Source organism: Ceratosolen solmsi, unplaced genomic scaffold, assembly GCF_000503995.2.
Source record: "Ceratosolen solmsi marchali unplaced genomic scaffold, CerSol_1.0 scaffold26, whole genome shotgun sequence".
Lineage (NCBI taxonomy): Eukaryota > Metazoa > Arthropoda > Insecta > Hymenoptera > Agaonidae > Ceratosolen > Ceratosolen solmsi.
In genome coordinates, this window is record NW_011948442.1 from 1,729,283 (window position 1) to 1,801,371 (window position 72,089).

Genomic DNA, 72,089 nt, shown 5'->3' on the forward strand with positions numbered 1-72,089 from the left:
TATTTGTTAATAAAATTATTTACGTATAGGTGGCTGAAAAACTGTATTAATTATTGTGATGCAACAATATTTATGAATATTTAATTTTATACATTTTTGGTAATAAATATAAATATAATTAGAACTAATATATAAAAATTCAAATGTAATTATATATAATTCATATTTAAAATAATTTCGAATATTATTCAATATGAAATATTAAATAAAAAAAAAATGTTACTTAAATTAAAATAATACAAAGAGAAATCAATAATACATTAAAAGGTGGAATAGTATCGTAAATTAACCATAAAACATTACATAAAGTTTATTTTATATAATAAGTGATATTATTAATATTGTGATTTAAAACTTGCATATATTTATGTATATTTTGAAAGCCAGTAAATTTCTATTACTAGACATATGCAATTTTTATTAATTATACAGTTACAATTTTATAATGATGATAAATCGCTCAAATAATATTATTTTATATTTTACAGCCGCTGTATCTGTATATATATCATTTAGAATTGTTTCTTAATAAAAAAATATGAATAAATAAATTACACATATTCTAGCACATACATTTTTTAATCTCCTATATGCTGTTGTTATTATAAATAAATTTAATAAATGCTATTGGCATTAAAATGATCACAACTTGATCTCTTATTAGTGATTTTTTCACGTAATCATACGGTTTTTATAGTCTTATTGTACTTTTATTATATTTAGTCTTTATAAATTATTAAATTACTAGAAATTATGATCTTCAAATATACAATAATTTATTAAAATAATGGAAAATAATATTACTATATTATTGCAAATTTACATAAAATTTATTTAGGTATTTCACTTATAAATATTCTTAATAATATTTAAGCTATAAATAAATGTTAAATTCACTACAAAATTTTATTTTTTTAGAATATCAACAGCAGATATGAATAAATGCAGACAATTACAATTATATGTATATATAAATTTAGTACTTATTCAACTCGATAAATCGAAGTTAGGAATAAAAAATAATACATCGAGTTTTATAAAAATATAGATCTTGACATAGACATATTTTACGTTATAAATTAAAAATCAAGTATCCATGATTTAAACTCAAATATAAAACTACGATTCAATATTGAATGAAAAAATTTTAAAATAAAAAATTTTGTTTTATTTTATCTGTTGAGCATAATAGGTTTAATTTGAGTAGATTTAATTTTATTAAAACTACTTTTATGCAAGAAAAAAATATACAACAGAATCATAAAGTATTGGAGTACTTGCAAATACACTTCATGATTCAAGAAACATTGCTTAAATAAAGTTTCACTGAACACTGTTTAAAATTCACAATACACTATAAAATATGTTAAATGTATGATAATAATTATTAGAGGCAAAACTATTGATGTAGATCTCAAATTGTATGCACTAAAATATATTTTTGAATATACATTCCTTAAGAATCAAATACTGAAGTCACATATTTAACATTTTATTTGTACCTCAAAAATATGATATACCCTTTCCGACATATATATTTTGAATAAAAATAAAATTAATAAACATTACATACATTTCTTTTTTGTATTATTATTACAGATTCTTTAAATATTAATATATACATTTTTCGCATTTTTGTAAGGTCTATTATGTATTTTACTTCATGACAACTATAAATTTATACTATGCAAACACTTATAATTACTATAAAGAATATTACAATAAAATGTAAAATTACAACATTATTTTGTTATACTATTTAAATAAATAGATGAGCTTTTAAGAAAAAAATCAATTGCAGTAGGTTTAAACACAAATATATAATAAAGGTCAGAATTTTATATATATATATAAATGATTATAAAAATTGATCTAACATGTTAAATTTTATAAATGATGTATGCAAGTCAATTTTAGAATATAATTAGGTTTTCTTATTTTAAAATTATTACTTGTTAAAAGGATTAATATTTGTTTTAAATAATTAAAGAATTAATTTGGCTACTAAAATATATATTATCTTTGATCTTCGTCGCTATGCATTAGAAATTTATATTTATAAATACAAAATATATAACCATTGATAGAAAATCGTTCATGTAATTTAATATAATAAAATATCTATATAATGATAAAGTATATAAGTATTGACATATTATTACGATAGAAATTGATTTATCAATTCTTATATATAATGGATTGTTATCAATGAAAATACTTAAATACAGACAATATATATAATTACAATGAAAAATATGTAAGATTATATATTTATATTAAATAAACTATATATGGAAGCATCTAACCTTAAATGTTTAACCTACATATTATGAACTTGACTATACATTATTATGCAAAATCGAACGGAGTCGTCTATTTAGGGAAATAAAGAAATAAATATTTTAATAAAGTACTAATCCATAACTTAGCGTTTTATCTATTTCAATATGTTATTGTACATACTTATTGGTTATGTACTTAATTCTACTTTAAGATTTTCTGTAATGTAAATAGTTGTTTTGATTATTAGATACTGATATTTTCAAATGTTCTATTGCCAGTCAGACAAATAGTCAGTTTTACTTGGAAATCTGGTTATTTTAAATATTTATGCTATAAATATTCAAAATTATGTTCACATTCTTGTCGTGTATAAATCTTAACCACTTAATGATTTATCCAAAATATCCAAAATCACAGTTGGGTAAATGCAATTTCCATAAAAATCAATATACGCACACACGCAATGATGAAGTTTGAAATGAGAGCATCACTGTAAAATAATTAAGTAGATCCATTAGTAAAGATATTATATTTAAGCTTGATACTTATAGAATATTTAATTTTTTGAACAATTTCTAGAGCTGACGTATAAATTGTAAACTACAAAATGAATAATCAAAGTGTAAATTTAAAGTGATTCCTTGCAGCTTTAAACTTGTCATATATACGATCATATATAACAAGGTATGTATTATGCTTCTAGTTTTTATGGGAACATGGGGAATTTTTGTTTTTTTCGCTTGCAATTTTTTGTCATAGATTATAAAATCAATATACGAATCTATTCACATTAGTATATTCAAAATTAATTAATATATTCAAAACAATTGTTGAAAATATTGAGTAGTAAAAATAATAATTAACAAAATAATATGTATATTCGAGATTTCCAGAATCTTTCGAATATTATTATTTCGAGTAAAAATCCTAACAGCTATCACTTCGGGGAAAAACTCCCACGGCTTTAATTTCTGTGAAATTTTCCAACAGTCATTGGCGATCTAGTAAGCTCACCACGAGATAGGTGCTAGTCAGCCAAGAACGAGTCGTTCGGGCAATCACACACTCTCTCAGCAGAGCCGCTACGGAACGTACCAGTAACAGTTTCAAACTAAGTGAAATCTTATAGACAGTGCCCAGAACACGAAGCTGCTGCAGGCCTTTCTCATACTAGAGGCCATCGGACACTCTCTTCGGATTCTCTCATATTTTGTACCAACAGCACTCTCTCAAGTTGCCGCTTCCATAAGTCAGAGCAAGCAACACCATTCGACGCCACATCTAGGTATCAAACCATTTTCTAACCCTTTCTCACCACAAGACATCTTGGAGGAGACCAGCATTTAAGTTACCACAACGTAGCAATACAAAAAGAAATGTCAATAGATTAACGACCTCTCACTTCTCACTCTCACTCTCACCTCTCACCTTTCACTCCAACACTGCATCAAGAGGATCCGGAGATTTACGACCTCCTATCTTTACAAGTATTACACGCTGGCATCACGTGGTAACAATCAAAGGACGGCAAGATCTCAGCGATTCTCATAATCAACGTAGTTGTAAATCATTGTACATCATTATATTGTAGTTGTACAATAAACGCAGTAACAATATATAAAGCATAATATTTAAAATATTAAATGCAGTTATATATTTATTAAATAAAATTAATATATTTAATTGAATAACAAAATAATGCTCATATAATTTCACAATGATAACGATAAATATTAGAACAAAATATTGGTAAAATAAAAATATGTTATCTACTTAAATTTGAAAATCTATTAAAGAAAGTAGAAATAAATTGTCATTAAACGTTTCGTTTAAAAAGAAAATTGTAGATTCGAATTAAGATTTATAATATTTGAAAAATTAGTTGTCATGGGTGTACAAAAATAAAATACGTTTTACTTTCATTTTTTATTTTAATTTTTACAATTTGAATGCATAAAGAAAGTGTTCGAGATTGCGAGACCTTTTTTCAATGCAATATAATATCTGGCAAAACAACATCGTAAATTTATGTTAAGATTTAAAAACTTTCTTGCTCGCAACCATCTAGCAATAGTGTCATAAAACATTTGTAAAAACAATACAATAAACACGGAAAAAACCCACTCATTTAGGCATCTGTACGAATTCACTCCGCTCGGTAACTACGACACAACTACGCCCTTAATCAACTATGAAGCCACAAGAGGCGCTGCCCTCACTCTGTAAGAGAGGAGTCTCTGATTGGACGAAAAATAAGGGAAGGGGTTCAAGTGAAGTTCATGGTCAGCAAAAGTATTTAAGGGGCGCATTTTTCATGACTCAAACACCCTCGATACAGTACTTATTCAAATAAGTGTCAAGTGGAAGTCCATTAACGCAGTTTAGGCAACAGTCGTTCAAAAGGATCGAAGACATATCCACCTATCGGATTCGTCCATTAACGCAGTTCAAGGCAACATTCGTTATACGTCCTAGAAGAACGACGACATATCCTCGTATGTCCATTAACGCAGTTCAAGAAACTGTCGTTACAAGTTCAAAAGGATCGAAGACATATCCACCTATCGGAGTCTGAAGACAAGTCGTCGATTAGTCTTCGTAAGTAGTAGCACCAATACAATAATCAAATAAAAACTTTAGATTAAGAATACGTCATCGACAAGCAATCAAAGAAAAGAGGCTCTCACCAGAGAGATAGCACGGAATAATTCCAAGCTCGTCGTCAAGGTCGCATCAACTGATGCGAGACTTGCTGGCCTTACCCTCACCTTAGTTCAAAATCTGACACTTATGAATCCACAGCGTGCCATTCAACACTCAGAAGTTGTCAACAGCAACAATTTGTATTCTTCGAAACGGTCTTGGTAAAACAAGCCGGAACGGCGAGTACATTTTGTACAGAAACCATATTTTGTGTTCTAATATAGAAAGATTTAAATATTTTTTATTTTGTCCTTTTTACAGACTTTTTTATAATATATAATTTTGTATAAAATATAAATTGGTAATTAGAATTTTGTAATGTATTTTCTTAATTATTAATTTATTGTTGTTTAACACTATGATCGGAGAGAAAGCATGAAATTAATAATTTGGTCTTAGTTATTTAAATTTCACCAATGACTAGTTCGGCTGTTTTTATAATTAAAATTTATATTGGATTTCTTAATTATTTATAATATTTTAATAGTTTTTGCATACTTACTTATTATTTAACGTATTAACTTATTATACTTTTTTAAAATTGTAATCTTTTCTATCTGTGCATTTATATAATTTTCAATTTAAATATATTTCCCCAAAATATTAATTATAAAACTAGAATTTCTATGCCACTTCAGAGTGTAAGTAAATATATGCGGAATGAATAATAAAGAGATAATATAAAAATTTTGGCGATAATGTGTATCAAGATAATTTAAAATTAATATTTATGTAAACTAATGAAATAAATTGAATATTAATTTTACATAGTATTTATTTCAAGTAGATTTAATGAAACAGAAATATTTAAGCAGGCATAGATTTACATGATTCTATCGATTCCTCCCATAACAGAATAGCCTAGCAAATATTGTGTACTATAAAATATACACACAATTTTTCCATGTAACAAAATACTAATGAAATTCAGAAACCTACACAAATTCAACATTTTACTTCTTTTTTTAGTACTTCAAATGTTATTGAGCTAATGCTAGTTTAATATTTCTAGTTTATAAAAATTAAATAAGAATAACGACATTGTAGAAATACAATTGAAATATTTACAATAAACATAATAATTTTGATGTTATATAAATAAGTGTTTATTTCAGAATAAGGGAGATAGAAATAAAATTTGGTTGTATGTGTGAAAATTTTCAGATTTTACGTACATTCTCATAAATATTGTATATTTCATTATAATATATAAAAGTATAAAATTCACAAAATATTTTGATATTATCAGTAATCGATATAAGTTAAGATTGAAGATATATTTTACATGTACTTGTCTAGGGTCAGACTAAAATACTTCCAGAGATGTTCGATGGAAGAATTGCTAGCAAATGGAAGGGGATGGCGCATTTATACAATATTTAACACATAGCGTATCTTGGTATTTTTTTCTCTTTATTTATTGACAAACTACACAATAAAGTTGATTCTAAAATCGTGTTGAGAATCTGTGAGGTTTCCGTTCCTTAGTGGTTTCATGTGGAGATAGCGTACACTGGAAGTCGAGGTTGCAGGTTGTAAAGCTCCGAGTCCTCTTGGTGCAGTGCGCTTGGTGTAAATTACTATACTGAGAAATGCAAGTGCATAAATCCTTGACACTCCTTGTATAGTGTCACGCATAACCTTTACTCCGGAGTACAGCTCCGTTCAGTAACGGCTTAGGGCCTGAATCCAAGGAATAGATCCGAATACAGCGACGTTTAATGCAGAAGTTTCAATGTCCGAGTGCCAATACACAAGTTTCAATTTTTATGTACCAATACACAAGCGTTGAGTTTCAATTTTTCGAGTGCCAATGCACAAGTTTCAAGTTTCAATTTTTCGAGTGCCTGAATGCACAAGTTTCAGGTTTCAATTTTTCGAGTGCCTGAATGCACAAGTTTCAAGTTTCAATTTTACGAGTGACAATGCATAAGCTTCAAGTTTTAATACAGAAATTTTTATGTCTTACCTACTTGTATGGTGAGTGCGTAGGTGGTCCGCTTCTTATTTAATATTCACTCTTGGAAGGCAATCAGCACTTTTGACTGCATAACTGTGGCGCACTTAAATTAATTATAAATTATTTAGTTACGCTGTTGGTTTACGATCTTATTGTTGCTGAGTCTAGCTGAATTATGTGTGTATTAGTAAAACTGATTAACTGATAATTGAGAAAAATACAGTGAGCAATAACTAATGAGTGAATGATTCGTAAAAATACAGTAAGCGCTTGTACGTGGCGAGCTGCTTTTAAATATTAGCGTGGCAGCTTGCCATGCTGGCAGCAGTGTTCGAGCTTGATGTTAGGCCGAAAGTCTTAATGTTGGAGAATGTTCGAGAACTCCAAAAGGGCACTGCCTTGGAAGGTTCGAGAATCTTCAATCGACGTTGCTATGCGGAAATATTGTTGGACACTAGAAAATAAGGCGTAGACTATACAAGAATTCGTAGAATCAATGTTTGCAAACATAAGCATCCGAAAGCTTGTTTTTTTTTTTAAATTCTTCGAAATTGCTCCAATCCCGAACAGTACTATTGAAATAATTAACACACTAATAAAAAATAATATTGATTTAGAATTATAATTTATATACAATTTATTTTTTGGTACGTACTTTTAAATATTATTTGGATTAAATATTTTAAATGTAGTTTTTTTTCTGATTTACAATATAATAAACGGGTCACATATTTTAATTTATACATACTGTAGTTGGTGAAGTAAACATATTAGGAGTGATACCGCCACCAATTAACTGTGCTGCTTGAGTACTTGTAGCAGAAACTGCCACTCTTCCACGACCAGTACTGGATATTGAACCTGGATGTATATTTGGTTGGCCTACAATAAATTGCAAACAATAATAGTTTTATATAATATGTAAATATATAATTAAAAAATAATAATATGCTTATAAATTTAATTTTTATTTTTATAAAATACATGAAGATTTAAGCTTATTTTAATGGTAACATAATACTTATAATTATTTATGATTTACTTTAAACTTTTAAAAATGTTCGTTTCAATCATTGTTATTGTTTTTTATTAATCATTAATAGTATAAGATGATCTTCTACTTGCTAAACTATTAATCCACATTGAGAAAGTACAAGTGAAATTAATATTTATACTATTGATATTCAATGTAATTTTCCTCAGATCCTTTATTATAAATTGATTTATATGAGTGCTGGCAAGTTTATTTAAAGAAAAAATAAGTATATTAATGATATAAAATATTTTCTTTCGTTAACATTATAATAGTCATAACATTAATAGTCATTAAATTAATGGAATAAATATATAGTGTATAAAATGTATATTGAACCCAAATACAAAATAAAGTTAATACCAATAATTAAACGTTATAGCAAAATAATAGAAGTCAGAAGTGTACATATCTAAGTGAACGACTTTAAATAAATCACAATAAATGGTGATCATAAAATAAAAACACTGTTCGAGATCGTGAGAACATTTTTCTTGCCACAACTTCCCATGGTCGTTGGGCACTCAAGAAGATCAATATATCTGAAAAACACTCGTGAATAGTTATATTATTTATTCTCACATATCTAAAATATGCTCATTATTTTTCGGTGCAGTTAAACGATCTTGTTGTTTACTGCGAAGAAGACGTAGACACTGAAAGAGTATCAGATATACGTAAACTATCAAGTACAAAACATTTCCTAAATTTCACTGCAATCCAAAATCCAGTACGTGCGACAACAAGCAATCGGTGTACGTGCGCACTCGGCATCTTAAGACAATGCTTACATTGTTCTCAACTATACCGAATTTTGTCGATCGTGTTAGATAACCGACCACGCCCTAGAGAACCCCTCATATCGCTAAGTCCCAGACAAGGAAGAGATGACCAATAGTAGACCCCCCCCCCCCCCCCCCCCCCCCAATTTCACTGCAATCCAAAATCCAGTACGTGCGACAACAAGCAATCGGTGTACGTGCGCACTCGGCATCTTAAGACAATGCTTACATTGTTCTCAACTATACCGAATTTTGTCGATCGTGTTAGATAACCGACCACGCCCTAGAGAACCCCTCATATCGCTAAGTCCCAGACAAGGAAGAGATGACCAATAGTAGACCCCCCCCCCCTTCCGACACCTTGCCGATTTAGCATATTCAAGACTACACCCGGAAGGAAGTGGAAATGAAGGCGTGCATGGTCCATCATGCTGCCCAAAGTCAAACTCTGATTGGATACAGGAAAAAAGAACGGGTGCCTAGTGGAACCGGGTCAGTGAACTATTTAAGAAGGACAATGCAATGCACCGACTCCTATTTGCACAAGAAAAGTCACTACTTATTTTCAAGGAGGACCAGAGAAAAGTTGAGCAACTGAGTCTTGTAAAATATCTTTCTACTTCTGCGATTAAATATTCAGTTACATTTAGTCTCATCGAGCACATATCGCACAAGGACTGAGATTCTCGTTATCTCAAGGAGAAGCAAAAGAAAGTTCAAGTGCAAGCAGATCATACATGGAAGCTTCCCATCAAGCCTGTAACGAGAAACTGAAAATGTAACACTACAACTTCAAATAAGTTCAGACTTCTAGTGTAGATTCTTCCCTTTACGATCCATTCAGAAAACGGACCGAAAGCTATCCGAGGCGAGAAGCTTCCTGCGCATGCTCACTTATCAAGACCAGCAATTCACGCCATTGAATGGCGAGCATTGCTTTAACCTCTATCTTAGGCACGTGCTCATTCACACGGCCCACTATTCAGAGGCAACGGCACGAAGAATTGTAGTGTTCGTTCAGAGCACAACAAACGATCACAACCTCTGAATTGAAATATATCGCAACGCCATATTCATTAGCGAGAATAATAAAGGTTCATTTATAATCTCAAGAATAATAATCCCTACATTGGAAAGTAAATGGAATAAACTATAATAAGAAATACATGTATTAATTATTGAATCAGTGCATCAACACTTTCTCCAACACAACATCTAGTGGTTTAAGTTTAAGTGGTTAAGAATACACTAACAAGATTATTATCACTGTTTACCTAAAGAAACTCTCGCCTATTCATTGTATCCTACTTTCAATCTGACCTCGATAGATCACTGACTATTTATTATATTCTTATATTAAATAAAAGAAAATCAAGTCATAAAAGGCCGTGTTGAATTATTGCACTATCCATTCCATGTGCCAGCAAGCCTCCCCTCAACACCTCAGGGAAGCTTTAGTCAGCAGCGGAATGGGGGGGGAGGGCATTGCTGACACATCTGGTGACAGCATTGCAACTTGTAGACAGCGAGAAGGAAAGGAAGGTCTGCATGCAGTAATGCTTGATGTAGTTACCGGGCGGAACGAAAATGCAGATGTCCAAACTATAGGTTTTCCCGTGTTTATGGTATTGTTTTTCCAAATGTTTTATGTCACTAGTGCTTGAGAATTTTGAGCAAGCGAAATTTTAAAATCCAAATACAAATTTTACGATGTTACTTGCCAGATGTTTTATTGCATTGACAAAAAGATATTCATATTTATTGCTGATAAATAATAAATTTTTTAATCAATTATAACACGAATCAGAGTATATGTGAGCGAATTTTTAATGTTTATTTTATGGCTCGAACTGCCAATTCAATAGTTCAGTGGATTAGTCTTTCGCCATAGCGATTAGGAAGAAAGAAGGCACAAGTGGAAAGGCTGAAAAGTATAATGTAATATATTTGAGTTCAATTATTATTTATTTTGGTTATGAATTATAATAATATTGTAGCGTTGTTAGTTGTTTCTATTGAGATAGAGAATTATTATATTGTAGCGGTGTGAGTTCTTTCTTGTTCTTGATTGTCTGAGATTTCAGTTGCAGTTCGTGCTCACGCTAGTGATACTGATGTGTGAGATGCACTAACTAATAATAAGAATCAATGAACGAGATGTAGAAAAATCATGAGCCAGATGTGTAGTGATTGAATGGATATTAAAGGAACAGTCGTGCGGCGCGTGGCGCGCTGCGCTTAAATATTCGCCGCATAGCTTTCGACGCCGACAACAGCGCTGTAGCCTGTTGCTATGCCGAAACCGTTTCGACGTCATAGAGAGAAGCTCTGGAATATTCTAGAAGCTTCATCGACGTTGCTATACGAAAATATCGTCGTATATTAGACGTTATGGTGTAAGAAAATTCCTGGAATTGCTGAATCATGTTTCAAACAAGCGTTTATAATTCTCCCAATTGTAATCTTGAATTAAGCTGCCTCAATCCCGAACAATATGTTAATTTTGACATATTTTTTAAATTCTGATTATAATGCTAGACAATATTATGTCTCATGGATTAAAGCTCACAAAACTTTTATATTAAAATAAGACTAAGAATCAGTATATAAAAATGACTTATTTAAATTATTCCATTACTTAATAATTTATTAGTTGACTACCAACACTTATAGTAAATCAGATTCTAATATAAGCAAATCTAATATAAGTTGTTGATAAAATATATTATTTGGTTATTACAGAATTTTGAAATATTTGTATTAATAACTAGTTTCAGCTCATCATATAGTTATAGTAATTAAATTATTGAAATAGTAGTTCAATATTATTTATGCTATTATCTAAACTATGTTAATAAACTGTATTTTTAACAAGATTACTCAAATAGATATTATATATAACAAAAAACAAAATAAAAATAATTAAAATAAACATTTAAAATAAACTATATATGCTTTTATCAGTGGTTCAATTTAAGTCTACAATTTTTTTATTATTAGTATTAAATTAAGAATAAATTCATTCTATAAATTATCTAAATTAACAATTCACATTAATGTAAGGCTTTATTTGTTGCTTAATATATAATTACCAATTGCCAGAAGGTTACCAGAGTTAACTAAAGTTCCTGTATCCATAGATACTTCTCCGAGGCCATTTACAGATATCCCATTAACCATATTTACAGCTTGACGAGCTCCTTGAACATCTAATGTACTCCAGTACGATTCACTAGGTGATGTATTATTTAGACCTGGTGGTGGTTGAACAGCTGCTCCGGTGTATCTAAAGTATGGATTCTTTAAATCTAATGTGTTTTTGCTACTTCCCATATTTGTTCCTTCCAATTTTAATTCAATAGTAACATCATACGATTGTCTATAAATGACAAACAAATAGATTAAGGACCAGATAATTAAATAGGAAAAAATTTATAATAAAACACAATGTTTAAAGTATTATTTATTACAATATTCAAGTGTAAGTTTCATGGATATTTATTTGATATACTTAATTTTATTTTACATAGTTGTTTACTTTTTGCTTTTTACAGAAGCTCTGTGTGTATGTGTCTTTACCACATAACATGTAATCCGCAAATAAAAAATAAATAAAATTTGGAAGATACTGTATAATGTATTAAATAGATTACTTTTTAAAAATATAGATACATAAGGCTAATATAGTTACAAAATTTTAATAAGCAGTTATATGATTCAGATTTTTATATTCATTATTTCACATTCATATTAATAAAAACATCTCAATATAATCATAGTAAATAAAATTATATGTATTTTAAAACATATCGTAATCTATTTACTGTAAAAAATTATTTAAATTGTAAAATAAACCTAATCTTTATATTATAAGTAATCACCTTAATCATAACATTTCAAATCTTAAAAACCCAAACAATATGAATTAAAATATCAACATTTATTGTACTACTTTACATTGAACATATAAACTACTATTTCAGATATATTATAAATAAATTTGAAACCTACTTCTATAGTAATATATTACATAATTATTTAGAGAGCTCATAAGGCAAGTAACAGAAAGATGTTCCCCGTTCAAGAAATTAAATACATAATGATTGCAGAATTTATCTAACTATAGTATTTAAAAATTAAAAAAATAATCTATATAATATACACAATGAATAAAAATGATCTTATTATAAATAACAAGAAACTGAAATTCTTATGAATTTTAATTTTTTCTATATATTTCTACGTATTTTTTAATGTTTTTCCAATATATGGCAATGTAATATGTAATTTATATAAACAAGTTTAGAAATGTTTACATATTCTCCATTAACAATATCCTTTTAAGAGTGAAAGTAAAATCTGTTCATCATCAAATAGCGGTGAATTTATTTTTAAAGCATAAATATTTAAAGCAAGCACTTGTTTGAGTCAATTAAGAGACACACTGAACTGTAAGAAGCCTCCACACTCAGTTCTGTATCGGAGCTGTTCTCTGGATTAAGGCGCTGCAGTTTCTCTATTAGATGTCGCTGTATTCGGAGCTGTTCTTTGCGCCCTTGCACTTGCAGTGCACGCTATATCTTCACGTGAAAAAACCACTAAGGAACGGTAAAATCACAACGATTCTCACCAATATCGTAGAATCATATTTGTTTGTTTGTAAATCAGAACTTAATAAATAGCACGAAAAACAATTATGATGATTACTGAATTGAAGTATTAACCTTTCACTTATCCACACTGTTCCACTAGTAAAATGGTGGATATCGTCTAATCCAACCACCTTGGCCTTTCGACCATCGGGTGACTGGAATTTCGAACATTTGGTTAGACATAGAATAAGATACAATATAAGAAAGAGTACCTGGCTTTTATCTTCATTTAAATTTACTTAATTCCTAAAAACTCATTGTCAAATTTTTTATGTACAAAGTAATCGCAACTACATTAAAGTGCATTCAGCGTATTTCTCTTACTATTTATCACAATAAATATTTTCTATTATCAACTAAGATTGAAAATTAGTTTCGATTGTATTATGTTATATAATTTATAATTTTTTAATTTCTTCGAATTAAGTTTTAACATATTTCTCTATTTTAGGGTGAAATCTTGTATATATTATTTCTTATTTGAAGATTATTTGGCATAATATTTCTTTTTCGAGTATGGATTCTTTTTTACTCTCCTATTTCACCATTCAAGAGATCTATAAAAATAATTACGCCATTGTAAAGATATGAGTATAAGGATGTAATTATGTTCACGAGTTAATATTAAAGTTAGATAAAATGACTACATGCAACATATTCAAATATATACACCTTCCTGGTTCTAAATACCAAAGCAGCTAACGTACAATAAAATAAAGTTTATCCATTCTATTGATTTTTATATTTGATATATAAATGAAGACTGAGAAAATAGAAAACCACTGTTTATATAAGAGTTTACTTTTATGTATATATTAAAAATATATTTTTGGTAGGAAATGTTTATATAAATTTGATAACATTCTTTTCTATAGTAAATAAATATAACGAAGAATTGCATTTCTAAGTTATCTAATTAATGTATGGAATCTGAAATTCACCACGTTTGAATGTTTATGTTAATATTTACTAATTAAATAAAATATTTTATAATTATAAGTCAGGTACTAATTAAAAAACTTATTTTTCAAGAAAGTGAATTGTTATTCTACTAGAATATATGTTTTTAATTATATTAATAATATAATTACCATTATACTATCTTAAATGTTTCAAAATGTGAATTTTAATATTTTAAAATACTAGTATACTTACAATGCTTAATAATAATATAAATAAAATCCATATTATTTTATAGAATTTATGAAAATTATTTAAAAAAATTAATAGTTAATGTTTGATAAGTGACTAAGTTATAAATTACGATCTAATTTAACTTAAAATTATACAAATTTATAATTAATTAATAGAAAATTGTTCTATTATTGCGATTTATTGAGAATAAGTCACTCATCTAAAGTTATTTGAGGGAAAAATTCCATGTACTTTCGCTGTTAACATTTCATATCTATTATACATTTGTAATGTATTTGTTCGAGATTGAAGCAAGATTATATTTACAAAATAGAAGTTTTATGAAAATATTAAATAATATAAATGAATTTAAGAAAATGATGCTTATCATATTAATTTACACGATTATTTTTTAAGATATAACCTTTATTATTATAACTTATTGTTACATTTCTATATTTAGTATGCGTATAAATAAAAAAATTTTTTATTATACATACTAATAAAGCTTCATAAAAAGAAATAATAATAGAGGAAATAAATATAATATTGAAATCACTTAATTTTATTTAATCAAGATATTTACTGTGGTATAAGTCATAATTACAACAAATTCTTTCATACTTTGATGTCCACAAGGCATAAAAAATAATAGATAATGATAAGTGTTGTATTATAAAGCCAATTAATTATATGCTATTTAAATATACTTCTAAATAAAGTAAACATTTCAATAAAACTAACATAAAATTAATGTCCCATAGAAGGAAAAATGATTATCGTTGTACGGGATTGAAGCAAGCTCCAAGACCGCCGATTGTCGGTACACAGGCCATTTAGATCTCAGATTTCTGTAAACACTTAGGACGAGAATTTTCGTATACTTGTTATGTTTTGGTTTCAAATGGCCCGCAATGTTTATATGGTCTTTGGGTAATAATCTCGCCCGGAATTCTCTAAAAATTATTACGCCTTGATTTTTCTTTCGTCGAATTCTCGAATCTTCTAGATTCTTTTTTTGTGCGCCTTATGTAATATTCCAGTGCAGCAACGACGATGGCTTGTTGCCAGCTAAGGAAGCCGCCGCGTGAATATATAAGGCAAGCACGCGGCGTGCCTCGCTCTCTTACTGAACTGCGCTTGCTGCAAGCCTTTTACCGTGACCCGACCGCAGTGAACCGATCTAACCCTTTACCAGTAGAAGTCATGATACGGGTCTCGATCGGCCCTCAGCAGGACCGCCATGTAACGATCGGTATTTTCAGCAGAGCTGCCACGGAACGATCAAGCCTTCGGTTTTCGTGCGCGTATTCAAAAGGCTTATAGGCTCGTTGTAATTCTACCTCTCGTTCACTCATCTGTTATTACTCAGTGCGTTCTAGTATATACTGCGACAACGACACGTGGTCGCATGTTCGACAGCCAACCTAAAAATACATGTGCATTATTAAAAAGAGTCAGCAAGAACAGGTAATGATGTAACAGTGAAGCCATTGGAGTCGTAATCAAAAGGGGCACGCCAGCCACTCAACATGCCCTGTCGGTAATTTACAAAGTACATCCCTTTATATTATTTAATCAAGCTAGTCACCCACGGGGAAATCGAGTTTCATATAACTTCTATTCAAAGAGTTGATATAAATGATGAAGTATGTCTCTCAGACTAACAATTCTGAGAACCTCCATCTCATCTCCATACAGTAGTCACAGGTAACGCAATACGCTCTCGCAGGCGAACACGCCGGAGAACGTAGGTTCACCGCACTACAGTCGACTGATGACGCAATACGCTCAATTACATTGTGAAGGTCAGACAACAGTTTATCAAATAATCGACTATAAACACATTTTCATCATGTTCTTCAGAGCTCGAAGGTTTATAATTTATTATCTTGCGTGTGACTAGCTTTCAAGTGCTCCCATCATAACCAGAGACATAATTGATTACGTACCAATTTGCATCAAGACTTTTTACACTCCATCAAGTATGATAATTCTTTCTACCAAGTATACTTGATTCCAACACCATCTTCTCATGCTCATGAATGAGCATCATCGACTACACAGGCTGATCCTTACAATATCAGTATAAAACCGACATTCAGGATCCATAGTAATCTCCATAGCCTTAACGACATTACCCTGAAGATGTAACCTCACCACAGCAATAGAATATTTTCCCCTCTCTCACCAGAAGCAATCAAACTGCAATATTATAATAATTGACAACAAGAATAAACGATATTTTCAAACATTAATAATATACTGTACTTAATTTCAGCCCTTCCACTTGTTATTTCCTCGTAAGGCATCACGACGAGACTAATCCACTGAACTATTGAATTGGCAGTTCGAGCCATTAAACAAACCCTTAATAATAGAACAGTATTTCATTCAGATTTTTTTTTAATTTCAAGATAAATTTATCAAAAACTATTTACACTAATAATATTAATAGATATGAATTCTAATTTAAAACTAATTTATTGATTTATATTAATTTAATAAAATTCTATATATAAAACAAGACTTACCTTTTGTTAGCAATTAAATTAACTATACCGGATAAAAGTTGTCCACTTTTGCAAAATAAAGGATTTTCAAGCAAACACCGAACTTGATACCAGTGAGTAAGAGGTTCTGTAGGAGCAGTACTTAGCCATACTTGTTGCGTAGACCCAATGAATGCTACATCAAACCAAAATGCTAGTCCATGACAAGTGCCACTTTCAAGAATATGAAAATCCACATTAATTTCTAAAAAATATATAATTTATATTACATATATGAACACGGTAATATACTTTTAATAATTGAAAAAATCAAACACTCTTTGCAATACTAAAAAATGTATTTTAGTAATAGTTTGAATTTAAATCCCAATTGTGGGAATAGTTTCTGTTAATATATGAAAAAAATATCAATTTAATCTGAGTTTTTTTAATTCTAATCACCCAATGTTATATATTTATTCAAATAATTTATTTGTGTATATTAAAATTTACAATTTATTTATTGATGTATATTACTTTTGTTGCCTTGCTTTGAATTGAACGAAACACTACATTCATCCTTTCCCTCACTATATAGGTATTTAATTAATATTGAATCGTCATTGTAACTTGATTACTAGTATATGTTCCATACATTTAAAGTATCCAATATTTGTCAAAAACAGCAATACATTTTTATAAAATAGAAGATTAAACTAAAGTTAGGAAATTAAAGTCTTTACAAATAATTTTATTTGTCAAAATAATCTAGAATGAATAAATGATGCTACCTTATATATAAAAATTTGTATTATTATATACAATTATAATTATAATATTAATATATTTACAATTAAAAATATCTTTCTAATGGAATTTTAAAAAATCGCTGTACTTTCATAATTTAATAACTAAACAATTTACATACAACAAAAATATAAATTATTTTCAGTAATTTTTAAGCCACATAATTTCAAAAAAAAAAAATTTATATTCACCACTATTGCAATATTAAAGAATAAAAATAACAATTTTCACCGAAAATTGTATATATTTATTAACATAAATCAATAATCAGTAAAATTATCATGTATTATTGCTAAGTAACTATTTCTGCAGAAAACAATTGATACTAATGAATTTTGTAACAAAATTTATTTATTGTATTCGTATATTCTCCCTGTATAACATTTTCAAGAGGAAAAGATTAATGATTGAATCGAAAATTCAAATTACACAAAATGATTTATCTATGTATAATTGATTATTGATACCAGACCTGATTAATTAAAAATTATTCATAAAAACTCTAAGTTATATTCGTAAACACAACTCGATTGTATACAATGAATGTTACAACAAAATTTATGCGGAAGTAAAATTAAATTAAAATTAGAATATAAATTGATAGTATTGTATAATGACAGTAATAATAATGTAGTGAAATACTTGCAATAATTTACAATAAAAATTAATAATAACGAAAATAATCATGTTAATCATGGATTAAACTTTTTAACACTGAATAGTTCAAAGTATAATACGTAATTTTATTAGGAATTATAAAAATTTTATATTAATTTTATTAATTCCATTGCCCTTTATTTATAAATTCGTTCGTTCATCTCAGATGAATTTTATAAATTTTGATTGTAATTTAATATTAATTATTGTCAACATTTTTTAGTAAAAACAGTTCAATAGTAATAAACCTAAATATGAAATTTAGACAATTTAATAATGCTATTTATATACACATATTTGGAATAAAAAAATACAAGAAAACTTTTCTATGAAATTTTTTTTTTTTAATTTTCCTTATGGATAAATTTGTAAATATTAATATATTTCATACTATTTTTAAAATATTGAATATTAAATATTCATAATTAAGCTAAAGAATTAATATATAATTTAGTTACAAAAATATTTGACCGTGATATAATGAATAGCTTCTGAAAGTTCTGAAGTGAAAATAAATATAAATGAAAACATATTTCTAATATAATTAAGTATGGTATTTCATTACATTATAAAGAAAGAATTGCTAAGGCAATTCATTATTTGCACGAGATTTCTTGTTACTGTATTTTACTAAAACGTAAAGCCTATTTCATATACTGACTTAGTGTATTACTTTTATATGATACCTAGTTTCAATGTCGGTTATTTAATGTGTCAATTGCATAACACGTTTAAAATATCCACAATTAGAGCAATATGTAAAAAAAGCTAAAAAGGTTAATAAAAAGGAAGCGGTACTCTGTAAGGAAGAATAAAGTAATTTTGTGATTCACTAGTACGTTTTTGAACTTCAATAAAGGTGTATTATATCAATGGCTAACACATACTTAATTATTTTATTAAATTTAATGGTGTGATGAATATACCATAAAACTAAGTTAAATGATTGACTGTAAGCAAATTTTTCCATAGCATTTACAAAAGAAATGTGAGTCCATTTACCGTTTTTAATTTTTACACGCACTGTATGTTTTGATCTTCGTTCTTCCTCAATTCTTTCTAAATTCTATCTTTTCTTATCTTATTTTACTAGTTGTACACCAATAAGTCTGTCATCTTTTATTATTATTATATATATATATATATATACTTATCGCTACAAATATAAATATAATTATGATTTATATAATTTTTTTTCTATTATTCATGCTAATATTTAAGAAAATAAAAACATTTTTTTTCTTTATATAAGATTCATATTATTTATTATAATATATTATGGATTCAATATTCAATGTTGATTAATAAAAAATTATTTTATTACTTTTGAAATTCCGAATTGATAGTATATTTAATGAATTAATCTTGATATTCTAAATTTTTTAATATATTACATGTTATCAAGGATATATTGATATTTATGAAAATATAAAATTTAAAAAAATTTAGTTATACTTTGGCCAACAATTCAGTAAATGAGAATCGTAATTTTTCTTAATGCATTAATTATAGATAAGTAATCATAAATATTAACACAAATTTTTTTTTTAAGAAAATCATACTATATCCTATGTAATTAGAATATAAATATTAACGATAAATTAATAACGAAAACATTTTAAATGTCATGTGTTTTATAATATTCCTGTGGATTTATTTAATGTTATGAAGCTGCCATTAACGAGTAAGTCAGAACATGCCCAAAATTGTAATCATGTGCGGGTGTGATTTTGATACTTTGATGTCGTAATCCACTTTAATGTTGTTTATACAGTATTACTGTGCAAAGAAACTTGGTATATTTGAATTAATAAAGATTAATAGATTATATTCATTATAATTTTATATTAAATCAAATTACTGTAAATTTCTTAGTTTAACAAATTTAATTAATTTTATATTTTGTTAAAATTATAAGTATATTTCTTATTAATTTTTTTTATAAATAATCGGCAAATGTCCAGTGATTTACAATTTATTTGAAAAATAAAATTATAAATGTTATACTTTATTACAAAACGAAATCCCTTTTTTGATTGAATTGGGTTTGATTATAATATAATACAAATTCTAGAAATATATGATTGTCGAGAATCAATTTTCTATTGCCTATACCATCTAAACCCATGAGGCAATCATCGATCAAAAATCGGAAATTTTTGATATTATATAAAACTTATAATTTATTGTTTAGAGATATTTATTATAGTTCCATTATATTTAATTTTTTAAAAATAAGCTCAGGTTTCCATTATTTTGTAAATAAATCATTTATTGGAGGTATAATTACTTTTGTGATTAAAATTTTAACCTATTTTTTTTATAGATAATTTCATTAGCGCATAAATATAAATATCCTGTATAGCTAATAGATTAAAATATGTTATGAAATTTAGAATGTAGTTCGATAAATTTTAATTTTAATAGCTTTATGTTCGGAATTTTTGTAAGCATTTTAGTCCTCGAATGTTTGTAAAAATTTAACAAACAGCATTCTCAAATACAGCTCAAAGCTTTGATTCTCGAATGTTCAGCAAGGCTGCTTAGTCTTCGCAAAGCACCGTTGATTGAATTCTCGCATCATCCAAAGCGTCGCTTTCGCCGAATTCTCGAATAGCCCAAAGCTTAGATTCTCGAACCTTCCATAAGGCGGCTAGCTCCGCATAGCAGCATGAAGCAGTGTTGCCAGGTTTAGCTGCCGCGCTGATACTTGAGGAAGCGCGCATCAAGACTTCCGATAGTTATCACTCAGCAGTCACACAGTACACAGTGTCAGTTATTCCTCCAAGTCATTTACTCGTCCTAGCCACGCCATTAAACGGAGTCTACAGCGGAGAGAAACTCACGCAACACACGCTCTCTTAGAGCAGCTATTGCAAGGAACACGCGTTAAATTCTCCAGTGCGCAGCGGTTAACAACCAGTCAAGGGCTGACTGCAGTACTAGGAAATAGTTGAGTACGCGAAACATGGTATCGTTCTTACTTTCACACTAAGGTTTACCTATTGAGAATAACTGCCACACTCCCCTTCTTAAGTATGGCTCTTCTCCCTGCTAATCCTTACTACGTTAGCACAGACCACAATTCCCATATTCTCTTTATGAGTATAGTCAACTCTCCCTGCTAATCCCTGCCACATTATCATAGATTATATTTCCATACTCCCCTTATGAGTGTTCTTCTTGCTAATCCTTTATCGTTAGCATAGACTTCAACCAAGCCATTTCCCCTTTCAGGGAATATACAAAATCCATTGCTGATTCCCATAACCTCATCGGCACCATCACCAATGACCAACTACATAATTGTGATAGAACATAATTCACACTCTACGACGAAAAGTGAATACAGAGCAATAGTGTAATTGTCAATAAAACCGGATAAACGCTGTCTTAACCGAAGTTCATATACACTTTACATATTTACGGCCCTTCTACTTATGTCCTTTCCTTAGAATCGCTGAGGCGGGCGACAAATGAACTGAACTATTGAACTTGGCAGTTTGAGCCAGAAAACTAAATTTATTTGATCTTTTGAATTCGATCAAATATATAAACTTTCGAACACATTATGTATTAATTAAATTTTAAAGAACTATATAATAGGAATATATACAATCATCACTACAATTGACATTAGATTGCCATTTAAGAAAAATAACTGATTAATAAACAATTATTTTGCCTGAGTAGCTGTTCGAGAGTGAAAAAAAATCTCACGAATTATATTCATTAGAAAACATTCAATAGCCATTATAATAAGGAATTATCGACATACAGAAAAATCTAAGAAAGTCCCGCCAAGGTTAGTATATCTGGAACATACTCGTAAACAGCCACTTTATTGCCTTTCGTACTACAGACGTAGTAATTGTTTTGAATGCAACGAAGTCCCTTGCGACATACCATCAAAACTCGGCTAGCTTGTTTACTAGAGTATATTTTGAGGATTAAATTATTTGTAAACAATTGAGTGAAAAATATTTCTTAGTATCCGTTACAACCCGACAATCGGTACGTGCGACCTTCGGCAATCTGCGTCGCACGTGTGCCTTCAATACCACCAGCAAGCATGCATTGTTGTCAAATACGACAAATGTTGCTGCTTGCATAGGCTAAGCGAAGACGCTTGACCAAAAATCACCTCCACCACGATGAGTCTCAGAGAGGGGCAAATCTTCCACTTCACGCATTGCCGCCAGAGATACTCCTTCGATATTCTCATTGTCTAAGCTTAATTTTTTATGAAGTGGGAAAAAGCCGTGCACATTCATCATGCCGCTGAAAAACGGTGCGCCCTGATTGGAAAACTAAGACCAGAAGCTCCTTGAATGGGGACTCATAGCAAAAGGCCTTAAAGATGGAAACAAGGCAGCGAAAGAACGCTGTCCGCGTGGGCAGCCAAGGGCTATCTCAAGAAAGGTTCAGTTCAAAAGGGGCTATTCTACAGAGAAGCACCAGGTCAGGAAGGAACTTTACGCTCTCGTAAGAATTGGTAAGCTAGTGACCAAAGTACGTGCGGAGATCTACTGACTAGAAGATACATCAACCTTAGTATTATCCGTCGACGGAACACTGATCACGTACGTTTGAGTTTATCGCATGCCACTTTGGTGGTCAACTTGATATTATCACTTCACCTACTAGAGGAACGGACGACCACGCACGCTTGTGCTTTGTGGTAAATCACTCAACCCAGGATCAGATCAAGAGACTGCATCACTGTGAGTACACTGTCCGCGTAACCTTATCATTCTTGCTCACCGATGGCAATGGACTTCATAATTAAACGATTTCAAGAGCTTCTCGTGTAGTGACACCTCCTATACAAGAAGCCGTTCAAGAAATCGCATTTTACATAAGATTCAAGAAGATACTGCAACACCCAGATGTAAATTCTGTAATAAATTGTATAATAAATGTATAATTAACCAACTCTCATGACTCTTGTACAGCCTCTCCATCTCACTCCTTACCTATCGTCTGCTAGTGCGGGCGGAAAACTAAGCTATTGAAGCATTAGCAGTTCGAGCCAAGAATTACATCACTATACTTTCGAACAGTAGCGAATATTAATTTTTATATAACAGTATTTATTGATAATGGTTATATTTGACTAAGAGTACATGTATTCATTGTATTCAAGTAAAGAATATATTAAAAGTTATTTAATTCATAAAATATTTTATATAGTATGTTTTCAATAAAAGTAAAATATATTAACTTATAATAGTAAATTAAACATAGATACGTTTTAAATCATAAAAATGATTCAGTTTGTACAAATTTGTATTAAGACAATATATTTTCTGATAAAAATTGCTTACTACATATAATTTTAAAAATAGAAAACAAAAAGGAAATAAACATGGATAAAAAAATATGAATATAATATAAATTTTATAGACACACAATAGTCTTCTACGAGCATTGACAAGTATATTCATGTAAACATACTACTAAACAGTGGTAACGGTAAGCAGCTCGAGTTAGCCGACATATCTAACGATGACAGCAGCAATTAGAAAAAAGCCGCTTCACATTACACCATGAATACAATGCTCAAGGTATAACTGTTCTTATTTTGTTTCTTTTCATTCGACCTTCGTGGCCGTTGTCATTCATATATCAATCAAGCTAGAATATCATTTGTCATAAGTCTTCAAAATAATCATTATAACGAAGATAAGCAATCGAACAAAATTCACGTTTGATAACTCACATTTTATGTATAACTCATAGTATTGATCTATATTAAATTAACTTTTTAAATTCTGCATTAACTCATATTCTCTGTCTTCCATCTTCAAAATATATTTATAAAATGGAATTTTTTATTATTTACAAAAATGTCGACATATTTATATGTTATTATATATAGTACTTAAGTATTTATAAAATTTATAATATCTAAATATAGTAGGCATTTCTTAAAATTTTTATTTGCAAAAGTTCTATAAATTTTTTTCTGGTAGTTTCCTATTAAAGCAGTAGAATGCACAGATAAGAACAATATATTTCTGTAAAAATATGTCAAACTCCTTACAAAATATTAGGAGTCACACTAATTAAAATTAATGTAGATTTGACATATTTATACAATGTACGCAAAATAAATGAAAATTTTAAACTTGATCGTGTCAGATCATACTTAAAATACTTTATATAATATTATAATATATATATATATATATATTATTATAATAATTATCTTACAACTTAAATAAAGAAATTAATTAAAAAATTTTTTATGTTTAAATGCCAATTATTTGCTGTTTTATTACGTAGTTTTTTACATGTAATATTTATAAATACATACCTATTTTGTGTAAATCTGTCTCATTAGCTGTTTGGAAATCAACGATATGACGAACGGATTTTGCCATGCATATACGAACATCAAATGTATCTACTATAGGTTGCCTAAAATATTCTTTAATTGCATGACTTTTCATAGCTGATAAGTCTACACCATGAAAGCATGTTTGATACCAAAAATTAGCTTTATTAAACTGTTCCATATATAAATATTCATCCGAAAATGGAGCTATGTGTAAATCCCCTCTAGATGGAAACATTCTACCTCCTAAAAATATGAACATACCTAATTATAAAAAAAACACGAAAGCCAAGTATACGTACTGTTCGAACAGTTCGAACGAAAATTAATTTATATACAATATTAAACAGTTTAAGAATATATTTACAACGCATAACTTTATTAATCCCAGTTTTTACTTTTATATATTATACTTTCAAATGATACTATAAATATATAAATTTTACATTCCTCATCACTTAGGCAATATAAAATATATACTAATTTTTAATGTAAATTTAATTTGATCATCGACTGAGTTTTTCTATTATGTACATATTATATAAAAGTAAGATATTAAATGATATTCGTGAAATGTTACTTGTCATATCATTATAAGTAAAAATGTTTATTATGCTAATATAACGACAAAAAATTCGATAATGGAATATTATAAAGAATATAAAAAAATTATAATTAATTGTTTTATTATATTGAATAGTATTATAACTTAAAAAAAAAAATAAATTAGGTAAATATAAGTATTTCATAAATTTTTCAAATTAAAATTAGTTTAACTATGATACACATAATAAAAACATTTAAATTTAAATATTACTTACATTGATACAATATATAATATAGATTACTAAACAAGATTCGAAAATTATCACAAGTTATATTTTACAATTGTTTTATGTTTGTCTACTTTTAAATTCATTTTATAAACGCAAATGTTTTTATTTAATTTGTTTTTAATGTAATATAGATATTTTTATGTTTACTAATTCAATATTTTGACCATCAGCAATTCCGAAAGGTTTACATATTAATATTGACTTTAATGTATCTTTAAAAAACCAAACTGCTATTATTCTTTAAACTATATAAAAATTCATTAAGACAATAATTATTTTTAAAACATAATATATTTTTTCATTATCAAGTGTTTGTAAGTCTAAGCCTATTTTTCAATCATTTTAAAAATATTAAAAAAAAAACTTTAGAGAACATTTGAATTAACGTCCTAAAATTTTAACGCGCTTTTTTAACTTTCACTACAATTCTATAATGAAAATAATAAATTTCCTCACAAAATACTTAAATATAAAAAATATTATTTAACCCACACGTAAAAAGCAAGTGGTTATCAATGTGGATAATTTATTTTCAAATTACATTTAATGTTTAAATATTTGTTTTACTATACACATTTCAAATAAGTTATATAATTGTGAAATTTGGAATTAATTGATCAACTCAAAACTAAATATGACAATATATATATTCTGTAAAAATTACAGAATATATACCAAATAATGAGTGGTTTTAAGCACTATAATGAAGCATAACCACAAAATTTTTTTATTATTTATTATAAGCTTTCATATTCTGTTATTTAATATTAAGTGTATATTTTTCCTGTATGATATATAATAATATTTATTATATTAATCCATAATCATTAGTTTAATATATACGACCTTGTTTAGGCATAGATTCATTATATTAGCTAAGTTGCAAAGTTATAAGTAAAAAAAAATTGTGCAAACAGGTGCGTGTACAAACATTTTATTATATAAACAAAATAAGAGGAGATGAATAATGAAAAATTACACTTTTTCGAGGGATATATAGGTATTAAATATTGTTGAATAGGTGTTATACTTTGTTGGAATTTGATATTATTGTAATATGTAATATTGACATATATATATTCGCCATTTATTTTTGAATAATTTAATGTATAAAAGTATTCTTAAAACAAACTTTATTTAAATATATAATATTATATATATATTTTAATTATGTACAATACACTAAATGTTTCATTAAAATAATAAATTCTTTGAAATCCAAGAACAATAAAAATATTCTTATAAAAATTAAATATCTGCGAAAAGCAATAAATTAAAGATCATATGAATTAACGATTGTATTGAGAATATTAATTTTTTATTATTGTATTAATAGATTTATACACAAGATAGTATTATTTTTAGCAAAACTAATTCATTTAATTTCATCATGTTTAATATTTATATACAGTTTACGTTAAAATTAATTAATAAAAAAGATATTTTTAATAATTAATATATGCCTTATACAAAGTTTTTCTTATTTTATCATTGTATATATATATATATATATATATATATATAAACAATACGATATTTCTAAAGATGTTTCCATAATTTATAATTTTTTTTTATAAAGTATAAAATTTTAGAAGATAAAAATCTTTCGATATTAATTATTACTCAAAATAAAAATTTCTATGTATATATAGAAAATATATATGACGTTACAAAACTTCAAATTTCAAGCTTCTAAAAATACTATTGGATAAATTTTAATATGAAATTGTTTGGTGTATCAGCGGCAAATACGGGTGATGTAACGGTTTGATCGATCCGAAAATGAAAGTGGAGGTAGTGGTCAATAGTGGCTACAAATGACCCTGAATATGAGCAATTTTAGTCAAATTCACGTCATTTTTATAAAATTGCTTCCAATAAAATAAATATCTTAAAATTCCTTAAAATGACTTTATTATTTAGAGTATATATAAAAAATACATATAGAGTAAAATGTACATAAAAAATTTATTTTGAAATTTTCAAAAAATATTTACGAAGTGACAACTTTATATATTATTTTTTGGGGTGTCTCAGTCAAACTGCAACAAATATCAAAATAAGATGGTTTTCTTGTTTTTTAAGATTTTATATTTCTTTCTTACATATACTCTACTGGAAATTTTAGTTCTTTGTTAAATTAATCTAAATAGAATATTATTATATTTATTTATATAACTAATATATCTTAACATTTTAAAAATAACATAGTAAAATAATATATAATACTCCCTCGCAAAGTTGATAGACTGCATATTGGTTAGTACTTATTTAATTTTTATCATTAATAAAATATGATATAATTTGTATTAAAAATAGTCAAATGTGTCCTTATAACTTCTTTCATGTATCTCATTTCCATAAGTGTTTTTGTCCGTTGTCGAACGAAGTGTATACAATTGTGAATTTAGTAAGTATGAGCAGGACTGGATTTATCTAAATAAAATTCAGAACATATCTTTATTTACCTAGCAGCGTAGTTAACAGCAGAGTTAAATAATATCCCCTAGTTAATCTTATTGTTATAAATTTACTTGCTGTTTTTATTGGAATTAATACTATATTCAGCGTTACTTTATTAGTAAATAATTTGTCTTGCCCACTACGACTCTCCTTAACACACCATTCAAATAATATATTTATTTTTAAATAAAAATATTACTTTCGAGAATCTGCATATCTAAATTATTTTTCATGTTTACTTAAAATAATAGCTTTTACAATTTGTACGAAATTATATCAGTAGTTATGGATGATAGTCAAATTGATAGTTAAAAGTCGTTTGTCGTATCCTCTGACATAAATCTTTTTATTTAAAAACGGCAAATAAAATATATATTGTTTATATAATATAAAACTCAAGAAACGATTCAAATTTAAATTCATAAATTTGTAATTTCAAATGTATACAATTATATTTAAAAATACGATATAAATGTTGTAATGTAATACACACCTGAAGTAAGCCACTTTTTAGCGTGTAGATAAGTTTCAAGCATTCTTTCATTATACAACATATAACCCATAGGTTCGCTTACAATGCAATCAACTAATTCTGGAATTTCAATTTCTTCAATTTTTCCGGCAATTACTATAATTTTATTTGATAAACTATTAGCTGTGACTAATAATTTAGCATGATTAGCCATATTACTGGCTTCAACAGCATAAACTCGTTTAGCACCAGCTTGAGCAGCAAAAAAGGATAGTATACCCGATCCTGCACCAACATCCAAAATTACTTTGTCTTTGAAATCTGATAAATTGCCTAAAATTGCACGTTGATAAGTACTCGTGCGTACATAATCTTGCATCATATTTTGTTGTTGCGAAAGATAACCATAAAATTGAAAATATTGCATAGCTGAAGATTCTTCTGTACGATTATTAAATACTGATTCATTTTTCTTATTTTTTAATTTTAAAATCTGTAAATGAAAATTGTGAAAATCTGAAAGTAAATAATAATTTTAGACTATTTAAAAAATTCTACTATAATTCAATTATATCATAAAATTAGATTTTATGTGCAGTTGAACAAAAAGTAGTTATGTATTTGAAAAATCTAAATAGAAAAAAGTTGTATCTTTACAACCTAAACATGATGCATAAAAAGAAATAATTATGAATTTCTTAATTCAATGTTCAACAAATTTTCTAATTATAAAGAATGTTTTGTTTTAATTTTCCTTGTATTTTAACATAGATAATATCATTAGATTAGGAATCAAAATATGTTTCAAGTATTTTCTTTACTTCATTTAGTTATAATTATTTATGAGCCTCAAAAATGCATAAAATATCAGTCTATATTTCATTGAATAATGGTTGATATAAATATTCCATTTAAAATTAAAGTGTAAAGTATAAAATGAGATTTGTTTTATATATGTCTTATGATATTCTTAATTTATCTAAATGAAGCAAATAAACTTTTTTAAATTATTTCAAATTATGTAGTATTTAAATTACCTTTTGAGGCTATGGTTTTGTATAAATAAATTGTTCACGTATATAATATTAATAAGAATTTAGATATATCCATGAGTATCAATATGGTAAATATAATATACTTTTATGGTTATAAAAACAATTTTAAACATAAATATCTGAAATACTTCAAATAATTTACATAGCTATGATTAAACAAGTGTTTTAATATATTTTTAATTGTAAGAAAATTGTATAAAAATAATATATTCTGTTGTATGTATACTTCTAACATCACATTGTATATAATGGTGTAATTTGTCTTATATTCAATTAAATTATACTCAGAACGAATTAAAAGTATCATCGCCATTAACAATGTCGTAGAGGTAGTGAATAACGTGAAATATATTAATATTAATCATTCATTTAGATTATCAAAGACTATGTAGCCTCCATCATTTAAGTCAGAGTTGTGAACTCCACTGTTAATAAATGAGAGAGTTTAAGTAATTTTGCACATTATTTTGTAGGACTTGATAAAAAAATATACACTATTGTAAGTTGATAAAATATTAATTTTATATTTCAAATTTAAGTATTTGTTACAATAGAAAATTTTTACATAGTTTAATTTTACACGATATATTCATATTAGTAATTGAAATAGTTATAAAGCTGTAGACCAAATATTATGACAAGTAAAAGTTGGGTATTATGTCTATAAATATGTTTCAATTATTTTATATATATGAAATTTAATTCAAAATACATTAAAAAAAAAATTAGTACATGCTTTTTTACTAAGTACAAAATTACTGATTATAATAATATGGTTTTAAATTATAAGTGTTTGCAGAGCGTTCAAAAAACAAGTATGAATTTAAGTATTTTTTTTATTTAAATTTAAAAAATATTTTAAATTATAAAAAATGATATAATTATTTAATACAACTGAAGTCAAATTGGAATGAAAAAAGTGAATTTAATGTGCAATATTAACATATTATAAATGTATTGAATTTTTTAAATTGCACGTACCTTTATTAACTTAGTCGACAGCATCGCAGGCGCATTATAATTAATTATAGGCACTTGGTTAGCTATCTGAAAGGTGTTTGGTAACGTTGATATATAGTTATGTCGTTTCTCATAAACTGATACAAATAATTTAAATTTTCTGTCTACACTTACGATATTTGAAAAACTAATCCTGGTTTCTTTTTCTTCATTCTTTATATTATATTTTTTTATAAGGTATAGAAATTTGTTGCTACACCTTTTGGTTACTAAAGGGTGAATAGAATTTTTAATTTATATTTTTAATTATATACTATTTAATACAACGTTTTTTGTAAAATCAATTCTTATATAAAAATACCTTGTATTTGTTTTTAAGTTATGATTACATTATATCTACATCAATAATTACCCGCATATATATGTTTTGGTATCCTTGCTTGGTTTGGATTAGAGCTAGAAATTGAATCTAATACTTCACTGGATATAAGATCTCTATTTTATTTAGATCTATGCTTTTGAATGATGATTAGTTTATATAAGATTTGCTACTGAAGTTGGTTAAGGATGCATGCAGCATAAAATTATTTAAGAAAACTAAATAAATTTGGATAGTCACTTTTCAGAAATATTCACAGAAACAAGTTGAGAAAATTATAAAAATATTTGTTATGAAGAGAGTTGACAACTGTTATCCACAGATTCATCATGAATGTTGTTTCGATGCTATATGTGGTGAAGTGTATAGCTATCCATATTGATGAGTTTTTGCTTTATTAAAAAAATTTATAAAATTAAGATTGAATATTACTTGTAAGTTAAGTTGGCAATTTCCAGATTTTGGAAAAAACTAATCATTATAATCCAAGTTCCCTCAGAATTGGATAAACTGATATTATGCTAGAGATGATTATTGATTTTGAGTATAAGCCAGTGTAGTAAAAGTTTTTACCAAGATGTACTCAAAGTAGTGAATATTTATCATTATAGCTTTCATAGAGTGAAGTCAAATTTTGTTATTCTCCAAATTTAGTTAATGTTTAAGCAGGTTTAAGTATGATGTAATAAACAGCATTTCATTCGGCTAATAAACAGTAATAATTTAGCATTACAATGTTCATAGTAATACATAAGAAATCTGAGTGCCTTTTGGCTCATGTACGGCTTCACATGTAGGTTTATTAGGATCAATCTCAGAACCTTACTTGTAACTTTATAGCTAGTATTTTTTTAATTTGATTGTTTTCTTATAATACTATTATTTTTATTTCTTAACAACTATATTCGAAAGTTTGATTCATCCCGACAATTTTTTTTAGTATAAATAAATTGGTTTATATCTTTTATATCATGATTTCATTATAAATAAATTATAAATCAATAATTTTTCTTTATAAAATAAAATTCTAAAATGAAATCCTATTTTAAGACATTTTAAACAAAGAATTTAACAATAAAATACTATTCGATTTTAAAGGTTTAGTTTATGGCTCAAACTACCAATTCAATAGTTCAGTGGATTAGTCTCTCGGCAGAATAACTTCAAAGAAAATAATAAGTAAAAAGGCTGAAAAATATTATGTATTTAGTGAAGTACTAATTTATGATGATTATATAAATTAATTTATAATTAGATTCAATAATTTAGTGAAGTATTTAGTGCATTGAAGTTGAAGTAATGCTGATGTTGTAAAAATCAGCTGGTGTAGTCAGTCAATCATGCTTGTGAGGTAGCATGAGAAAATGGTGTTTCAATCAAGTATGCTTGATGTATGAATAACTATACTTGATATGGTGTAAGATGTTTAATGGAATTTATTAAGTAATCAATTGTGTCTTTAATGATGTAAGGGGATAGTAGAAGAATTTAGTCAAAGGTAAGAGCAATTAATGGTGAGATTTCTAACTCGTGAAGGATTTAATAATCTGTATTTATAGTCTATTAGTCGATCTGTTGTTGTCCTTGTGTGACAATGTGCTTTAAGGCATAGCGATTCTTAAGTCAGCTGTTGATGGCCTGTACGGTTCCGAAGTTTTCTTCGGAAGAGTGTAAGTGTTCCCTGTTTGGGCTAGCGGGCCTGTACGATGTCAAGGGTTAGTAACGAGAGAGCGTACGTTTGCCCTGTCAGAGCGCAAGTTTGCCCGACTTCTTGTGTGCGAGGTGTGACTAACTGATTAATTAATATAAAAAGATGTACCTTTTAAAATGCAGGCAAGGTGCTTTACTGATGTGTGATTGATGTCCCCTTTGATTACTGTTCCATTGGCTTCGCTGTAATCACTATTTAAAACTGTCGATTTCCTTTTCTTATGCACGCGTGTATTCCTAACTATGCTGCCGAATCTATGGCCACACGTCGTCTTCACAGTATACTAAAACACTGAGCGGCAGTTACACTTGAGTGAGCGCGAAGTGATGTTACAAATGAGCGTATGAGCCTTTTGAATACGTGCACGAACCGAAGGCTTGATCGTTCCGTGGTGGCTCTGCTGAAAATACCGACCGTTCCATGGTGGTCCTGCTGAGGGCAGATCGAGACCCGTGTGTCATGGCTTCTAATGGTATATGATTGAATCGGTTCACTATGGTCGGGTTATGGCAAGATGTTAGCCGCAAGCGCAGTTGAGCGAGGGTTGTACGGCAAGATGATTCTCAGCGAGAGCTATCTTCAGCAAGAGGTCGAGACGCGCCGCGTGCGTCCCTTATATAGCCACGCGGCGGCTCACGTAGCTGGCAACAAGGCATCGTCGTTGTTGCACTAATTCTCACACGACGCATCGAAGGAAAAATCTAGAACCTTTGACAAGAGAAAAGTATATGGGTGATCTTACAGTATATTATATTTCGGGTCGTAAACTTGCTCAGACTTGCCGAGTTTTGTTTGTAAACATTCGCTCGAGTATCCGTCCCGGTCCGCACGTGCGGGCTAGTCTAGGCGCACATGCGGTACGCCGGACAGCGCGTAGGACCTTTCTTTTGTTTGAAATTCATGGGACTGCATCAATCCCGAACAAATACATAAAAAAAACTAGAAATAAATCATAGAATTTCTCCATTCAGTATTACATTTGTAATACAAAATATACTTATTATAATTTTAAGGATGAAATTTTATCATTGGGTTTATATTAAAATATATAATAAAAATGGAATAAAACTAAACAGTATAAAAATGCTAATAATTTAGAAAATAGCTTTTCAAAATAACTAAAACATATATTTGAATTAATCACAAATTATTCTTAACTAATAAGACCAATAAAAAAGTTGGGAAGAACAGACTAAATAAATGAAAAATAATAATAAAAAACAGTTTTAAATAAATCCAAATATTTTAAGAGGACTATAATTTATCTCATTTTTTAAATTGTTACCTAATTCATTATGCGTGTAAAATAAGTATTTATATCATTATTTGTAATAATTTGGATATTTTATAAATAAATATAATAAAATTTACTTTGTATTTTATTTGTCTTGTATTACAACTTTATAAGTTTGTATAAAATATTATTACAAAAATAAATTATGGATAAATATTAATTTGTATTCAAATTGCATCTACAAACTTTCAAATTTGAAATACATCCAGAAAATAGTTCAAAATAATAATAATAAGGTCTAAATATATAGTACATGTGTAATATAAAAAATACATTACCCAAATCATTCGGAAATGTTAGAAGATAACTATCGGGTTCTAACGTAAAAACATAACTACGATTTGATACTTTTGAGCAGTCAGTATCATGTACTAATGGAATATGTAATAATGAATATTTACTTTTTTGAGCTGCATCATCTATTTTGAACATTTTAAAATTATATTAATAAAATTTTTCATTTTTAACAAATATTATAAAAATGAATTAAAATAGGTATATATTGTTACAGATAAATTTCATACCAAAATTATAATTTTATTAATTTATATTTTTTGTACAATTTACTTGAATTTATTTATTCGTATAAATATAATTTTCATCAAAAACTATCAAACAAGAAAAATTTATATGTATTGATTTGATCTACTAAATTCTGATAAAAGAGTAGTATATAATATTTCAAATAAAAATATATTTTTTTGCAGTGTTAACTTCTTTCAATAAAATATTTCGAATTTAATTTTCTCCTATTTGTATTCAACAGCACAACATTCTCTAGAAAAATCCTGAATTAGTTTTATGTTATTATTGACCATGTATCATTTAATATTAAACATCTCAAATAAGGATAATTAATATATAAATAATGTTTGCCACCCTTTTAACAAACTGAGATTATCATGAACCATTACATTTTTTTCTATTACCTGCACCTGGATATACAGATATTTGTATTGCTGGATGGAATTTATACTTTAGTAGATAATCTTTGAATGACACTCTTTGATACTTTCATACTTCTATATAATATTAATTATATCCTTGTTTAAAATACTCCACTTAGAAATTTAAAAAATTACTAGCTTAAAGAAATATATGAAAATCATAACTGTCATAGATAAATTATCTATTGATATACAGATTGATCTAAGAGTTTAAATAGTAGATATCCATCTAGTAACTCTTATATTTGTTCAGAACCATAAATAAAGTATTGTATTTGATTTTGAAGACACTCAAACAACAAATTTATTAAAATTATGTAAAAATAATAATTTTAACCCATTTTTTTCAAAAACAACAGAATTGAATATTTATTTTATAAAAAATATACATTTTTTAACACATTTCACATACAATTTATCATATAAATACATTATTAACAAATATTTTGTTTAGTTTTTTAAATTATATTCTAAAAATCAATCAAAAGATTTAGAAATTACTTAACATTAAAAAACAAAACTAATCTACTTATTTAAAAAAAGATTAAGTAACAAAAATACCAAGATAACAAAGGGTGTTATATAAATGTATTAGTTGAAATTCATTAGTTATTACAATTTAATAGTAGTTTCAATCATTAAAAATTTATAATTCCTAATATCATCAATGTTACTGGAATAATATTAAGTATATGATATGATTCACAATGTTCGAAAAACACAAATTTCCTTTGTGTTAAAATATTTAGAAATATATATAATACACATTGCCAAATTAACTTATTAGATTCCACATTATAAGTTATGTATTTTTTTTAATCAATTTATTATATTCTTATATATTAATTTTATAAGAACTTTCTAAACTTCAGTAGATATGCAATATTAATAATTAAGAATATAAGACAAAAAAAATTTTAATAGCAAATTTTACTAGCAACATAAAATATAATTCTATTTATTAGAGAATCTGATCATTGATAGCTTAAATAATTATTTCTTTCATTAATTTCATGTATTTTTATATATAAACAACAAATATAATGGCAATAAATATATTATTAAATTATGTTAATTTATAATTTAATAAAAATAAAACTGTTATTAAAATCTTTGTCGATATTAATAATATTATATAAATTATATTTATATAAATATATTTATTATATATAGTTATTAGTATTAGAAAATATAAAATCAAATTTCATGGTATTTTTAATATAATTAAAAATTTAAACAAAATAGTTTTGATTAATTACTCACATTTATCTGAATGCATTTAAAACTGAAATATTTATTGTTAAATTTTATATTGTTAAACATTTGAATAGTATATTTATTATTAATAATAATGATAAAAACATTTGTTAAAAAAATAATTATGGATATATTTGTAAAATAAACATTGTACATTTATATATTAATTAATATATAAAAGGATGTATAAATTTAAATTGAGCATATTTTATTAAATGGAAAAGATAATACCTGATTGAATTTCTAAACAAAGACCTTGTGGATCATAGTTAATTTTTAATGTAACTGCATCTTTAAACGTAGGATACGTTTTCCCATTATCAAGTAAAGTTAATACTCTTATAGCTTTAAAAATATTTGCCATTCTAAAAAATTGCTATTCACTATAATACGTTCCAATGCTCAGTAATTGTTTTTTTATTACAAAAATGAATATGCTGGAATATTAATGGTATAGAAATACATTAAATAAAGATATACACATTTGTTAGAATGGAATCACTCATTTCTATTTTTATAAAAAATTGTCGGAAATTTTTAAAAAACACAAGTACAACCTCTTGAATAATATAGTAAATGATAATTTTTATAAAATAGACCAATCAAATTGTTGCTTTTTATTTTTTGATAAAGAAGCAGTTTATTTGCGAATTACAAATGAAAAAAATTATCAAAACTTTAAACATTGCACTATAGTAATTTTTCAAACCAATTTAATTCAATAAAAATGTTAAATACTTAGAATCAATTTTTCTTATATTTAAAAATGTTTTATTGAATAAAATTTATAGAAATTATTTAGTACGTGTATTTTATGCGCCTACAGAATATTTATAATTGTTCGTCCATGCGTTTTAAAATAAATTTTATTATTAAGAATTGCTTTTATATTCATGTATAATCTTTTACATTCCTTGTAGCGTTCCGAAATTCTAAACGAGGAATTACATATAATATGATTTTTATATTATATATTGAATAGATTTAAATGAAATATAAAAATAGTATATGTTAAATACAAATTATAAAATAATTATTTACTAATAATGATATCATCATTAATCATTTATTACATAAATAATAGTTATCTAAGAATATTCTTAATACAAATTTAGTGTTATAACCGGTGATCCGAATTACATATGTTTGATTAACGTATATTAATAATTTGACTGATCGATTCTTATAAATACGTGAATCACTGTTTATTTGAAATTGTCAATTAATCTGATTATTTATATGGTTATTCAAATAATTTGATCAATCAAACGGATCTAAAGTTAGGTTTTAAAAATAAAATAAATATAATTTATTTTATTCTATTAATAAACATTATTCATATCTACTAACATTTCGATTAACATATCTATTAACAAACATCAAATTAGGAATTTATTTTAAGTAATATTGTTATGATTTTTAAAATTATAAGTTTTAACTTTTAATTTATAAGGTATCTAAAATAATGAAACTTTAACACTAACATATTTTATAATAGAAAATTTTGTATAAAAAAATTGAAATTGTTATACTGTTTCAGTGTTAACGAGTAAGATTCATTGTAAATGAATAAGTAAAAGTCATAAATACAATCCATTGGTATATTTTTGTGCTGATTGTTAAAAGTACAATCGAATTAAGAACACTCACAAAATTGAGAAATTTAATTTAAGAAAGAAAGATTTATAACTAGGAGGAACTAATTAATCCAATCTTTAATTTATTGGTAATTAAAAATTTTAATAGCTTTCTTGGATATTACAAATTGTTTCTGCTAATTGTGTATACATATCGCTTACGTGTACCATTTTTTCCAAAAAAATCTTAGTTCCGGTTTATGATTTTCTATTTAGATTTTTAAATCTTATTTCGTAACTTAATAAAAATTATTTGATGAACTGTAAAAACAAAGACAGTCGGCACTTGTACACCAAGTAATCAGTATACTAAAAATATTAAGTTAGCAAAAAGAATTATAAAAATATATTAATAGAAGTTCAATATTAAAAGAGTTTGTTAATTTTTTTAGGTATCTATACTTATTAAGAATTTAGTCGTTTCTTGTTTCATCATTGATATTAGAATAATATTCTAGTGTATTATAAATACTAGTCATTTCGTTAATATGAATATTCTTACTGATTCTTTGTTTCCACAACTGTTATTTTGTTTCCAAATTATATAAATCATATAATGAATATTATATCATTATTTATGATAATTTATTTTTTATTATTAGAGAAATTATTCTCCTAATATTTTTATTAAATAAATATATCATTTTTTATATTGTTACTTTATAACAAGTGCTATTTAATTTAAAATAACTTTTTATAATAAATAGTAACTATGTATAATCAAATGCATTGATTTACAAGTATATAATTCTCTCACTATATTTTTATTTTCTTTTTTATTATAGTTACTTACTGTATAATTTAATTATCTGAGCCTTTTGTAATTTCTTTATTCTTTTAAATTCAAAATAATATAAATTTTATAAATATTTACAATAAATTAAATTTCTTAATTGTTTTCTGTAATTTTTTACCATTCATGTAGTTCACCATCTATTTATTGATTTTATACCGACATTATATATTTTTTCGACTTCAAATTAATTCATGCGTAAGGTGCTTTTCTTCTTAAATTTGAAGTCCTATAATTTAAAACTTTTATAAGGTGAGTTCTATTTTCGTCATATTTAGTGCACAAGACAATTATTTGTACAATCCAACGTTATTTTTGTAAATATACTAAGTTTTTAAATTTTATATTAACAATTATATCAATATACTTTAGTTTGCGAATAAAACAAACAAATCTTTTTTTGTCTATGTAAGGAACAGAGAATGAGTTAATGAAGCTAGACAATCCTTCATGAAAATGTAAATTACAAAATTTGATTCACGCTGATAGTTATTACTGTTTTCCTATTGTTACGGATTAAAAACTTGAAAGTCGAAAGTGGAAGAGGTATGAACGCGTAATTCAGTTATTTAAACAAAATATTACCAACGAATGTTCCAGGCTATTCCCTGTTGACGTCACGACTAAATTGTCATGGTAAAAAACATCTAAGAGAGAAATAGTGCGATAATATTTAAGGGCTGCGCTTCACTCAGCAGCTCAGTTTGCCTCAGTCTATTAACAATTACACAATCATTATAAAACGCACAATATATTTTCGACTACATCTACAAAAACTACAGTTTAACAATACATATAATTAATAATCAGTTAAGTAATAATCTACGAAAGAAATAGTGACATTTATTTAAATTATTAATAACATATTAGTGACCATAAAACAATAGTGAAAATATAAAATATATTGAAGCAACTCATACATAAGATAAGACCGACATAATAAAGGCGCGGCATCAAGCATAATAATATTAAAACATATTACAGACAAGACCAGGAATAATTGCACTGTCCCTTCACTTGCCAGCAACACCTCCACCCACAATCTAAGGAGGTTTTTAGTCTGATCCCAGACACTTATTTACTTCTTAATATTTTAATAATTTATTTGTTGATGTTATAAATATTTTTAATGTATTTCTTCGAATGATTAATTTTTTTAACATTCATATTGCATAATTAGTTCTAAATTGCATTTTTTATCAGTAGCAAAAACTTTCTTAATTGGTAGTTTAAAAGACTCAATTATAATAATGTATCAATCAAATATGTATGCACCTTTTTTTGTAATCAACGACCAGTAGCATTTCTTGGGAAAATGCAACACTAATGAAATCCAATTACAATTTATAAGTCTGTCTGAAATAGTATATTATATATTTATTTTTATTGAGATCATCATGGAATATATATTACAAGCATTTTCTTGGTTAATAATAATTAGTTAATATTATAATTAGTAACGTTAATAATAATAATAACAAATTTATTGGTTCATAGTTTTTATAAAATATAATTAATTGTGTATTCAAAACATCTATAAATTTAATCCAACGCAACTATGCGCTTTATATATTGAAAATTAACTTAGAAATCATCAAAATAATATCTCTCACATCTTCATCTACCTCATTACGTTTTTTATGGAGAAGTTATCTAAAATGAAAAATACCTGATATAGCTATTGAGAGTGTTCTAATTCATATTGATTATAATGATATATAATATCTAAAATCGGTGTGATTTATAAATTTTGAAATAAAAAATTAATTTTGTTTGTTTTTAATACATTAAAATATACGATATTGTATTTTAATTTATAGAAGTAAATAAATTTAAATTAAAAATGTGTATTTAAGGTCATTTTAATAATAAAATAGCTTTTCAGGTATAGGCTTACCTATTTTGTTTACACATAGATATTAATGTTAATAAAATATCATTTGTATCAATAATTATAAATGTACATTACATTATACATATATTTTTTACATTTCGATGTAAAAAGAAAGTCATATGAAAATAATTCATTTTTTAGTTAAGTTTCATATGTAAATTTAAACAATAGTTTTATATGCATATATTAATTATTTTTATTACAATATTAATTTTATCCAAATACTTTTGAAATAAAGTATATTTTAAGTTAAATTAATAAAAATTAATTTTTCTGATATAAACAAGGCACTCATGTATTATTCATATTTTTATTATACATATAGTATATTTATTTGACGTAATATGTATATATAATAATTTATATATTTATATAATTTTAAACTTTCTTTTGCGCATGTCTTTAATGAATATATTTGTCACTTTCATTACTACGTAATTCTTATATAAATATATATATATATATATAGTTCCAGTTTTTGTCCAAAAATTGTAAATTTTTTTGTTTTTCATAAAGTTTTGAATAGTTAACTTAATTAGAATTAATTTTTATTATATCATGTCAGATTCTAGATTACGAATACTTCGAATAAAAACTGGAGTTGTGAAGCGACTGGCTAAAGAAAAAATCACGTATGAAAAAGAAGCAGTACAACAACAAGAAAGAATAGAAAAATTTAAAGAGCAAGGTGAGCTGCTCATGTAAAAATAAACCTTGTACGTAGTAGGTTATAATTAATAAATATGGTTTATTTGGATTTTTTAAAATATATTTGTTTCATAATTTTTTTTTAAAGAAAAATCATTATACAAAATTGATGTTTAAATCCTTTAATTTTACCTTTAAAATAGAAATTATATTTGAAAAATTTATTAGTTTGAATAGATTTAATGACTTCTTGATATATAAAAAAAAATAATTATTAAATATAATATTTAGCATATTAATTTTTTATTTATTTCGAAATTTATATGGGCTTGTAAGGGATTTGTAATTGGATAAACAATACTACATATTAATAGATTTGTATATTAATTTTAATTTAATTATTATACATAGTTTTTATTTTTTTATGTTTTGAAATGAAATAATGAAATATGATTTAGAATTAATAATAAAATTTTTTATTAAATTCATATTTTATTCAATTCATATTAAATTCACATAAAATCATATTTTTATGTGACAGTTTGTCATGAAATTGAAATTTAATCATAGCAATTTCATAAAAATTACAATTATAGATATGATTATTAATTATTTTTTTTATTATTATTAATAAATTTATAATTTAAGTTGAAAAGTAAATTTCTAATATAATATATACATTACTATGATATATATTATATAACACAGTAATTTGATTTATTATTTAAAATATTAATTACGTACATAATTTTTATTCAACTGTTGTTATATATAACATATTAGAAATAATTTCATTACATCAATTTTATGGTTTATTTATTAATATAGCACGTTTTGTTTTTTATATAATATTTTATATAGAATATGTATTTAATATCTAATAATAATATGGACTAATCCAGTTTATTATTTTCAATTTAACAAAATTATAAATAAATAGATATATAATAAACAGTATTTCATTGTTAATATGTTGATTAATTAAATAAAAATAATTATCAGTTTTGTATTATTCCAATGAGACTTATAAATTATATATAAATGTATTTTTAATTGTTATATTAGAAAATGTATTGACATATATAAAAGTATTTCATATTTATTCGAAAAATTTAAAAATGGTTGCTTAGAATTATTATAGTATTTATTTGTTGATTTTATAAAAGGTCTTGAAATATTACTTATAATGCAACACCATAGGGTGAAACATTTAATTGAAGTAACTTATTTTATTTAATTCATACAATATTTTATTGTATTTTTTATGTTATAATTTATAATTTAATTTTATACTTAATTTAAATTTATTTTAAATAAGGTTTTTCGTGATAATAAAATTAATGTTTCAAATTAAAGCAAACATGAACAAACAACTTATTTTTATAAGTATTATTATAATAAATTGATAGTAGGTTACAGTATATTTTGATACAGAGTTCCTTATGAAAAATAATTAATATTAAATTAATTATAATTTACAATTTTTAATGGCAGTGTATTTCATACTACATTTATTCCTTATAATATTCAGTGCACTCTATAACATAGTTTCTTAAGGTAATGCGAAAAGTTAAAATAAACTGTGAGGTACTCAATAATTTAAAAAAAATAAAATTTAAGCTTATAACTTTTACTGTATTAATATATATGCAACATATAAAAGTATTTTTGCTTAATCAAATTTGAATGAAGTCCAGACACAAATCTTTTTTATATTTTCATTTTATCCATATTTAATAGTTCACTATTTGAAGAAATTGTGAGAAACATTCACTATAATTCACTAATGTTCATATACAAATATGATTTTCAAATTAAACAAACTATAATATAAGTTAGTTTTTGTTTTTGGCGTAAGATGAATACAAGCTGATTAAAAACTGATTGAAAAATTCAATTTAATTAACATTTTATGTAAAAATTAAAATTATTTTAAAGATTAATATGAAAGAAATTTATGTAAAATATATTTTATTATTTAGAATACAGAATAAAAATAATATGATACACTGTTAATTGTATATTAAGATAAATGTTGGAACAAATTAGAGCGCCTTCTCATAATTAAAGTCATATATTAAAAAAGTAACCTTTTTTATAATAAGTGAAATTCAAAAAATGTAACTTAAAATAAATAAATACTCAGTATAATAAATTTATGTTTATATTTCTTGTATTAACATTTATTTTAACAATATTTTCAAAAAATATTCTGTTGTTATTGAGTTAAAAGTACAAAAAATACTAATAATAATGAAAAAATTAATTTTTATTTACTTTTATTTCGTTTCAGTTTGATACTATTATCAAAATAAATACGTCATTAAATATTCAAAATATTTTTTCTTCGAAATACATAATTCTATCAATGTTAATAGCATCGTTTTAAAAATTCGTTTTTTCATTTGTTAATATTTTTTATTGTATAATTTTCAACCAAGTAAAAATTCAAGAATTTCTATTTTTTGAATTAATTAAATATTTAAATTTTAAATTATCTATACTATTGTTAATTATAATATTGTATCATTTATTTGAGAACTATTTTTTGTTTATATGAAGTGCTATATGTATGTATATATATATAGATACAGATTATATTGCAAAATTTTTACTTTTAACAAATATGTATGTCTCAATTCTTCAAATATATAAATATATTTCTAACAACCATTCATCGTTACAATAATAAAAAACTTTAATAAGGATAATAATTTTTATTTAATTAAATAAAAGAATATAGTTTCTGTATATATCTTACATATTTTACTTTGTAAAATAGATGCAGTTACTATTTATCGACACGCGTAAAAAATAATTAAAATAGAAGTTTTAAAAAATTATGGTCATATATGATTTTATGTTCAGATATTTTGATATTAATTATCTTTCACTATTACAATAAATAAACACTTATATTAAAATAATTAATAAAAATATTAATGAAATCAAATGTTTAATTTTAAATTTTTATATTTGCACATAGAATTCTCTTTAAACTTAAATTATATAAATTTGTAATTATGATAGATTCTATTTTATATTAAATATAGTTTTAATTTAAAATTAAAATGCTCATTTTACGAAATAATTTATGTAACAATATATGCAAAAATTTAATTTATTAAGTGGGAATTTTAAAATAAATAATACCTGTTGTCAATTTGTTTAAATGAATTTAAATAATTATTTTAAATGTTGAATTATAAGGTTTATTTTAAATTGGATGATCGACATAATTTTGTTCTTAAAGTTTATACCACTCAATACTATACAAATACTTTTTAGGTAAAGATGGACATTTAATTAAGAAACAAGAAGAAGTATTACAAGAATCACTTATGATGATACCTGACTGTCAACGTAGATTACTTAAGGCATTTGAAGAATTAAAACAGTTTATTGAATCTGAACAGGATTTAAAAGAAAATGATGAGTACTTAGAAGGTGAAAAAGTTTTAAAAGAATCTGAAACGCAACTTCTGAAGGAAGTTTTAAATTTGTAAATAATAGTTCAATTATGTAATATTTAACTAATAAATGGAAAATTATCCCATATTTTGAATACCAATTTTATATTATATGACAATTCGCCTTTAAAATATAACAACTGATTAGTAAATTATTCTAACTGATACTAATGAATTTAAATGACAATATTAAGACAATTTTTATTTAATATTTTAAATATTGTTAAAAATCTATATAACTAATATTTTATAACAAAATCAAGTAAAGTACATTTAAAGACTTAGTATTGTATTAATATATAATGTTTTCAACACCAATAATAAAAATTAGAAAATATGATGAAATTTTTTTGAAAAATTTTATTACAGAAACAGAAAATAGTTACAGTGTGAAAATTAATAAACATATAAATAAAGCAAACATTAAAACTGCTATTATCAAAACGTGTTGTTTAAACAAACAATTAAATGAATTAAGTAATGCATTAAAAAATGATTCATTTGATTGGAATAAATTAAATTTTTGTGAGAATCTTAAAAGAGACATAACAATATTATTAGAGATAATTAAATCTAATAAGTCACAATCTATTAATAAGAAAAAGTTATCATTGAAACAATCAAGTACATTAAATAAATTAAAAAGAAAAAAAGAAAAAAATAAATGGATTTTAAAAAGAATATATGCAGATAAAAGGAAAAATCGTTTGGAAATTAATGTCGACAACTGGATGAAATTGAAACAAAATGAAATTGACGAAGAAAAGGAAAAAAATGTATTGCATAAAAATGCAGACATAGTTCTATCAGATGTTAGAACTAATCGTAGTGACGTTAAAAAATTTCTTATAATTTTAAGAGAGTTGGAAAATTTAAGAAAAGTTAAAGTCACCATTGCAAGGAAAAGGGGAGAAGTAATTGCCATTGAAGCTGATAAAGTTTTTAATAATATAATTGGTATATATATTTTTATTTTTATTTTATCTGTATAATTTTTTTATTAATTCAATTTTTAGTCAAATTAATGGAACAATGGACAACATTAGACAGAGAATATTTTCTAGAAGAAAAAGGGTTAAATCTTATGATAAGAACTGGTAATGAAGAAAAAGTGTTAAAACGTACAAAAAATTTATATCAAGATTGGGAAGTGGTTTTATTCAAAGAAAAAATATACATTAACTATGAAATACAAAATTTTGTAATATTAAGGTTAATACATTATATAGCAAGTTTTCATAAATTTAGTCTTCTTAATTTTTTATTATTTCAGAATGTTATGGGATACATATATTAACAATAATGGATCAGCAATACCAATTGGATGGATCATACCTTTTGAATCTTCTTGTAATTCTTGGAAAAAAATTAAATAGTATAAAAGTAGAATATGTTTGGAACTATTTTAATGAATTGTAAAAAAAAGAAAATATTATTTATAAAATAAAGCATTATACTATGTTTAAAATTATATGTTTCTGTGCAGTTATTGATGGTGCAAAATTATATAAATGTTTGACTTCGGGAATAATTATTGTTTCTGCTGCAGAAAGCATCATTTCTAATGACCCTTGTAGTTCTATTAGCGATAATATTAATGCTTGTTCTTCTTTTAATTTTTGTGCAAGGTGTTCAAACATTACTTGTGATTCTAAATTTAATTCATCTAATCTATCTCCATATATATCTAAAAGATTTGAATTTTCTGACTTTATATTACATTTAACAAAAATTTTTGATTTATACTTACCCATAATAGTATTTGCAATATGTAATAACACTCGTCCAAATCGTATATTACCAATTTGACGAATAATAAATCTCAAAATATGAACAAGAGATTTTCCATTTCGACCAGCTAATGCTTGAATAATACCTTGACGACGAATTAGTTCTTGAAAAAGCGCAACCGTAGTATGAGGACTTTTTTTTACAATATAATTCATTAATACGTAATCGAGTGCTTTTGAATATTGAAATTTTCTTAAACATGTATCATGTTTCCCCATTACCTCTTTAGGTACTTCGTGTACGTACATATCAAAATCGATACAATGTAAACTTGCACCAGTATATCTATAAGATAATTTTTTCTGATTCAAAAGTTTTTTTTTAATGTCTTTTTCTCGTTGCCTAATAGATATCATACCATTACTCATCCCTGCTACTATAGTTTCGTTATCAGCCTGCAAAATATAATATATGTAAAAATAATATGAAATAATAAACAACGATATCTTATTTAAATTTTTATTTCGATACAGAATAGAATTATTTTAATAGTGAAGCTTACATGATTTTATAAAACATTAAACAATTTTCAACAATCAACAACAATACAATAACAATAACAATTATCCAGTATAGTTAATTTAATTGCTAACAAAAGGTAAATCTTGTTTTATATATAGAATTTTATTAAATTAATATAAATCAATAAATTAGTTTTAATTAGAATTCATATCTATTAATATTATTAGTGTAAATAGTTTTTGATAAATTTATCTTGAAATTAAAAAAAAAATCTGAATGAAATACTGTTCTATTATTAAGGGTTTGTTTTATGACTCGAACTGCCAATTCAATAGTTCAGTGGATTAGTCTCTCGGCAGGATAATTTTAAAGGAAAGCAATAACATTAGCATGAATAATAGAAAAAAAATTATATAAATCATAATTATATTTATATTTGTAGCGATAAGTATATATATATATATATATATATAATAATAATAAAAGATGACAGACTTATTGGTGTACAACTAGTAAAATAAGATAAGAAAAGATAGAATTTAGAAAGAATTGAGGAAGAACGAAGATCAAAACATACAGTGCGTGTAAAAATTAAAAACGGTAAATGGACTCACATTTCTTTTGTAAATGCTATGGAAAAATTTGCTTACAGTCAATCATTTAACTTAGTTTTATGGTATATTCATCACACCATTAAATTTAATAAAATAATTAAGTATGTGTTAGCCATTGATATAATACACCTTTATTGAAGTTCAAAAACGTACTAGTGAATCACAAAATTACTTTATTCTTCCTTACAGAGTACCGCTTCCTTTTTATTAACCTTTTTAGCTTTTTTTACATATTGCTCTAATTGTGGATATTTTAAACGTGTTATGCAATTGACACATTAAATAACCGACATTGAAACTAGGTATCATATAAAAGTAATACACTAAGTCAGTATATGAAATAGGCTTTACGTTTTAGTAAAATACAGTAACAAGAAATCTCGTGCAAATAATGAATTGCCTTAGCAATTCTTTCTTTATAATGTAATGAAATACCATACTTAATTATATTAGAAATATGTTTTCATTTATATTTATTTTCACTTCAGAACTTTCAGAAGCTATTCATTATATCACGGTCAAATATTTTTGTAACTAAATTATATATTAATTCTTTAGCTTAATTATGAATATTTAATATTCAATATTTTAAAAATAGTATGAAATATATTAATATTTACAAATTTATCCATAAGGAAAATTAAAAAAAAAAAATTTCATAGAAAAGTTTTCTTGTATTTTTTTATTCCAAATATGTGTATATAAATAGCATTATTAAATTGTCTAAATTTCATATTTAGGTTTATTACTATTGAACTGTTTTTACTAAAAAATGTTGACAATAATTAATATTAAATTACAATCAAAATTTATAAAATTCATCTGAGATGAACGAACGAATTTATAAATAAAGGGCAATGGAATTAATAAAATTAATATAAAATTTTTATAATTCCTAATAAAATTACGTATTATACTTTGAACTATTCAGTGTTAAAAAGTTTAATCCATGATTAACATGATTATTTTCGTTATTATTAATTTTTATTGTAAATTATTGCAAGTATTTCACTACATTATTATTACTGTCATTATACAATACTATCAATTTATATTCTAATTTTAATTTAATTTTACTTCCGCATAAATTTTGTTGTAACATTCATTGTATACAATCGAGTTGTGTTTACGAATATAACTTAGAGTTTTTATGAATAATTTTTAATTAATCAGGTCTGGTATCAATAATCAATTATACATAGATAAATCATTTTGTGTAATTTGAATTTTCGATTCAATCATTAATCTTTTCCTCTTGAAAATGTTATACAGGGAGAATATACGAATACAATAAATAAATTTTGTTACAAAATTCATTAGTATCAATTGTTTTCTGCAGAAATAGTTACTTAGCAATAATACATGATAATTTTACTGATTATTGATTTATGTTAATAAATATATACAATTTTCGGTGAAAATTGTTATTTTTATTCTTTAATATTGCAATAGTGGTGAATATAAATTTTTTTTTTTTGAAATTATGTGGCTTAAAAATTACTGAAAATAATTTATATTTTTGTTGTATGTAAATTGTTTAGTTATTAAATTATGAAAGTACAGCGATTTTTTAAAATTCCATTAGAAAGATATTTTTAATTGTAAATATATTAATATTATAATTATAATTGTATATAATAATACAAATTTTTATATATAAGGTAGCATCATTTATTCATTCTAGATTATTTTGACAAATAAAATTATTTGTAAAGACTTTAATTTCCTAACTTTAGTTTAATCTTCTATTTTATAAAAATGTATTGCTGTTTTTGACAAATATTGGATACTTTAAATGTATGGAACATATACTAGTAATCAAGTTACAATGACGATTCAATATTAATTAAATACCTATATAGTGAGGGAAAGGATGAATGTAGTGTTTCGTTCAATTCAAAGCAAGGCAACAAAAGTAATATACATCAATAAATAAATTGTAAATTTTAATATACACAAATAAATTATTTGAATAAATATATAACATTGGGTGATTAGAATTAAAAAAACTCAGATTAAATTGATATTTTTTTCATATATTAACAGAAACTATTCCCACAATTGGGATTTAAATTCAAACTATTACTAAAATACATTTTTTAGTATTGCAAAGAGTGTTTGATTTTTTCAATTATTAAAAGTATATTACCGTGTTCATATATGTAATATAAATTATATATTTTTTAGAAATTAATGTGGATTTTCATATTCTTGAAAGTGGCACTTGTCATGGACTAGCATTTTGGTTTGATGTAGCATTCATTGGGTCTACGCAACAAGTATGGCTAAGTACTGCTCCTACAGAACCTCTTACTCACTGGTATCAAGTTCGGTGTTTGCTTGAAAATCCTTTATTTTGCAAAAGTGGACAACTTTTATCCGGTATAGTTAATTTAATTGCTAACAAAAGGTAAGTCTTGTTTTATATATAGAATTTTATTAAATTAATATAAATCAATAAATTAGTTTTAAATTAGAATTCATATCTATTAATATTATTAGTGTAAATAGTTTTTGATAAATTTATCTTGAAATTAAAAAAAAATCTGAATGAAATACTGTTCTATTATTAAGGGTTTGTTTAATGGCTCGAACTGCCAATTCAATAGTTCAGTGGATTAGTCTCGTCGTGATGCCTTACGAGGAAATAACAAGTGGAAGGGCTGAAATTAAGTACAGTATATTATTAATGTTTGAAAATATCGTTTATTCTTGTTGTCAATTATTATAATATTGCAGTTTGATTGCTTCTGGTGAGAGAGGGGAAAATATTCTATTGCTGTGGTGAGGTTACATCTTCAGGGTAATGTCGTTAAGGCTATGGAGATTACTATGGATCCTGAATGTCGGTTTTATACTGATATTGTAAGGATCAGCCTGTGTAGTCGATGATGCTCATTCATGAGCATGAGAAGATGGTGTTGGAATCAAGTATACTTGGTAGAAAGAATTATCATACTTGATGGAGTGTAAAAAGTCTTGATGCAAATTGGTACGTAATCAATTATGTCTCTGGTTATGATGGGAGCACTTGAAAGCTAGTCACACGCAAGATAATAAATTATAAACCTTCGAGCTCTGAAGAACATGATGAAAATGTGTTTATAGTCGATTATTTGATAAACTGTTGTCTGACCTTCACAATGTAATTGAGCGTATTGCGTCATCAGTCGACTGTAGTGCGGTGAACCTACGTTCTCCGGCGTGTTCGCCTGCGAGAGCGTATTGCGTTACCTGTGACTACTGTATGGAGATGAGATGGAGGTTCTCAGAATTGTTAGTCTGAGAGACATACTTCATCATTTATATCAACTCTTTGAATAGAAGTTATATGAAACTCGATTTCCCCGTGGGTGACTAGCTTGATTAAATAATATAAAGGGATGTACTTTGTAAATTACCGACAGGGCATGTTGAGTGGCTGGCGTGCCCCTTTTGATTACGACTCCAATGGCTTCACTGTTACATCATTACCTGTTCTTGCTGACTCTTTTTAATAATGCACATGTATTTTTAGGTTGGCTGTCGAACATGCGACCACGTGTCGTTGTCGCAGTATATACTAGAACGCACTGAGTAATAACAGATGAGTGAACGAGAGGTAGAATTACAACGAGCCTATAAGCCTTTTGAATACGCGCACGAAAACCGAAGGCTTGATCGTTCCGTGGCAGCTCTGCTGAAAATACCGATCGTTACATGGCGGTCCTGCTGAGGGCCGATCGAGACCCGTATCATGACTTCTACTGGTAAAGGGTTAGATCGGTTCACTGCGGTCGGGTCACGGTAAAAGGCTTGCAGCAAGCGCAGTTCAGTAAGAGAGCGAGGCACGCCGCGTGCTTGCCTTATATATTCACGCGGCGGCTTCCTTAGCTGGCAACAAGCCATCGTCGTTGCTGCACTGGAATATTACATAAGGCGCACAAAAAAAGAATCTAGAAGATTCGAGAATTCGACGAAAGAAAAATCAAGGCGTAATAATTTTTAGAGAATTCCGGGCGAGATTATTACCCAAAGACCATATAAACATTGCGGGCCATTTGAAACCAAAACATAACAAGTATACGAAAATTCTCGTCCTAAGTGTTTACAGAAATCTGAGATCTAAATGGCCTGTGTACCGACAATCGGCGGTCTTGGAGCTTGCTTCAATCCCGTACAACGATAATCATTTTTCCTTCTATGGGACATTAATTTTATGTTAGTTTTATTGAAATGTTTACTTTATTTAGAAGTATATTTAAATAGCATATAATTAATTGGCTTTATAATACAACACTTATCATTATCTATTATTTTTTATGCCTTGTGGACATCAAAGTATGAAAGAATTTGTTGTAATTATGACTTATACCACAGTAAATATCTTGATTAAATAAAATTAAGTGATTTCAATATTATATTTATTTCCTCTATTATTATTTCTTTTTATGAAGCTTTATTAGTATGTATAATAAAAAATTTTTTTATTTATACGCATACTAAATATAGAAATGTAACAATAAGTTATAATAATAAAGGTTATATAATAAAAAATAATCGTGTAAATTAATATGATAAGCATCATTTTCTTAAATTCATTTATATTATTTAATATTTTCATAAAACTTCTATTTTGTAAATATAATCTTGCTTCAATCTCGAACAAATACATTACAAATGTATAATAGATATGAAATGTTAACAGCGAAAGTACATGGAATTTTTCCCTCAAATAACTTTAGATGAGTGACTTATTCTCAATAAATCGCAATAATAGAACAATTTTCTATTAATTAATTATAAATTTGTATAATTTTAAGTTAAATTAGATCGTAATTTATAACTTAGTCACTTATCAAACATTAACTATTAATTTTTTTAAATAATTTTCATAAATTCTATAAAATAATATGGATTTTATTTATATTATTATTAAGCATTGTAAGTATACTAGTATTTTAAAATATTAAAATTCACATTTTGAAACATTTAAGATAGTATAATGGTAATTATATTATTAATATAATTAAAAACATATATTCTAGTAGAATAACAATTCACTTTCTTGAAAAATAAGTTTTTTAATTAGTACCTGACTTATAATTATAAAATATTTTATTTAATTAGTAAATATTAACATAAACATTCAAACGTGGTGAATTTCAGATTCCATACATTAATTAGATAACTTAATTAATAGATAACTTAAATTAAAAGATAACTTAAAAAATAATCGTGTAAATTAATATGATAAGCATCATTTTCTTAAATTCATTTATATTATTAATATTTTCATAAAACTTCTATTTTGTAAATATAGAACACAAAAAAGTTATCCTTAAGTATAACGGAGTTAGTATATTAAAATAGATGTGAAGATAATGCAACTGTAAGTGCATTTTGAATAATGTTAAAAACAATTTCATCTATATATTTACCACGTTTATCTTTAGTAAAAGAAAATAAGGACCATTAAAAAATGATCGATTTTATATAAATTTATTTTATTTTTTTTTAATAAGATCATACGAAGATTATGAGATATCATATTTGCAGCATTATTCATAAAGATTATTTTAAATACTTTAAAACTGAATTGTGTTATGTTTTCTGTTTTAATTATTATGCCAGCAAACTCCCCCATCTAACACCATCGGGAGGTTTTTTAAGTCAGATCCCAGACAGTCATCATTTCGCGGAAAACCTCAACGTTTACAATTTCTAGAAGGTTCGAAAAAGCCAGTACATCCGAAATGATACAAGTGCACAATCATCTCTGTTCGTAATTGTAAAAATACTCCCAAGTCATTCGACATATGGAAAACTAACCATTAAGAGTTCCGGAAAATGCAAACCCTTGAGTATCTAGCGAAAAACAACGCATAAACACATCTGGCGAGAACATGCCATTAAGTATCTAGCGAAAGCAAGTCATAAAGATAGCCGACAACACTGACTGCAACGCTACTAGGATGGAGAAGGAAGATTGGTACTACTTAGAAGTACTGGTGGGACATCCCACCACTTAAGAAGCTCTCTGACTGGAGATAATATAAACTAAAGGATACACTAAGATGGAGAAATCTGATTGCAGACGCCATAAACGACAGGAAAGCTTTGATTAGAGACGCTAAAAAGGAGGGAATTCTCACGGATCACCGCGGGGCCAAGAGAATGCCCTTAAAAAGAAGATGCCGGCAAGGCACAATCACTTATCTTATTGAAAAAGAACAAGTTAAGTAAAACGTACTCACACAATCAGAAAATCTAAGAACAGATAATAACGCTAAAATTATTCAATTTAAAATAAGTGCGGGATAATGAAACATACGCAGTCAGCAGTGCAAAAAGGAAAAAGGGAACTAAAAAAAACAGTTCGCACAGAATACATAATCATAATCTACAAGGAGCCGCTCCAGGCAAATTCAGCAAACAATACGAAGCATAACCAAAACACAACGTGCAGAACTAAGAGGTAAAGTTCCATTCCTAATTAATACATAACTATAACGAGTCGTACGCGGCCAATCTGCAGATACGGAAACGTCATTAGCTACCTGCAGAACTCAAAACACAAACAACTCAAGCTATTGCCACATACCATTACACGAGAATGCGCGGGGGTTTACGACCTTGTTCTTCTGCGTGTATTACTTCACCACCACGTGCATTACATATAGAGAACCAGAAAAGTTACTACCTTCTACCTGTACATGCAACGCACATTACCGCTCTGTGGCAATAGTAATATAAAACTCAAGAAACGAAGACATTCAAATATCAACTAAAAATCATTATAATATAACAAATGCAATTATCGCAATAAACTACAACAAATAACGAAACTATTTAATATTGAATACATACACTATCTTGTCCTCTAGCCTGCGATCCTCCTACCAACCATCTGGGAGTTTACACCTAACTTTAGATATTTGGCCCTCCTCGTCCGGTACTCTGTTTTTAAACAATCTCCATTGTTCTGGTTGTTTCTCGCACTACAGTCGCATCCACTGTTTCTAGCACAATAATCGTATCCATTATTGTCAGTTAACAAAGCTACCGCGAGGATATTTAAGGCACACGCACCACGTAGCGTAGTAGTAGATTTTTAGTCATTGACGCAGTCAGTCATGCTAATCACCAAAACAGAAAGAAGATGCGTCAATTCACTTGTGCTGTAAGAACAGGGATTTACACTATTTCCTTCATATCAAATAACTCAACATCCACACGGATCATTCTGAATAGTTAAATAAATTATCATCACATTAACACAGAGCATTCGTGATGGTGAGCCATTCATCATAGAACCAGGTCAAGGCTACTGTATCTCTGTGAGTAAACCAAGTCTAAGGAATAAATCATTGCTAAATCGTACAAGGTTAGCATGAGGCTATTACTAACAGAAAACACACTCACAGTGTAATCAGTGGTTGATCCTTACAAGATTAACAAGATCACCATCAAGGAGCATCTCGTGCAGATAAACTATTCGACACAGGATTAGTTCGAAGTATCTGCATCGTTGTGATTGAACATAGTATATAACATTCCACTACATGAATCCAAGACATCAACAATGTAAATAAACCATAATAAATCATATTTACAAAGAATGCACGTACTGTTTCTACAGCCCTTCCACTTAAGTCCTTCCCAAGCATCTGCTAGGGTGGGCGGCAAATTATTATAAAGCTATCGAACATTGGCAGTTCGAGACAGAAAATCCAAGATTTCTCAATTTCAACATTCGAATTATTGTTGTATCTATACTCTTCGGAATCACACTGAGCTCCTTGGCCGTTTTACGTAAATAAAATAAATAGTAAGTGGTGCCATTTTTAAATGAATTCGCGGTCTTGCTTATTTTGCACTTTTTTTTCTTTTCTATTTTTATATTAATTATATTTAATTTCCAATTAAAAAATTTACTATTGTTATAATATTAATAATTTTTATTATTGTTTATAATTATTTTATAATAAAAATTAACTTTATTATTTCAATAAAACTAAATCGAAATTTTGAAAAATGAATGCCATTGAATGTGGTTATGATCCTTATAGAACTCACCGGTTACCATTTTCAATACATTTTTTTTCATTTGTCTATGATTTTTAATGTTTTATATAGAAATTTCATTAATTTTACCAAGAGTAGCAGAAATAGAGTCTATAAAATGTCAACATTATTATACAATTATATGAATTCTTTTTATTTTATTTATTGGAATCTTTTATCAAATTTGAAGACGGTGCTTCTAATTGAGCCCCTTAATATTATTTAATAATTTAATTAAAATATTAAATTGCAAATTTAATAATGTTATCTTATAACTTAAATATAATAATAAGGAAAATTTTCTTTAAATACATATTAAATACCAAATTAACAATTTAGTTTATTCATATTTCAAGAAATATAAATAATATAATTATTTTATAATTTAATTAGAAATTCAATATTACATATTTCTTTAATTGGGACAACTTTAATTATTCCACAATATTATTAACAATAATATACCAATTCAGATTTCAATTAATAAAATTTATATAATATTTTATATACTTTAAACTTTTAACGTTTATAGTTTTTTAACTTAAAATTTTTGTAAAGTTATTAAAAAAAAAGTTCTTTTTCAACTTAAATTTTTTAATAATACTAAATATATATAAAAAGGGGAAACCCCAAATTCCTTATGATCATAAAGCACTAAAAGATGAAACTTTATTTCAACGCGTGTATGCATCTGGATAATCTGAATATCGTCGAGTATAACATATAATCCTAAAAAGTGCTGAGGAAAAAAAAGTTAAATTCACCTCAATAAATAATCTTAAAAATTGAATTTTTAATAACAGGTAATTTATTCAAATCACAATTATTAAAGGAAATCAAAAAATAAATCTTCCTACAATTGAAAATACAGCTCCTATAGATAAAACACAATGAAAATGAGTAACTACATAATAATTACATGTAAAACAATATCTAATGGTGTATTAGCAAGCATAACTCCAGAAACTCCACCTACTGTAAATAAAAAATAAAGCCAAAAACCCGTAATAAAAGAACAGGAATTAGAATTTTTAATCCACATAATGTACCTAATCATCTATAAACTTTAATGCCTGTAGGTGCACCAATAACTATACCTACCGTAAATATATGATGACCTCAAACTAAAAAACCCAATAATACTCCGATACTAGCTATTGCACAGATTATTCCAATACCACCAAATCCACGTAAATTTAAAATAATCCTCAAGATGACCAAAAAACCAAAATAAATGTTGAAATAAAATAGGATCACCACCCCCAGAGGATAAAAAAAAGAAGTATTAAAATTACGATCAAACAATCGTATAGTTAAAGCTCCTGCAAAAACAGGTATTACTAATAAAATAAGTACTGAAGTCACGAACATTGACCCAACAAATGAAGGTAATTTTATCATATGAGCAATTTTTACATAACAAGTTGTTCCAATCATATGACTTGCCCCTATAATTGAAGAAATTCCACCTAAATGTAATGAAAAAATGAATAAATCTACTGAAATACCCCATGATAAGGTTTATAAGATAATGGAGGATATATTGTTCAACCACTACCTGTACCTCCATCTAATAACCCCCTTAATTATAAACATATAAATGCTGGAGGTAATAATAAAAATCTTATATTATTTATTCGAGGGAAAGCTATATCAGGTGCTTCTAATATTAAAGGAATCAAATAATTCCCAAATCTCCCAAACATTGTAGGTATAATGAATAAGAAATTATTATTATTACATGGCTAGTTACAATAGTATTGTACAATTGATCATTACCTATAAAATTACCTGGTGCAGCCAATTCAATACGTATAAATACGAAAAGAAATCCCAATAATGCAGCTCAACTACCAAATACTAAATAAATAATTCCAATTGTGATTTGTAGAACATATTCACTTTCTCATTAATAAATTTTTATACAGTTTATTAAAATATTATATTATCAATATAAAGATAATTATTAAATATTTTAAAAAAATATTTAAAAACAATCACAATGATCTACAATTTTATATTTTAAAATTTAACTATTTAAATTAATACAAAATAATCATTATAATTCAAAAAAAGCGCTATACCCTCAATTAAATGTCTAATTTCTATATTATTTAAATAAACAAATTTCCTTATATTTTGAGTTACTAATAAATTAATACTTTCTTTAAACAAATAATGTCTTCAACCTTTCTAAACAAATATATAAATTTTTTCCCAAAATTAAAAAATAATAAATTAATATTGGAAAAAACTCATTCCCTAATCATAATTTCCTAATACAAATACATAAAAAATTATTTAAATTAATTTTCTTAATAAATACGATCTTACTAATTTATATTGATAAAAAACATATTAATAAAAAAATAATTTATCTTCCATAAATATAAATATTGTCTTAATATTTATAAATAGAGCTTATTTTGTAACAAACCTAAAAATTAAAGTTAATACTAATAATATTACTATCGATAAACTCATTGTAAAAAACTCCTCCTACATTTTTATAGGAAAAAATGTATTATCTTTAACTCTTAAAAAATGTATTATTGTAAATAATAGGCCATAGAAGTCTAAAACAAACTATTAATTTCATTAAATAAGGAAAATTTCTTTAGAAAATAAACTCTAAAATTTTATCTTTAGAATAATAACCTGAAAGATATGATTTTTCACACAAAGAAAATCTAGAAACTATTAAAATAGATTATGCCTACGGTATCCTACTTTTAACATTTCCTATTACACAAATACCTTGATTGTCCTTTATAATATGAATAATTACTATACATATAAATGTTATAGATTTAAAAAATGCATGAACAATTAAATGAAAAACCACAATTCATATTGTTTTATCCCAAACATTATGATTATCATATTGTTTCAGACATTTTTCAATGCAATAAAACATCTGGCAAAGCAATATCATTAAATTGTCGTTCCTCTTCAATGAAACTCCTGCTCTTTCTGTATCAAGCTAGAATGTCATTAAACTTGATCAAAAAGTTTGAAGAAAACCTTTCAGGTAAGTACACGGTATATTCGATATAACGGTAAGTACATCTGGAAAACACTGAAAATTAGTCATGCTAGTTACCTCGCATTGCCAATGCGTTCATTGTTTGACGCGTTAATGACCTAAATATTTACTGGCACAATTGGAAGTGCCAGATGTACATACAACTCTTGACTATAAAAAACGTTTCTTACTTTTCAGTGTAACCAAAAACCCGAGCACGTGCGCATTTGGCATCTTAAGATAATGCTTACATTGTTCTCAACTACGCCGCATCTTGCCGTTCGCGCTAGCCAATCGACAACGCTCACAAAGGACCTCCCATATCAATAAGTCCCAGAGAAGAGAGAGAAGACGAATAGGAGACGCCTCCCCCTTCAGACACTTTCCCGATTTTAGCCTATTCAATATTAAACCCGAAAGGAAGTGGAAATGAAGGCGTGCACGATCAATTCTGATTGGGCACAAGAAAGAAGAAAGGGTCCCTAGTAAACCGGGACAGTAATTTATTTAAGAAGGACAATTGTAATGTACCATCACTTATTCTCGCGAAAAGTCGCAACCTATTCTCAAGGAGGAGGAACAGAGAAAAGTCGATCGATTGAGTCTTATAAAATATCTTTCTATTTCTGTGGTTCAATATCTAGTTACATTTAGTCTCATCAAGCACCTACAGCACAAGGACTGAGATTCTCGTCATCTTAGTAAGAAGAGACAAAGGAAAGTCCAAGTGCAAGCAGTTCGTGCATGGAAGCTTCCCGTCAAGCCTGTGAGGAGAAACTGAAAATATCACACTACAACTTCCAAGCAAGTCCTTATCTCTATTGTTGATACTTCACTTCACGGCTTACTCAGTTATGGACCGCAAACTGTCCGAGTCCAGAAGCTTCCCGCGCATGCTCAACTCGCAAGACCAGCAATTCGCGCCATTGATTGGTGCGCATTCCTCTAACCTCTATCTCGGGCTCGTGTTCACTCACACAGCTCATTATTTAGAGATAACAGCAAGACGTGTCAAGATCATGACACAACCAAGAATTGTAGTATTCGTTCAGAACACAACAACGATTATAACCTCTCAAGTGTTAATATCCAATTGTTTATAACCTATCTTTTTTCACAGTAAATCATTATTTCACCCGTTATATCCAAGGAATAAGGATTTCCTGAAGAATAATAATCCCTACATTGGAAATTAAATGAAATAAACAATAAGAAATACATGTGTTAATTATTCAATCAGTGCATTAACCCTTCCATTTGCCCACACATTCTCCCACACAACATCTAGTGGTTTTCTTAGTTAAGTCTAAACACATACCCAATTTTGATAATGTAGAAAAAGCAATAATTTTCTTTAAATCAAATTCTAATATAGCAGAAAATCCTGCTAATATTATAGTAATTAACCCAGTTACTGTAATATATTCTAATAAATAATTATTTTGATCCATTAAATAATGAAAACGAATCAATAAATAAATCTCAGCAGTTACTAAAGTAAAATAATGAACTAAAGAAGAAACTGGTGTAGGTGCTGCTATAGCTGCAGGTAATCAAGAAGAAAAAGGAATTCGAGCTCTTTCAATAAATTAAGAAATTATAACTAATTATAAAATTATTCAATTGACATTATTATAATTTATAAAATTCCATCCACCTCACGTAAATATCAAACTATTTGATATTATAATTATTACACCCACCACTCAATTTATCAGAATATTCATAAATATTCCTAAATTTTTACAATTACAAAAAAATTTAGTCCTTTCGTACAAAACAATTTTAATTTTTTAAATATAGAATCCAAACTGACTTACACTGTTTTAAACTCAAATGATGTAAGTTAAAAGTTGAACAGAATTAATTTAATTAACCTTTGTATTAACTCTTTAACTTAATTCAACGTAGAGGTCGCAAACTTTTTTATCAATATCCTCTCCAAAAAATTAGGCTGTTATCCCTAATGTAATTTTATTTAATTTCATTATTAATTGATTTTAATAAAATACTTCATAAATTTATGAATAAATCTGAATATATATATTTAAAAAAATTAAAATGATTAGTAATTAACAAATTATATATATATATATATATATATATTACTAATAATTATATGCCTTTTAAAATTTTTAAATTATCCCCCACTAAATAATAAATTATATATTTAAAAATATATAAATTAATGATATAATATTAATTAATAAATTATATAGGGTCTTCTCGTCTTTTAAATACATTTAAGAATTTTTACTTAAAATAAGTCATACAGATTTGAACTTGTGAAAATCTTCATACCTTACTTCAATAAAAAGCCCATTGATTTTGCTACCTTTCTACAGTCAGAATACAGCAGCTATTTAATTAATTAATTGAGCAGATTAGATTAAAAATTATATCAATAAACCATGTTCTTACTAAACAGGCGAATAAAATGTTTGCCTAATTCTTTAACTTAATCTTTCAAAATGTTCGATTTTAAAGGTGTAGGCTATGGCTCGAACTACCAATTCAATAGGCTTGCTGGCAAGTGGAAGGGGCAATGCAATTATACAATACTGCCTTTAATGTTAATAGTCTTTCCTTTTATTAAATATAATAAATGATGAATAGTTAATAATCTATGAATATTAGAATGAGTATGTGATAGAATGAATATATTGGTGTTTCTTTAGCCTGGAGCGTGATTCCCTTTCTTCCTTTGGGTTGAGTAGTTGTAGTGGGGAACTCGTGGTGGTAGGGGCAGCAAGTTAGTGCCGTCTTGGCAGCCGACGAGGGATGAGCTGTAGTTTATGAAGTGGTGGGAGAACGTCCATGTGACGTCACAGCTTGTGTCCGTGAGCTCAAATGTAGTGGTAATATTGGTGCACGTTCGTGTGCTCAATGCGAGCGTACCCACGGTGTAGAGGTAAAGGTAAGAACTAGCGTCGGCGTTACCTACATGCGGGCGTAAACCTTAGAGTCTATGGATATTACTGTGGATCTTGTAATTGAGGTAAAGCTAATGTTGTAAACATCAGCAGGTGTAGTCAATAATGCTCATGAGGTAGCATGAGAAGATGGTGTTTGAATCAAATATGATTGATGTATGAATAATACTTGATATGGTGTAAGATGTTTAATGGAACTTCTTGAGTAATAAATTATGTTTTAATTATTTATGGGGACAGTAAAAAGACTAGTCGCACACAAGAGTAATTAATGATAAGTCTTCGTGCTCTTGAAGGACTTAATAAAATGCATTTGTAGTTGATTATTCAATATATTGTTGTCTAGTTTTTACAATGTGCTTGACGAATTTCGTCGCTTAAGTCGACTCTTATGGGCCTGTACGGGGTCAATGCGTTGGTCGAGAGAGAGAGAGAGAGAGACCGTAAGTTTGCCCGCTCTATTGATGTGGGCCTGTACGGGGTCAAAGCGTTGATTCTTGTATTGCTGATTAAGTAGCTCCCATGCTGGTGATAGTGATTCGTTGGTTAGTGGGAGCCCCTTTATTAATGGCAAGGTTCACTCGTCCAATGAGGTGCAGAGGTAATGTAACTTTTCCACCTCAGTGATGTCTTTATTGTTTAGGATGAGTGCAGTGAAGAGTTCTAGCTCTCCTTGATTTAGTGTCTTTGTGTATCTTGGTGCTCTTGACATCCATTATGACCCCCTTTGTGTATTATTTATTAGTTATGAACTGAAGGAGAGGGAGTCGCGGATCTCCCGTATGAGATTGAACGGTTAGTGTTTCGTAAGATAATACTACGTGTTATGTTAATGTGCTGTTTTCCTCTCTTCAATATAAATTAGTATGTAAATCGATAAGAGAGTGAAGATTGTTTGTCATATTTATATTAAAGCTCTATATCTGGCAGATCTGATATTTGCAGATCGCCGCTGTGCGTGACGAGTGGTATACCTGATGTTTGCAGGTCCGGCTTGATTCCTTGAATCTGCTATCTGGCGAGGACCAAATGTTCAAATTTTAATGTATTATTTTATGGCTCGAACTGCCATTTCAATAGTTCAGTGGATTAATCTCACGCCATAGCGATTAGGAAGAAAGAAGGCACAAATGGAAGTATTAATTTATTCTGTTTATGAATTATAATATTGTAGCGTTGTTGGTTGCTTCTATTGAGATAGAGAATTATTCTATTGTAGTGGTGTGAGTTCTTTCTTGTTCTTGATTGTCTGAGATTTTAATTGCAGTTCGTGCTAGCGCAAGTGACAATGATGGGAGATGCACTACTTAATAATAATACTAAGTATAGAATTACAATAAGCACTAAACTGAATTTATCTTAGAAAAATGCTGTGAGCCATATGTGTAGTGATTGACTAGATCTTAAACTTACAGTGCACAGCGCGTCAAGGGCTGCTCTTAAATATTCACATAGAAGCTTGCGATACCGGCAGCGCACCGGTGCCTGTTGCTATGCCGATCCTTATGGTGACGACACTAAGATATAGCCTTGGAGAGTTCATCGGCATTGCTAGTCGAAATTAGAATCTAATATTCTAGTATTCTGCGTAGTGAAATTTCTCTTATTCGCTGAGTTGTGTTTATAACGTAAATGTCCAAGTATTTATACTTTTCCCACTTTTGTATTCCGCCTTCAACTGCTTCAATTCCGAACAGTAACAAAAATATTTTATTTAAAGTAAATTTTAGAAGGAAATCAGAGAATATCTTTAGATTATGAGTCCGATAATTTAAATTAATCTATCTTTAATTGAAAAAATTAAATTTACAATTAAATATTGTTTTAATATTTTTTCTGTTCATTGTTTTTCTATTACACTTATTCGGACCTTCATTTTATTCGTTTTTTGTTTTAATAGAACTACTACTTACGTTTTTTATTTCTTTATTTAAAATTTGCTTTTTTGTACAATTTTGTTAGTTCATACTTTTTAACAATTATTTTTAATAAATCTTATTGATGTTTTTATTTGCATTATTTGAAATGAAATATGTGAAATTTGTTTACGTAATCAGAATTTTTAAGAAATTATGTGCATGACTAAAATTTTTATTTTTATAATACAAAATTTGAGCATTTCTACATGATTTTGTCAGCAAATTTTATATAATTTAATTTTTTTTCTTAATATTCTTCGAGAATATAATTGAAGTTTTATATCAAAGTATTGTCACTAAAAAATTCTATCTTTCTTTTAAACTTATCTTTTATAGGTAAAGTATCACTATAATTTGATCGATTGATAAACTGGCTTAGTATTTTGAATCGAAATAAATATTTATTAATTAAAACATCTTTTGAGTTTTATTTAAGATTTAAGATTATACTCTCTACTATAAAATTACACGTTATAAAGCTATTTATTTTCTACTAGTATTCTTGAGAAATCTTTATTTAGTGAGCTACTATTAAGAAATATTTGTCTATTACTGTGGTAGTATTTTTAAAATGTTCTTGTCCAGAACATCATTGATTCTGTATAGATACTAGTAAAACTAAACTAAAATCTGATACATTAATAATCTTTTATTTTTCTTTTATTAAAATTTACAATTATAAAATTTTGAGATTTGCCTTCAATATACATTGTCCTATATAAAGTCTATTATATATTATATATATGACGATTGAATAAAAGAATATTTCATAGATTTAAATGATTTATTAAATTTAACAAATTTAAATGAAACGGTATCATTTGCTTATTTAGTACCTAATATATTTTTTACAATATTTATTTAGAGTTATTCGAAATATGCTTCGACTTATTGGAATAAAAGTTATTAAGTTTATATAGACATCAATTTTTAAGGTTATAATTATTTGCTAAATTATGCTCATTGAACAATTAGATTATAAAAATGTACTTACACTTATCCCAATACTTAGAACAGAATTTGGATAATCCAAAGTGTTTACTATTTTATATGATCCAGAATCATAAATTTTAACATGTTTGTCCAATGATCCAGATAGTATTCTTTGACCGTTAAATGCTATTTGTAAGCATGTGATCGTTTTATGATGTTGAGAAATCTTTGCTAAAAGTTTACCACTAGCCAAGCAATCCCACACTCTAATTTCTGTTCCACCTAAAGCAAATTTAGAAGTAATTCTATCGTTTAATAGTTTTTAATTAAATTTTTTAATTTAAATCTATTAAAAAATATATACTTAAAGCAATTAACTTATTAAATTGAATATAATGATTGTATTTGATAAATTAGTTACTGAGTATATTTACATTTTAATAATTAATTTGATAAATTCATATATAATATAAGCTGTATATTTATTCTACTAAGTTAAATATTGGATGAGGTTCGAGATAAGGAAAGCAATAAGATTATAATTAATAAATAAGATTTAAATATAATAAATAATATTTTGGCTGTGCTTAAAGTTCGATAGATTCGAATAATGCATTTATAACAAAGTCTTATAACTTTGTTTTAAGTTCTCTGTCTTACGTTGTCTGCTTTTATTTATATGTTTTATGTATTAATAGTTTCTATAGAATTACTAAACGATTAATAGTTCTTATTCTTTTAATTGACTTTTGAATTTGAGGATACTGTTTCAAATGCTATTTCAACTATTGATTTCACTTTTATACATGTCTATAAAAAATTGTTACTATTCTTGCTAATTTTTACTATATAATTTGGGATGATATTTATGTGTTAATAATTATATATATATCCATATAAAATACTCAAATTATTATTTAAAAATACCTTGTACATTTTCAACTATTTAAATGTAATTTTTGCAATTATTCAATCGTATAAAATAAAGAATCACGATAATTTACAATATATTAATTTTTAAACATTTAAATTTAAAAATAAGAATTGAATAAGATTCTATATATTGTAAATTTTGAATTTACAAAAGAATATCATAGCAAGGAGATTAATAAAATGTTGTTTCTTATTATTTTTTTATTATAATAAAAATATTCCAGTCTTATGCTATTGCTAAATATTCTATGATTCATTTTTAAGAGTGATCGATATTTTCAATATTGATTTATTTCAGAAAAATCAAAATAATAAATAATAGACATCTATAAAGATATTCCTTCTATCTGATGAATAAACATAAATAGAAATAAATAATGATAAAAATATGAAAGTAAAAAAATATTTAACTGGTACTTACCTATTAATAAAAAATCATTTAAATTAAATTGATTTTCCTTAGTAAATAATACTTAATTTAATTATATTTTAATAAGTCAAAAGTAAAATTACAAAACTACTTTAATAAATAATAAACTTAGAATTAGTATCACAGAAAATCAATCACCTACTGAATATACATATTATTGCTTTAAACAAATTGGTTGTTGGTTTATTTTATTGTATTTTATTTTACATATTACCTTATTTGTATATGTATTAATACTTCTGATTGTTTATGATTTTTTATTTTCCATCTTTTGTCTTCTGTTTGTTATTTTTTTTTGTTATTTTCATGCTTTAGAATACTTAATATCACTTCTTCACAGATATATTTATATACAATATTATAGTTTTTTTTTTTTGTATTTTTCATTACACTTTTTCTATAACTACAAGTATTAGTAACAGAAATTAATTTCTTTATCATTTCTACGAAATTGCATTTGAAGTTTAATTTAATTTTTTCATTTTTATACTTTTCTCTTTCTCTTTATACGAGATGCTCGACAAATTTTTACATCATACGTTTTACGTCAACATGGCCATACCTCAATATAATTTATAGTTTCAATACTAATTAAACATTTTGGTTCTCATTTTTAAATGTTATGCTATTAATTATTATTAAAATTAACCAACTAAATGAATAAGGCTATAAATATTTACAAGGTAATAAAATCTTATTTTGTAGATGTTTTAATATTATATATATGCTTAGTGATTTATTCAAATTTACTTTAATGTTTAATGTTTTATTAAGTTTACTTTAATTTTCATATTAATATAGTAATTGTAATTTAGTAAACATTTGTCTTGATTCCAGAATTGAAGTTATAAGAAGTACAATATAACTAATAGTTTATTCTTTATTTCTGTTTTAATTTTTATATTTTATCTTGAGTTTAATTCCCGGAATTCTCAAAACTTTTAAAGCTTTATTCTTGAATATCCTACAAGTTTGTCTAGTCTTCGCATAGCAACACAAATCCATTGTTATCGGCTAAGTAAGCTACAACGTGGATGGAGCGAGTCAGTCAATCATGCTCTCTCAGTGAAGCCATTACAAGGAACACACGTTCAATTCTCTAGTGCGCAACAGAAGATGAGCAGTCAAGGGTGCTGACTGTATTACAAGAAGCATGGTATCGCAGTACTCCTTATCACAAAGATATACTAGTAGTCTCTATTGAGGGTAACTATTACATAATTCAGCCATATTTCTTTCCAAGGAGTGTGCACAACTCTTTGCTATATTATTTTAACATTATCAAAGGCCACGTACCTCTCAAAGCCATACTCCTCACCATGGAGTGTGCATAATACATTGCTGATCCTTACAAGATCAGAAACAACATCGCCATTATCACCAAGTAGTAACTACATCACTGTAATTGAATATAGTTTACACTCTCCTGAGAAATGAATTCAACTCATCAATAATGTAATTGTCAAGAAACCATAATAAACGATGTTTAACGAAGTGTGCACACACTGTACATATGTACAGCCCTTGCATTTAAGTCCTTACCTAAGCATCCACTAAGACGGGTGACAAATTATACAAACTATGAAACATTTTTTAACAAGTATTAAAAATTTTTATTATAATTTTATAAATCTAACATAATATAATTGTATTATAAATTCTTGTACTTTTTATATTCTTTCTTTATTATTCATATATAATTTAAATGTTATAGCAAAAATAAAGTATAATCATAAAGCGATGAAACACAAGTATTTTTTTAAAAATAATTTTTATTAATAAATGTTGATAAAAATTATTATAGTAAAGTCAATCAAGTATTAACTAAATTTCTTGGTGTTTCAAAAATTTATGCTAATTTTATTAAACAAACATTTTTTGGTATTAAAATATATAACTAATTGTCATTTATTTTCAACATATTTAATTATTCAGAATTACTACAATAAATAATTGCTTGATTAAAAAATTGTTTAATTCTGGTTTTAATCATTTGATGTAAATTAAAAGAGTTACATTTTTTATTTCTAAATTTTAATATATTGCATGCTTAATTTCTATTAATAAAATGATTAGAAAAATAAAAATACCTGCTGATAAAAATACTCCTCCACTTGGTAGAAACAAAACACTCTCAACCGGTGCATCATGATTGATACTAAGAATTTTTTTATTAGTTCTTGTATCATACATATTTACTATTTTATCATAACCCCCTGATATATAAATATCAGGAGATACTGGACTAATACTCCCAGCTCTAATATAATCATTGTGTTCTTCAAAAGCAATTATTTTCTTTTCATTAGGAATATCCCACAACGCAGTGGTTTTATCATCTGAAAATGAAACAATATGAATGCCATCTAAAGTGAAAAATGTTCTATGAACTGATCTACTATGTCCACAGAATATTCTTAATGGACTTCTTGTATTAACATCAAAAAGTTTTATAATAGCTTCATCTCCACCAGCACAAAGTAATCGTCCATCTCGACGAAAAGATCCTCCATAAGCGACTTCTTTAAATTTATTAAGATTTCTAGTTATTAATTTTGTTATAGGATTATAAATTTGAATTCTACAGGAACATGTAGCTGCAAAATGATATGGTTCTTTGGGTGAAAAATCTATGTAATCAATTGGTCCAAATTCTTTAACAAGGACAGATACCTATAAATTTTCTTTTTTAATATTAATTTTAATATAATAATGTATTGATATTAATCAAGAATTAATATAATGTGTTATAAAATGTATTAATTTACAATATATCTAGTGTATACATTTTCTGATTTAAAATCAATGAAAAAATAATTATACTGACTTTAAATGGTATTTCTTTTTAAACGAGAAATATTTAATTAAAAAAAATTAAATCAATATTCCTAATGAATATAATAACGATATGTTTATTTTATATGCCAATTACAAATGTATGAATATATTAAATATTCAAATTATAAACAGTGGTTAAAATATTAATTCTAGGTTATATCAATCACATGTTTTAAAAATAGCATTTATTCTAAAGCTTGAAATATAATTATACTCACATTATAATTTTTCCAATAAATACTATCAGACGTTAAATCTGAACAAGTTTTCATGAATATTTTTGTATTTGTTTTTTTAAAAGATGCCATTTTATGAAATTATTTGTTAATTGTCGATAAATAAAATTAAATATTGAAGTCTGTTCCTTAGACAATGTTTCTATAAAAATGGTTAATGATTTGATATTTACCTCGAAATATTGAAACTTTGTCAATACAAAATGCACATCTTGTATAAAACATTTGAAATTGCATATTATTATTAATGAACGTTTAGTTAAAATTTTAATCTATTATATTAGATAGATGTTAAAAAAAGTTTGCTAGATTAGTTTAAAGATGTAAATTCAGATTATTTCGAATCTAGCGGATATCTCAAGAAACTAATTTTGTACCCGAGCAGTATAATTTTTGCTTTCAAATTTAAACAAATTACTGTTATTTTTATAATTAAAATATAATAATCTATGAATATGCAATAAAAAACTATTCTTATTAAATAAATTGAAATTTTATTTTATAAGGTGTTTAAATTTAATTAATATATTTCTATTAACTAAAAATATATTGTCTAGAGTTTCTGATCAACTGTTTATGTAATGTTAAATATAGTTTAATATTTTTCCTTTATTACTTATTATTTAATTTTTTTAATTTTGATTTGTACTAAATATTCATGCAAATTTATAAGAATTATCATTTAAAATGCAATAAATAATCATGAAAATTAGTTATATTATTAATATGCCTTGACATCAAATATAGATCTTCAGTTTTAGTTTATACAGCTAAATTTTATTTACATTACTTACATATAGAATTATATTGAATTGAAATTCGACATAAGAAAAGATTTAATGTCTGATATTATGTTTATAAAAAGATTTTTATTTATAGTTTTCAATAATTATCATTGTTTTTTACACCAAATCTTATAACATAATTCAAATAATTTTTATAAATGCACATACTTTATATATACAAATTTTAGTTTAAATAACGATTGTTTTAGGTAAATAAATAAAAATATTTCAGTTTAATTTATAATTTTATTGATAATTAATTTATTAACAATTATAAAAATTTTGTATTATGTTAGAAATTTAAAAATGAATATACTTTATACTTTTGACATCAGCTTTTGTTCATAATAAATACATAATCTTCATTATTTAACTTTATATTAAAATTGTTTTTATTTAATAACTTTTGCTTGCAAATAGTTGAAATTTGTTAAATTATTCCTTTAATAAATTTAATGGTTCTATAATTTTTACTATTAATTATCTGATTGTATGATTTTAGTGTATATTATATTCTTATTATTTATCTTTGCAGATCCTGTCATTATTTTATATTATTTTACAAATTTAATTATGAAAAATGATTTTCTATGATCTACTATGAATTATATGATTGTTAAGAATATAAACTATTTTATTAATATTGCGCAAAATAAAAATACTTAGAAATAACAGAATTTCATATTAAATAGGAAATTGATTTCTTATTAGTTTATTCTTCATGCTGCTAATATTAACTAAAATAAATTTGATTAACTTTCTTAATTAGATGTAATAAATAATATAAAACTCAATTTCGTTTTCTTTTTCTTATTTGTACATCAATATTATATAAAACATTTGATTTTTAACAATTTAGTTAGTTTTTTTACTAGGCTACATCATATTTATTATATTCAGATTTAATATATTCTATTCGTCATATTTACTATAATACATATATATTCATTGAATAAATACTCCTAATATAGTAATCTGTTTATACATTTTATTATGTATTGTAATTTATAATTCTGTTGTTATTCTTATGTAAATTATTGTCTTGTAAGAAATTATGTTAATTTGAACTTTACATCAAATATGAAATATCTGTATATTTGATTTTTCATAAAATAAAAAATAATTTTGTGCTTTTTCAATGTAGACGTTTTCTAATTAATTAAGTACTTTTTGATCATGTATAAAAATTATACTCTATTTCAATTAAATTTTGTTACTGTAAAGATGAAAATATTTAAAATAACTATAATGTAATTATTAGTTTACTTCAAGTATATTTTTGTTATAAATGTAAATATTACATTTTAAAATGTTAATAATATATTTAGATAAAAGTAGATAATTTCATATTAAAACAATAGATGTTAGAGAAGTTATTTTTTATATTTCATTTTTCAATATTGAATGCATGAACTTTAGATAAAAGTATAAATTAATTGATCCTATTAAAGAATAATTGATATTTTTATATTATCCATGTATAATGAATGTAACAAAAATTTATATGCATGTACACTATATATTGCTATGGATTAAATATTTTTTTCTTTCATTAAAATTTAAAAACTTGTATCTTCTAATATAACTTGTTTTATTATTTTACCAATGTTTTTCTTTGTTGATAAATGAGTGTATAAAATTTATAATAATGTAAAATGTATATTGCATGGTAAATTTTTGTTGTTTTTTAATAAATGATAAAACTATGAATTATAATCTAATAAAAATTATAGAAATAGTAGATATTAATTTCATTAAAATTAATCATAATAGAAAAATAAAAATAATGATAAATAATTGTTTAGAAAATAAAGATTTATTTACATACATAATAAAAGGTACTTTACTATTTAATACAATCTTTAATAATTATAAGAAAAACTGTTGTAAATAAGTTGATAATCAAGATTATTTTTATAATTCATATTGGGAGAAGTTATAAAAATTGTTTGTTGTAATTTTATTATATTAATTATATTAATCATATAAGATCTACTTGAACAATGTAATTGTTATTAATAGAAATGAAAATTGTCTGTTTTCATATACAACAATTATCCAATCCCTTATCCCTTCCATTTGCCCGCACATTTCTTCCACATAACACCTCGTGGTCTTTTAGTTAATTCTAAACAAACTACATTCACTAAAGTTTTAGAAAACTCGTTTTGTTCTATTTCTCACAATTCTTTAATAAAATTAAGGCAACTACAGATAATTGACATTAAAATAAAACATAACTCATATGTATTTATTTTACAATTTATAATTGGAATAGAAAATATATATCAAATTGGTCTAAGAATTGTAGTATTATGTATAATCTCTTTTTCAAAAATTATTTCTGGTTCTCTTTCTGAATGATGTTTTGTTATTTTATAGTCCCTGGGACTTAAGCTTCAAAAAGATAAAAGAATAACTTTTTATATGAGGTCAAAGATAGCCTTCAATTTAATTACCTTAGTATTAAATCAAATCTTTACAG

At 26.0% G+C, this 72,089-nt stretch overlaps 4 protein-coding genes across 4 annotated transcripts; 1 reads left to right on the forward strand and 3 right to left on the reverse strand.

Annotated features, from left to right (window-relative positions):
- Nucleotides 1-7,319: 7,319 nt before the first annotated feature.
- Art4 (arginine methyltransferase 4) lies at nt 7,320-36,732 on the reverse strand. The gene is made up of 8 exons (XM_011504071.1): nt 36,449-36,732; nt 34,292-34,432; nt 28,636-29,130; nt 24,823-25,089; nt 17,082-17,304; nt 11,854-12,140; nt 7,695-7,828; nt 7,320-7,400 (listed from the first exon to the last, which is right to left on the reverse strand). Exons 1-8 carry the CDS (start codon nt 36,579-36,581, stop codon nt 7,365-7,367), a joined length of 1,716 nt encoding a protein of 571 aa, XP_011502373.1. The 5' UTR covers nt 36,582-36,732; the 3' UTR covers nt 7,320-7,364.
- Nucleotides 36,733-41,035: 4,303 nt separating this feature from the next.
- On the forward strand, nt 41,036-46,066 carry LOC105365814 (tubulin-specific chaperone A). Its single transcript, XM_011504072.1, has 4 exons — nt 41,036-41,229; nt 44,478-44,636; nt 45,676-45,860; nt 45,933-46,066. The coding sequence occupies exons 1-4, from the start codon at nt 41,100-41,102 to the stop codon at nt 45,954-45,956; spliced, it is 498 nt and encodes a 165-aa protein (XP_011502374.1). The 5' UTR covers nt 41,036-41,099; the 3' UTR covers nt 45,957-46,066.
- On the reverse strand, nt 45,989-46,840 carry LOC105365845 (U3 small nucleolar RNA-associated protein 15 homolog). The gene is made up of 3 exons (XM_011504103.1): nt 46,410-46,840; nt 46,117-46,346; nt 45,989-46,015 (listed from the first exon to the last, which is right to left on the reverse strand). Exons 1-3 carry the CDS (start codon nt 46,816-46,818, stop codon nt 45,989-45,991), a joined length of 666 nt encoding a protein of 221 aa, XP_011502405.1. The 5' UTR covers nt 46,819-46,840.
- Nucleotides 46,841-57,827: 10,987 nt separating this feature from the next.
- LOC105365846 (U3 small nucleolar RNA-associated protein 15 homolog) lies at nt 57,828-68,900 on the reverse strand. Its single transcript, XM_011504104.1, has 4 exons — nt 68,802-68,900; nt 67,836-68,418; nt 64,444-64,664; nt 57,828-57,848 (listed from the first exon to the last, which is right to left on the reverse strand). The coding sequence occupies exons 1-4, from the start codon at nt 68,889-68,891 to the stop codon at nt 57,828-57,830; spliced, it is 915 nt and encodes a 304-aa protein (XP_011502406.1). The 5' UTR covers nt 68,892-68,900.
- Nucleotides 68,901-72,089: the final 3,189 nt, after the last annotated feature.

Excerpts from the sequence above, each read along its gene's own strand:
- LOC105365845 (XM_011504103.1), bottom strand. The coding sequence starts at position 46,818 with ATGAGTAATGGTATGATATCTATTAGGCAACGAGAAAAAGACATTAAA. Across the intron at positions 46,347-46,409 it reads TATTGCAAATACTATTATGG|ATATATATGGAGATAGATTA; the intron begins GTAAGTATAAAT and ends CAAATCTTTTAG. Across the intron at positions 46,016-46,116 it reads AACATATAATTTTAAACATA|AATTACAAGAAGATTCAAAA; the intron begins GTATAATGCTTT and ends TTTTTTTCCAAG.
- Art4 (XM_011504071.1), bottom strand. The coding sequence starts at position 36,581 with ATGGCAAATATTTTTAAAGCTATAAGAGTATTAACTTTACTTGATAAT. Across the intron at positions 12,141-17,081 it reads AATTTAATTGCTAACAAAAG|ACAATCGTATGATGTTACTA; the intron begins GTAAGTCTTGTT and ends TGTCATTTATAG. Across the intron at positions 7,829-11,853 it reads TGGTAACCTTCTGGCAATTG|GCCAACCAAATATACATCCA; the intron begins GTAATTATATAT and ends AATTTATTGTAG.
- LOC105365814 (XM_011504072.1), top strand. The coding sequence starts at position 41,100 with ATGTCAGATTCTAGATTACGAATACTTCGAATAAAAACTGGAGTTGTG. Across the intron at positions 44,637-45,675 it reads AAATGATGAGTACTTAGAAG|TCAAATTAATGGAACAATGG; the intron begins GTGAAAAAGTTT and ends TTCAATTTTTAG. Across the intron at positions 45,861-45,932 it reads ACTATGAAATACAAAATTTT|AATGTTATGGGATACATATA; the intron begins GTAATATTAAGG and ends TTATTATTTCAG.
- LOC105365846 (XM_011504104.1), bottom strand. The coding sequence starts at position 68,891 with ATGGCATCTTTTAAAAAAACAAATACAAAAATATTCATGAAAACTTGT. Across the intron at positions 68,419-68,801 it reads TTTATTGGAAAAATTATAAT|GTATCTGTCCTTGTTAAAGA; the intron begins GTGAGTATAATT and ends GAAAATTTATAG. Across the intron at positions 64,665-67,835 it reads AGGAGTATTTTTATCAGCAG|GTGGAACAGAAATTAGAGTG; the intron begins GTATTTTTATTT and ends AATTTGCTTTAG.